Source organism: Phoenix dactylifera, chromosome 9 (assembly GCF_051530095.1).
Source record: "Phoenix dactylifera cultivar Ajwa chromosome 9, Ajwa_hap1_PhDact_Kaust_v1.1, whole genome shotgun sequence".
Taxonomy (NCBI): domain Eukaryota; kingdom Viridiplantae; phylum Streptophyta; class Magnoliopsida; order Arecales; family Arecaceae; genus Phoenix; species Phoenix dactylifera.
This window is the reverse complement of record NC_143198.1, coordinates 14,056,050-14,128,138: the sequence shown is the minus strand read 5'-3', so window position 1 is coordinate 14,128,138 and position 72,089 is coordinate 14,056,050. Positions and strand designations below refer to the sequence as shown.

At 42.3% G+C, this 72,089-nt stretch overlaps 1 protein-coding gene across 5 annotated transcripts; it reads left to right on the top strand.

Moving 5' to 3' along the window:
- The first annotated feature begins 14,072 nt into the window (after positions 1 to 14,072).
- LOC103696973 (5'-3' exoribonuclease 4-like) lies at positions 14,073 to 64,572 on the top strand. Of its 5 annotated transcripts, none has more exons than XM_039117855.3 (22): positions 14,073 to 14,380; positions 26,818 to 26,920; positions 27,015 to 27,091; positions 27,169 to 27,360; positions 27,528 to 27,647; positions 27,734 to 27,796; positions 27,969 to 28,118; positions 28,270 to 28,434; positions 28,634 to 28,711; positions 31,661 to 31,747; positions 47,067 to 47,147; positions 49,209 to 49,304; positions 50,353 to 50,423; positions 51,727 to 51,855; positions 51,963 to 52,039; positions 52,233 to 52,273; positions 52,367 to 52,441; positions 52,565 to 52,716; positions 52,855 to 52,959; positions 53,060 to 53,135; positions 62,116 to 62,198; positions 63,685 to 64,572. In XM_039117855.3, the coding sequence occupies exons 1-22, from the start codon at positions 14,174 to 14,176 to the stop codon at positions 64,391 to 64,393; spliced, it is 2,937 nt and encodes a 978-aa protein (XP_038973783.2). In that variant the 5' UTR covers positions 14,073 to 14,173; the 3' UTR covers positions 64,394 to 64,572. The 5 variants fall into 5 exon arrangements, with proteins under 5 accessions (XP_038973783.2, XP_038973782.2, XP_088560366.2 ...); XM_039117854.3 differs by having other exon boundaries at positions 28,267 to 28,434; XM_088704241.2 differs by lacking the exon at positions 14,073 to 14,380 and adding an exon at positions 26,620 to 26,720.
- The last annotated feature ends 7,517 nt before the right edge of the window (positions 64,573 to 72,089 follow it).

Sequence of the window (72,089 nt, the reverse complement as noted above, 5' to 3'; positions counted from 1 at the left end):
TCCTCCTCTTCCGTCGGTGCTGGCCTTCTCCTCTTCCCGAATGGCCTCCCTGGATGCCTCCCCTCCCTTGCTTGCTCGGCTCCATCTTATAGCATGTTGAAGAAGCTGGAACGCTGCTAGGACGAACCGAACGGATGGGGAGCGTTGAACGTGGAGGCGACATGGGCTGATGGCTTGAATGCGGACGGTTTGGGACTCTTCGGTTGCTGGGATGCTTCCACTGTTGCTTGGAATGATCCGGTTGGGAGACAAGAAGCCATGCGGAAGGCTTGATGCCACAACGCTTGAGATGCCATGATGCTTGGGAGATCCATGGTCGATTGGGAAGATGAGATTGGAGGGAGTTGGATCGGCTGAATGGGAAGAAAATGTGAACCGTTGGGATGTTGAGAAGACTTCTCGGCTGGGATTTATTCGCTGGGAACGTTGCTTCACGAATGAAAGAAAGAGCCAGTTGGGAGTTTGGGAGATAGGAAGCCATGCGGCTGTTTGGAAGTTGAGAAGACTCATGGAACAAGTTGAGATTTAATTTCTGGAAATGAAATGGAGGACTTGGCTTGGGGATGATCCGGTTACTGGGATGCTTTTGCTACTGGGATGGTTCTGCTGGACCACGTGGATGGCCGTCGGGGTGTTGAATGTTGCAAATGAGCTTGGGAACGGATGTGGTCATGAACGTTGCGGATAGAAGCCACGCGCGGAGATGGGGAGCGTGGAACGCAAAGGCAACTCGGGCTGATGGGCGTTGAACGCGTGATACACACGGCTGGGGCAGGCTGAGACGTTGGATACTTTGTTGAGCTCGGGCTGTTGGGCGTTGGGCTTAAACTCAGCATTTTTGAGTCTCTTGGATTACTTGTACTCAAACATAAATAAAACATTAATTAATTAATTTTATTAATAAATATTAGCTATAATATTAATTAAAATGGTATGAAGATTGTACTTTTGTGCTCTCATCATCATCCACTATTACAAAGCCATACTTCTTGCCTCCTAAGTTATTGGTCCTAGTTGGTCCGAAAAGATCCATATGAAGCAATTCTAAAGGCCTAGAAGTTGATACATCATTCTATACTTGCATGTCCTAACTTACGATGCCATGACCAACTAGTTTCAGTATCTTTTGCATTTGTGACTACTAGACATTGACTACTTTTTACAAGTTCATCTAAGTTTATCATATAAACATTACCATACCTGTGTCCTACAAAAATAGTGTCATTATTTGTTGAATTTGCTATGGTGCACAGTGAGGCTTCAAAAGTGACTTTGAAATCTTTATCACACAATTGACTAATACTAATTAGATTGTGCTTCAATCTATCTACATACAAAACATTATCTATAAATACAGAAGGAGAGATCTGAATTTTACCAATACCAATGATTTGATCTTGGCCATTTTCACCGAAGGTTACAACTCCTCCTTCTTTTGACTCGAGGGTGATGAATTGATCCTTGTCCCCGGTTATGTGTCTCGAACAGCCACTATCAAGATACCAATTTCTTTTAGCTTGGTTGGCCGCAAGACATACCTGTATAAGATTCAACAAACTTTAGGTACCCAAGTCTTCTTGGGTCCTTCATGGTTAGTGTGAGTGAATCCTTTTGGAACCCAAATTTTCTTTATGTTGCTTTTCTTTGATATTTGTCTATGGTTGCATACATAAGATTTATGCCCAAGTTTACCACAATAGAAGCATGTAGGTTCATTAGACTCAACCTTGGTTGCTTTGACAAAAAAATTCTTCAAAAACTTTTGTTCCTTTTTAGCCCTAAATCCTAGCCCGGCTTTGTTAAAAATAGCTCTTTGACTATTTAGGATCATATCTAGTTTTTCAGAGCTGCAAGTGAACTTTTGAGTAATTGACTTATACTTATCTACTTCCTTTCTAAGATTTTGATTCTCTTTTAGCAGTTCTTCATTTTGTTTGACCTTCTCTTGTTATTCTAATTCCAGTATTTTCATTTCATTGGTTAAAGATTGTTTTTCTTCATTGTATTTTTCTGATAGTTCATTTAGAGTTTTGTTTTCAGTTCTCAACTCTTTATTTTTCATGCCAATCTTCTTGTAATCACTAACTAATTCAATGAAGGCTTCATATAGTTCATCGAATGTGAAATTAGGTGATGTATTAGAGCTTACCTCATTGTCTTGAGCCATAAGACAAATGTTGGCTACTTCTTGGGGTTCTTCTTCTTCAGATGAGGATTCGTCGCTATCTCCCCACATTGCAACAAATGCCTTCTTCTTTTTCTTTTGTGATTTCTTCAAAAGCGGACAATCTAACCTGAAATGTCCGGGTCTCTTACACTCATAGCACACTAAGAGATCTTTTCCTTTATCCTTATCCTTTTCTATCTGATTCCTTTTGAAGTTCATCTTCCTTCTTCTCATAAACTTACTGAATTTTTTTACAAGGAGGGCAATATCATCATCCTCATTCTCATCTTCTCCTTCATCACTACTCTCATTGCATTCCTTTTGGCTAGAGGCCTTAAATGCTATTTCTTTTTTCTTCTGATCCTCATCCTCAAGATGTTGGTTCATGGTGAGTTCATGTGTCATCAGTGACCCAAGAAGTTTTTCTAGAGAAAAGATGTTGAGGTCCTTGGCTTCTTGTATTGCGGCGGTCACTTTGGCTTCCCAAGAACGTGGTAGTGAGCGAAGAATCTTCCTAACAAGATCACTGTTAGAGTACATTTTTATAAGACTTTTCAGTCCATTAATGATATCAGTAAATCTAGTAAACATGGAAGTGATATTTTCAGAAGGTTCTATTTTAAATAGTTCGTATTTATGCACTAACATATTAAGTTTTTGATTCCTTGACTTGATTTGTACCTTCATGAGTGATTTCAAGTCTATCCCAAATCTCCTTAGCAGAGTTACATGTAGATACTCGATTGAATTCATTTGCATCTAAGGCACAATAAAGCACATTCATAGCCTTAGCATTTAGTTGTGCCTTTCTCCTATCATTTTTATCCCAGTCTTCTTCGAGTTTGGGAATTAATATGTTATCAACAATGTGTGTGAAAATGTGAGGTCCATTTATAATAATGCTCCAAACATCATAGTCTTGAGCTTGAATGAATATTCTCATTCTTGCATTCCAATAGATATAGTTTGTTCCATTGAATAAGGGTGGCCTATTGGTTGACTGCCCTTCATTTGAGGTTAATCCAAAGTGGGTTGCCATTGAATCTTTTGCTCTAGAAGGGACTTAGACACAGCCACTAAAGAGCACCTGCTCTGATACCACTTGTTGCCCAGTAGGCAGCCTAATAGGGGGGTGAATTGGTGCTTAATTAAAAATGAGGAAATTCAATTTGTGCTTTATCTAATGTGTTAGTTGACGATATGAATACACTTGAGACAATAGAAGGACAAAGCACAAAGACACAGAATTTATAGTGGTTCGGAGCTACCCTTGCTTCTACATCCACTTCCTAAGTTTCACTTGATATTTTCACTATAATTCTAGAATTACAGCACAGTTGTTTTACAAGCTCACAACCTAACTTGTTATTTCTACGAGATCACAACGAACTCGGTTGGTTTTCACAAGCTCACCAACTGGAACCAATCCGACTGTTTTCACGGGCTCACAATCCAACCCAGTTGGTTTTTCTGGATTACCAACTAGAACCTATCCCCTTCTGATTCAATCCCTTGATTGAATCAGACACTCAAATAAGAGAATGAATGTATGAGTACAAGCTTCTAAAAAAGCAGATAAAAACAGTTTAAATGAGTAAGGAAAAGAGAAGCTTCTCAGATGATTTTAGCCGATCGAGATGTTGCTTCTCCTCTTCTGGATCCTTTTCCAGATCAACCAGTAATGTAGGATCCTTCTATTATGGCTCTAGTGTGGAGAAAGAATGGATTCTTGATGAAGACTTGCTTTCTCCTAATTTTTCTTTGAATATCCCTTGAGCCTTTATTTCAAAATGATTTGCTTTTCCTCTCTGTTTGGATTTTTCGTTCTTTTTTTTGTTTCCCTTTGAATGGGTCTTTTTATAGCTTAGTTTTGAAAAAACTAGACTAACGTTATATGCAAAAACTAGCCGTTCTGCCACGCCTGTCATTACTGACAAAAAGGTCCGTTGAAGCTGGAGACGTCTCGCCCATCCAGGAGTCGGCTCGACCAAAGTAGAAGACGTCTCGTATGAGTTTGGGGTCGGCTCTTGCTGGGAATCCTTCTGTCGGGTTATCGATCAATTTTTGTTGGAGTCGGCTCGAGTGGTTCGGGAGTCGGCTCGAGTGGTTCGGGAGTCGTCTCGCATCTTTGTCCGTTGAAAACAAACTTTCTGTCTTTGTCTGAGAGAGACGTTCCGTACTTAGTGAAGAGGCGACTCGTGCTTCCTCCATGGGATAGGAGACGACTTGCGTTTTACTTGAGTCGACTCGCGCTGTGCGGCTTGAAATACTCTTTCTATCTTCCTAAGAGAGTCGTCTCGTGCTTTATCTGAAGAATGGGAGACGGCTCGCACTTGACTCGAGTCGACTCGCGCTTTGCGATCGGGATTACTTCTTTCTGTCTTTTTGAGAGAGTCGACTCGCGCTTTCTGTGATGGAATTGATTAACTTAATGAAATATAAATCATACCTTGATTCGCTAAATCCATCTTTAATTGCGCTCTGGGCTTTGAAATGCGTGCGCAGCCTTGATCACCGGTGATCTGAACAAAAGGTTAGCGAGTAATCTTCTGAAGAGAGAGCACTTAATGCGTGTATAAGAGAAGGGGTCTGACAGGCTATTTATAGCCCTCTCCAGGGACCAAACGCCGTGATTAGTTACACCCGTGAAGAGTCACCCCCCATCAAGGCAACCTTTCACTGCCGTGCAATTACCTTAATGCCCTTGTGATTATCAGGATTTACGAAATTCAAGGGACACTTGTCAAGATGTGGGTTCTAATTAAACGGAATCAGGGTTTAATTAAAACGGGATCCAACATTCTCCCACTTGGACCATATTGACGCCATTTGTCAATGTGGGCCACAACTTGACGGGATCCCAACATTCTCCCACTTGGACCATATTGACAAGTAAAATATCCTTAGCACTTGAATTTTATAATCTTTATACGCGTATTCCTTTTATTCTGATATCAAGTCGGGCAAACTGTATGTTTGACTACTTTGAGAATAATAATACGAATCATGGCGGAAATAACACCTATTTGATCGGCGTATAACCTTCCATGATCACTATATTACTAAACCATCATAACCAAACCCTTATGAATGAACTTCTCATAAAATTCAGTCTTTGGTCACAATTTCTGCTACCATAGTATGCATAAACCATATGAATTCATTAAAGCAGAAAATACAATATATGTGATTTACAACCATCTAAAATGTGCACAATAATACATCAATTAATTTATACAGAAAAGACCCATTTGACTGACATGCTCCTTATGCAATCCCGGGGCTATTGCTTTAGTCAAAGGATCTGCCAACATAAGCACAGTATTGATGTATTGAACTGAAACTTTATGGTCTTCACATTTTTCCTTTATAACAAGATATTTCACCTCCATGTGCTTATTTCCATTGGATATCTTGTTATTCTTTATTGAGGAAACTGCTGCTAAATTATCACAATATAATTTTATGGGCCTTGAAATAGTGTCCACGATCTGTAGGCCCGTGATAAAGTTCCTCAACCAAATAGCCTGTGTAACTGCATCATAGCATGCTAATAACTCAGCCTCCATTGTTGAAGCAGCTGTCATCTTTTGCTTCGAACTCTTCCACGAGACTGCACCACCAGCTAGTAGAAAGATATAACCTGATGTTGATTTTCTACTATCTGGACATCCCGCAAAGTCTGAGTCTGAGTATCCAACTATCTCCAAAAGATCGGATTTGTTGTATGTGAGCATATGATCTTGAGTTCCTTGAAGATATCTCAATACTTTCTTTGCAGCTCTCCAATGTTCCAATCCTGGATTAGCTTGAAATCTCCCCAGTAATCCCACAACATATGCTATATCAGGTCTGGTACAGACTTGAGCATACATTAAAGTCCCAACTAGTGAAGCATATGGAAATGCTTTCATATGCTCCCTTTCAATTTCATTCCTCGGAGATTGTGATTGGCTCAACTTTTCACCTTTAGTAATAGGCACTGGACTTGGTTTGGAATTTTCCATACCAAATCTCTCCAATATTTTCTTAATGTAGGCTTTTTGAGATAGACAAACTTTTTCCTTAGATCTATCTCTATGAACCTCAATGCCGATGACATATGAGGCTTCACCCATATCCTTCATATCAAAATTACTGGAGAGAAATTGCTTAGTCTCCCTAAGCAATGCCAAATCACTACTAGCAAGTAAAATGTCATCTACATATAGGACTAGAAAAATAAATCGACTCCCACTGATCTTAAGATAAATACATCTATCAACAACGTTTTCTACAAAGCCAAATGTAGAAATGACGTTATTGAACTTAAGATACCACTGTCGGGATGATTGCTTGAGTCCATATATAGACTTATTTAGCTTGCAAACTTTTTGACTCTGACCTTCTGAAACAAAACCTTCAGGTTGTTTCATGTAAACTTCTTCCTCTAAATCTCCATTAAGAAATGCAGTTCTCACATCCATTTGGTGCAGCTCTAAGTCAAAATGAGCCACCAAAGCCATAATTATCCTTAAAGAATCCTTCTTTGAAACTGGAGAGAAGGTTTCATGATAATCAATACCCTCCTTTTGAGTAAATCCTTTGGCAACAAGTCTGGCCTTATGTCGCTCTACCTTGCCTTTGGAGTCTCTTTTGGTTTTAAAAACCCATTTGCAGCTTACTGCAGTAGCTCCAGGAGGTAGTTCAACTAGATTCCAAACATTATTTTTAGCCATAGAATCTATCTCATCTTTCATAGCATCTAGCCATTTGGAGGAATTTACTGAACTTATGGCTTGTGAGAAATTTATTGGATCATCTATATTTCCAATGTCATAATCATTTTCTTGAAGGTATACTATATAATTTGGTGGAATTGGAGATCTCCTTACCCTTGATGACCTTCTTAAAGTTGCTTCTTGATCCACTGGTTCTATAGGTGGAGGAGCAACATTCTCAGTGATAACTGGCACAGATTCAAGTAGAACATTAATAGTAGACTCATCCTCCTCCAAATCATTATTAATGATAGGTAGAGGAATCATTGGCTGCTTATTTGAATCTTGCACATCATACGGAGTTTGCTTTTCCTCAAAATTAATTTCTTGAGGTTTTATACTCCCACTGATTTGGTCATTTTCAAGAAATCTAGCATTTCTTGTCTCCACAATCCTCAAAGTATGATTAGGACAATAAAATCTGTATCCCTTGGACTTGTCTGGATAACCAATAAAATAACAACTAATGGTTCTAAAGTCCAACTTTTTCTCTTGTGGGTTGTACACCCTTGCCTCAGCTTGACATCCCCAAATGTGTAGATGTCTTAAACTAGGTTTCCTACCTGTCCAAACTTCATAGGGTGTTTTTGGGACAGCTTTAGTAGGAACCCTGTTTAAAATATACGCAGCGGTTTTTAAGGCATCACCCCATAGAGAAATTGGGAGAGTTGAGTGACTAATCATACTTCTTACCATCTCCATTAATGTTCGGTTTCTTCTTTCCGCAACTCCATTTTGATCAGGAGTACCAGGCATAGTATATTGTGCAACTATACCTTGCTCTTGAAGAAATCGAGCAAATGGACCTAAATGTTGTCCAGTTTCAGTATACCTACCGTAGTATTCACCACCTCTATCTGATCTCACAATTTTGATCTTTTTATCAAGTTGTAACTCTACCTCTGTTTTGAAAAGCTTAAAGGCATTTAATGCCTCAGCCTTGTCATACAACAAGTAGAGATACCCATAGCGTGAGTAATCATCAATAAAGGTGATAAAATATTTATGACCAGTAAAACATGGGATCGAAAAAGGCCCACATATATCTGTATGTATGAGATCCAATAAATTTGTACTTCTAATGGCACCTTTCTTAAACTTGTTAGTCTGCTTTCCCTTGATGCAGTCTAAACAAGTTTCAAAATCACCATAGTCAAGAGTTGGTAAAATTTCATCATTTACTAATCTCTTGATTCTTTTTATGGAGATATGACCTAATCTTCGGTGCCATAACATAGAGGAATTTTCATTTATCATGCTACGTTTTAATCCATAATGTTCTTTATTTTGCAGGGATAAAAGGGATAGTTCAAAGGATGTATCAAGGTCTAATTTGAATAAACCATCCTCTAACAAGCAATTACCAACAATAATATTATTCAAGGAAAGGTTTACAAATGACCGTCCAAATGAAACGGTATATCCAAAGGAAGTAAGTTTAGAAACAGATATTAGGTTTCTAGAAAATCCAGGTACATAAAAGGTATTTTCTAGATACAAAATATGGCCAGTCTTTAAGGTCAATTTGAACGTTCCAACTGCTTCCACATGTGAACGCATCTTATTTCCCATTATGATGCTTCGCTCACTTTCCGTTGGAATTCTTTTGTTCAACAATCCCTGCAAAGTTTTACATATATGGATAGTAGCACTAGAGTCAATCCACCATGTGTTATGAGGTACATCAATAAAATTTGATTCATAACACACTAAGGAAAGAAAAGTACCTTTCTTTTCGAGCCATTTCTTGTACTTGATGCAGTCCTTTTTCAAATGTCCCTGTTTCTTACAGAAGAAGCACTTTATTTGCCTTTTGTCAGTCACTTTGGCTGACACTTTCATTTTCTTCTTCTTAACAGGAATATGATGACTGGTACCGCCGACCTCTTTATGTCCTTTTCCCTTATGAGAGGTGAGATAAACACTCTCTTGCCTCTCTTGTTTTATTCTCTGCTCCTCATCAACACACATGGCTAGAAGTTGATTCATAGTCCATTTTCCTGTATGTGTGTTGTATGAGATCTTAAATGGTGCATACTCCATAGGCAGAGAATTAAGGACAAAGTGTACAAGAAAAGTTTCTGACATGTCTACTTCCAATGATTTTAATTGGGCAGCGATGTCACGTAATTCCATAATGTGCTCGCGTATGCCACCATTATCATTATACTTTAAGGAAGCAAACCTTGATATTAAGGTGCTGGCTAGGGCTTTCTTTGAACTCACAAATTGCTCTTCTACTGCTGTTAAGAATTCTTTTGCAGTTTTGCAATCTGGAATTGAGCCCCTTATCTTTCTGGAGATATAATTTTGTATGAGTAAAAGACTTAAGCGGTTTGACCGCTCCCACCTCTCATACAACTTTTTCTCCTCTGGCGTAGTTTCCTCCGTGGGGACAGGTGGCATGTCCTCACGAAGTGCCAGATCAATATCCATGCACCCTAAAGTAAATGTCAGCCTTTCTTTCCATTCCGAGAAATTTGAACCATTAAGTATTGGGATGCATGATGTAGATTGTGAAAAAACTGTCGGAAACAAAGCTGCAAAACATATGCTTACTATCAATATGCATGCTATAATTATGCTGAAACCTTATCTAAATCACTAACCCATATTAGCAATTTAGTGAGTAAATCAAAATTAACTTTACATGATTTACCCCTTTACGATAAAACTAATGTATTAAGTATGATATTTAATGAACTTTATATATCTAGTTGAAAAATCCAAAGAATAACAGCCAGATCAGCTCCAGATCGGTGGTGGAGCACTAGGCTCACTTAAGTACCAGCCTTTCTTAGGCACGTATGCCTTTTTGACAAGCTTTTCTTAGACACCGTTATTCAATGGATAAAATTTTACTAGATATTGTTCAATGTTAATGAAGAATTCAAGGCCTTTGGGCAACAAGATTTCATCATAAATATCATACTAATAACATTATTTCATCCCACCATTAACTTTGTATAATGATTTCCCTTTGGGGCCAGTTCATTATATATGATGCAACTATTCAATTTCATGAAATGATGATAAAAAGACTCTTTATTGATTAAATTAAACTAAAGCATTCTAAAATTTATGGGATGCTTTGGCTCGTCACCACAAATATGCACAAATTTAATCATTTATATGCCTTTTCCTACATAAGATGCTTTGGCTCGTCTCATGCATATATCATCCTTTTATCATGAAAAATATGAATAATTTAAACAATCATGTATCATCATAAGAAAGCATCTATCATTTATGTAATAAATTCATTACAGGGACCAATATGTAATAATCGGTGTACTGTTCTGTAATAAATCCTAAGTACAGGGATCAAATAAATATATTTTAGGACCTTCCTGTAACTCAACTTTCTTCTGGGGACCGTATATGAATTTCTAAAGCCCCTTTTTCAGAATAACATATTATCAGGGGTTTAACTGCAAAATGCACAGTTTAGTCAAAAGGATTCGGGTTTCGGGTTGCGGGCCGAGACCCAATAACCCGAAACTGTTAATCCCTTCACCCTTTTTTTTTTATTTAAATGGATTCGGATTTCAGGTTGGATTCAATGCCCCGAAACCCGAAACCCATCTCTTCATCTTCTTCCCCAAATCGTGATAGGAAAACAGGGAAGAGCCAAACCGGCAAGCCATCCTTTCCCAAACGACGGCGGCGCAACCCCCGCCGCCGGCCGTAGGCATAGCCGCAGGCCGCAGGGGTGGCCGCAGGGTGGGGCCGGAGGCCGGGGCCGGCCGCGGAGGCCGCGGGGTTCGGCCGCAGGGTGCGGCCGCAGCCCGCGGTCGCGGGCCGCAGGGGCGTCGGCCGGGCGCCGTGACAGCGGCTGGCGCCGCTGGCAGCGGCCGGCGCCGCTGGCAGCGGCCGGGGCCGCTTAGCGGCGGGCCGCAGGCCATGGCGGCCAATTTTTTTTTTTTTCTTTCTTTGCCCGCGGTGGCCATGGCGGCCACGGCGGGTTGCAGCCGCTGCCTGCTCGCCGGGGGCGGGTCGCAGCGGCAGCCGGGGACGGCGGTTGCTGAACGGTGGCCCTGTTGGCCACCGGTTGGGACGGGGAGGGCCGCGACCGAGACCCGCCGCAGCGGCGGCCATGGCAGCGGCTCTCCCTTCCTTGTTTTCTTGTTTCAAAATGGAAGAAGGGGAAAGCTGGGAAGAGTTTAGTCCCACATCGCCCAAATGAAAACAATTCATTGCTTTAAGGAATATGGGAAAAACTTCTGGTTCCGAGATAAGAGTTTAGTCCCACATCGGCCAGAGAAAAATTTTTCTTATGTTTAAATAACATCGGGGTCTCTATATTTGCAACTCAAAAAATCAAACGAATATGGTTTATTTTGGAATTCAATCCATCCGCTCTGATACCATTGATGGAATTGATTAACTTAATGAAATATAAATCATACCTTGATTCGCTAAATCCATCTTTAATTGCGCTCTGGGCTTTGAAATGCGTGCGCAGCCTTGATCACCGGTGATCTGAACAAAAGGTTAGCGAGTAATCTTCTGAAGAGAGAATAGCCCTCTCCAGGGACCAAACGCCGTGATTAGTTACACCCGTGAAGAGTCACCCCCCATCAAGGCAACCTTTCACTGCCGTGCAATTACCTTAATGCCCTCCTGATTATCAGGATTTACGAAATTCAAGGGACACTTGTCAAGATGTGGGTTCTAATTAAACGGGATCAGGGTTTAATTAAAACGGGATCCAACATTCTGGAGACGGCTCGAAGGTGTGCCAATATCCTATGCTTGTGCCGGAGTCGACTCGAACTTCCTAGAAGTCGACTCGAACTCTGAAAAATGCTTGAATGGTTTCAACGCTTGTTTCTAAGATCCATGAACCATTTCTAAGTTATCCTTTTGAGGTTGTAGCATCGTTATTCTGAAGATACTTGTTTAAAAACGTTAGTCCAACAAGGAATACACTCATAATGTTTTGGCACATCAAAACCAAGTTAGGAATTGGTCAATTACTCAGCACTCTTTCAAGCCACACAGCGCGAGTCGACTCGAGTCAAGTGCGAGCCGTCTTGTGCTTTATCTGAAGAATGAGAGATGGCTCGCGCTTGACTTGGGTCGACTCGCGCTTTGCGATCGGGATTACTTCTTTCTATCTTTCTGAGAGAGTCGACTCGCGCTTTCTGGAGACGGCTCGAAGGTGTGCCAATATCCTATGTTTGTGCCGGAGTCGACTTAAACTTTCTGGGAGTCAACTCGAACTCTGAAAAATGCTTGAATGGTTTCAACGCTTGTTTCTAAGATCCATGAACCATTTCTAAGTTATCCTTTTGAGGTTGTAGCGTCGTTATCCTGAAGATACTTGTTTAAAAACGTTAGTCCAACAAGGAATACACTCAAAATGTTTTGGCACATCAAAACCAAATTAGGAATTGGTCAATTACTCAGCTGAAATTGCACTACTTTGAAAGTTTGATGACTTGATTGCAATTTGCAACGAATTGAAGTATAGGATAAAAACAAAAACCTCCAAAATGTTTGGAGCTTTTGACATAATTAAGCCAAATAAGTATATTCTCTAAAAATTACTTAATGAGCAATAATGCTTCCATTATGTCTTTTGGGGTATAAAATTTGAAATAGACTATCTTAATTATCTTTATATTATTTTGAAACTTCTGAATTTCACAAGACTGTTGAGGGTATAGGTAAGTTAAGTTAAGATCATATGCTTTATAGTCTAGAATTAGGATTTGATCTAACTTATTTAATTCTTCTATCGGATTATTACATATTCTTAAAGGTTGTCATACATATAAGGAGTTAGATCTGGGATTTTGAAATGTTTGCTACTGAGACTACTTTGATTTGTATAAGATTATATATATCCTCATTAAAATATATGTCCTCCTTTAGCATCCAAGCCTAACATTATTTTCTACTTTGTGTAGATGTTGGACTAAGTATTATCAATTATAAGACTAAAATAAACCCCCATTTGGTATAAAACAACCCTTTTTGAAGTGTTTAGTTTGATCTCTTTTTTGAATATAGCCAAAGAGCATAATTGGTATCTAATGAAATACCTTTTACCCTACTTCTGAACTTGGTGATTGATATGCAAACTTTCTTTATTTGTAATACTAAGGAATGATATTTCCTTGCAGTAATTTCGAGTAAAGGAAGTGCAATAGAACGAATATGTGTTCTATGTTTGCTAAAGTTTGAGAGAAAGGAGGAGATTCTAATTTTAAGAAGCAACACCTCTGATTTTCCTCGCGGCCTTGCATTTTAATTATAGTTTGGACTTCGATATCAATAAGGAAAAAGAATGGGGAATGAATAACAACAGGAAAGAAACAAAGAAAAAGAAGGAATTCCTAGTTATCTAAATTGAAATATAAGAATGCAAATTGAATATCTAAAGATTCTTATGATGTTAAAAATAATTTTAATTCAACTTAGTTATATTCATTGGGTTTGGAAATAGGTTGACCCCACTTATGCCCACTCAAGGTAAACAGTGTACTTAAATCGAATCAAAGTGAGTCCAAAATACATATGCTAGCTTTCTTTTATCATTTTGTACTCCAAAATAAATTACTTCACCATGCAAAATGGAGTGGCTTATTCTACATTAAGTGGAAAAATAGCTGTAGTTATATTTCATGATATATTTATCCTCAAAAAATATTTTCTAGCATTTGTAGGGTTAAAGTGGAATCAGTTGGGTAAAAATATCTTATTCAAAGTCTAATAACCAGTGCAATCATGAATTATAGTTTGCTTTTCTTACATATTATATTGGGTTAATGTTTTATTTGTGCTACCATGATCACCTAGAAGATGGAGCGAAAGTTTGTTTAATTTCAAATTGAAGTAGCTGTATATATTCATGTCCAACGAGCAATATTTTCTTAAACTAAGGATACATATGACTAATCTCTTAGGAAGACTAATCGCTATGTATGCATGCAAATATGGTTAATGCACTAAATAATTGTTTATAGATACATACTAAAGAATTCATCACGTCCATCGTATGTGCAACATACTAGTATAAATTTTTGAAAATATATATTTTTAAAATCAAACCAGCCAGCTGTGCCTTTTATCTGCAGCCAATGGCGGCCGCGCAGGGCTCCACCAGACCGCTGTAAATTCTGGGCCCGTTTTGAAATCGCTCGACTCGTGTTTATTGTTCTTATCATCGTCCGTCCGTCTCTCCTGCCGCGGACCCGAGAGAGAGAGAGAGAGAGAAAGAGAGAGAGAGGGAGGTGCCATGGGAGTCCCGGCCTTCTATAGATGGCTTGCCGATCGATACCCTCTCGCGATCTCGGACGTGATCGAGGAGGAGCCCGCTGAGGTTGAGGGCGCCGTCGTCCTCTCCATCGATCTCACCAAACCTAACCCTAACGGTGTCGAATTCGACAATCTTTACCTCGACATGAACGGCATCATCCATCCCTGCTTCCACCCTGAAGGAAGGGTATGCTTTCGCCGTCGATCGTACTGGTCTCCGTTTATTTTTCCCTCTTTTTATCATTTTGGTGTTCTTTTCATGCTTCCTACGGAGAGAAATAGTATAAATAATCGTTTCTGATAATTGATGCGCAGAACATGGTGTGTATAGGATGTTTCTGTGCTCTTTATGGTTGTTTCTAAGCCTCTGTATCAATTGAATGCATGTTTTATGGATAGTAGCTGGAAAATTATGGCTTTTGGTGTTTCTTAATTTCCACGAATTGTGGATTTTAACTCTACCGGTGCTGAAAAGCAACTGTGATATTTTCACTTGGAAGTTGATTTATAATGTTGTTTCTTTCTGTTAGTTTAGTTAGCATACCAGAGGACTGGAAATGTGATAGACATTAGATGGGAGACCTTTTTCCAATTGATTTTGGTGGAGAATCTTCAATTTATTTATAAATGATCACTTCTTGATTTTCCTGTAAGGGATGGATGATCTGTCAATGCAAGTCTGTTTTATGCAAACTGTCCTCCTTGTTTTCATTCTGCGCAATTCTGTCATCTTTTTTCATCCTTGCTTAATACCATCTATAAAGCACTCTAATCATTAGAATAATCTATTAGGCCTTGAGGTCTCTTCTAGCATATGCTTTTTTAAACTCTTATAGTTTCAAATATTATCTTGAATCCATCCCGTTATTCTTGACTTCCTAGCACTATGTACGGTTAATAGCCAGACTGGTGAAACAGTACTGGCATTGTCCAGGTTTTTCAGTGAAGAAATCTATTACCAAACAACTGCAAAAAAGCACCTGTTTTGTTTTTAATTCAAGCTCTAGTTTTATATTGAGTATCATCTTGTTTGCATTGCCGAAACCTTTTCAGCTAAGTCTTATAGACTGGACAATCAGATGAATTTTAAAAGTTTTTCTTTACTTCACTCTATACTTTGTGGCTTTCACCACATTTCTATGTGATAGGCATAACAAAAATAAATATCATGGGACATCCATAGTACAGCCGACTGTCACTTTGACCTCATTTTCATTTTCATCACTGCCATTATTTGCATACCATTTACTTTGAGTAAATTTTAAGACTTCATTTCATAATTCACATAGGCCTCTTCTCAGATACTTGCCCATTGTTACTTCAATTTTCTCCAGAAAAATTCAGAACTCATATATCTAAGGCTGAAATGGGGCAACATGTGCATTTCATTGGTTTCAACTTGACCAGGCTTTTACGTTCTCCATATAAATCTTTGATATGTACAATGCCTGTGATGTATCATAAATTACTTATTCTATGTATTAGTTTTATCTTATTACCTATTTTATAAAAACCAAGGCCTAACTTATCATGTACCATGCTGATACCAGAAAATCATAAGATATATACATACACACACACACACACACACGTACGTACATACATATATGTATGTGCGTGCGTATATATACACACACACATGGACATATATACATATGTATGTATATATACATATATATATATACACACACACATATATATGTATATTTATGTATCAATATATATTTATATATATGTATATATACGTATATATACATGTATATATAGTTGTATATACTTATTCTTTTCAAAGTATTTTTTTTCATTAATATCTATGTATAGGATCATTGCTTCTATTGATTTGATACGAATACGTTAAACAAAATCTAAAGCACCGAATGATTATATTTTATCTCCTTTCCTTATCCTGGATTTCATTTCTGTTTTTCTTAATTGATTTGATTCAATCCATTGAGTTGCAAGTATACGTATAACGACTCTTATCATTCTATACAAAAAAAATTCAAAACTTTTTTCTTGTTCTATACCGACTGACCCTCTTAGAAAAAAAATAAAAGTAATCAAGTTATTTCATTAGAGTTAGAATGCAAAAAAGAATCATTCCATTTTAGACCGATCTCGGGTACTAAAGAAAGATCACATAGTAGAGTAGTCAGCCTTACTGTCATGGTCACAACATGTTGTTGATATTGATTGAGTTGGAGGGAGTCAGAGACTACCACGAAATTCATCCATAAACTGTCACTTTGGTGACCTTCATCACGATAGTTTCCATTTCGCTGTCATCTCATCTCCAGTGGGGGGCCTGAAGAGTAGAAAGCTTACTTAAATAACGTAAAAATATTATAGTTATATTATACTTTTTTTTTTGTTTGATATGAAGTCATTATTGACAGTCCCAGTCTGAAAGAAAGAATCATTGAAGCTGGATCATAGAAAAGATGAAATATGCATACATGGTTTCTTTTTTTTTTTTTCTAACTTCTCTTTCAACCGCCAAATCTTACTTATGAATTAAGAATTCAGGTCAATTTGGTCTCAATTATTCAAATAAAGCTTGTCTCATGAACAAATAAATGAGTTGTATTATAACTACATTTATAAATATGTGTCTAATATTTGATATTCTTTTTAATTTTTAATTTTAATATTTTTTATTATCTAATATATGTACACAATATAGATATGTTTTTTATTCCAGTTTCTTTTTCCAGTAAGTAATCAATAGCTAAAAAGAAAATAAAAAATATATTAATTTAGTATTACTAATATTAATTTAATAATATGAATATTAAGTAATAATATTAAGATTAAGTATTAATATAATATTAGAAATTAATAATAAGCAATAATATAATAAAGCCTCTTTCTAGAACAACCACTCATGAGCCTTCTAGTGCTAAAAACTAAGGTTGAGGAGCTCCATGCTCAAAAAAGAGTGTAAGACAAGCGGATATACATCACCCTTATTATATTAAGTTATAGGAAGCACTTAATAAAGCAGGCACTCTTTTGTTAGTTATGCATAGCAGAATTAAAGAAAGATCTGTTATCGGCATCAGATTGGAGCCAGAATCTCACTTTTTTTTTGACTGACAACGGTCGAACTATATATGGCACGTACCAAGTCCAGACTGAACTACATCCACCTCTTATCCTCTTGTTGAGACCACTGTGCCTTTTGAACCCATGTACCCACACATACAAACATATATATGTATATACATACGTATACATACATATATGTATATACATACATATACACACATATATGTGTGTATATATGTGTGTATATATATATATGCATATTATATACACACACATATATATACATATATGTGCATATATGTACATGTATGTATGTATATTATGTACACACATATATGTACATATATGTACATGCATGTATGTATCTATAATATATACATATCTATATATATATATATGCATATTATGTACACACATATATGTACATATATGTACATGTATGTATGTATATATAATATATACATATCTATATATACATAGACATACACATATATATGTATATACATACATTTACATATATGTATATATATATGTATGTATATACATAGATCTATGTACGTATATGTATGTACGTATACATATCCATTTATGGGTATGTATATATATCCATATATGGGTGTATATATATACATTCATATACATACACATGGATGTACATATGTGTATGTTTACGTATATATACATATACATAAGTATGTGTGTGTATACGAATGTGTATGTATACATACATATACATATGTATATGTACGTATACATACGCATATTTATATGTATATAAACATATGCATATGTGTTTGTGTTTGTATATGTATATGTATATATGATATATATGCAAGTACATATATATATGTATATGTGTGTATATATGTATATGTATATATATGTTTATATACATATGTACATATATATATTTATGTGTGTGTGTATGTATATATATACGGATATATATATATGTATATGTATACGGATATATATGCATATATATATATATATATATATATATATATGCATATGTCTATATATATGTTCAAGGTTTGTCTATATATGCATGTCTGCAAAAACTACACCTACTGGTATACCTAGTGATACTATTCTACACTGTAACTATACTTCATATGTTTGATCTGTACAAAACAAGCACCTATGCATGATGTGATTAGTATTGGATATTGACTATCCATTACTTCGAGCATTACCTTATGTCTTGAGGTTGTAAAAAGTTTCTTGTCCTAGTCATTTTCTTTGTTAAATTTTCTTTCAGTATTACCTTGAGGATGATAGTGTTATTTCGATGATTAACACAACCATTGAGGGAATATCTAATTAAATACTACAAGTTAACATGATACATCATTACTGAGTTCGTCACTCTCGGTACATTAGAAGAATGAGATCAAGATGTATTTCAATGATTAATAATGAGATAAAATTTGCAATAGAAAAGGGATAGTGAATTCTAAATTCTAATTTGGCAAAGTTTCAAGTGAAACGTACTATTAAGGGGACAATAGTAATTTTCATTGTTAAGAGTATGTAGCACTACCATGGCATACATTCAAAATTGCTTGAAGTATATTTCATTGATTATATGGATGAATCTAACCTTAAGTTGCAGCAAAGTGTGGAATGAGTCGATCCCAAGATTGGTGGAGTCGACCCCGACACATCATGGAACCATCAGGCACACTTCTGCGAAAATGGCACGGATGAACAGTAGTGGAGTCGACCCCAAGCTTGCTTGAGTCGACCCCGTCTTCAAGCCTCAAGAAAACAAGTCTCTGGAATTTACTGAGAGGGCCGACCCCAACCTTCCTTGAGTTGACCCCAGATGGAGTCGACCCCAAGAATGCTTGAGTCGACCCCAATTGAACATGAGTTGACCCCAAGGCTGTGTCGTTCAATACTGTCTCTCTAGAATCCCTGAGAGGGTCGACCTCAATGGAACTTGAGTCGACCCCACTGTACCTTGAGTCGACCCCAAAAAGTGTTGAGTCGACCCCAGTGAAAAACGGCTGAAATGTAAGGTTCTGTGTTTTCTGAGAGGGTCGACCCCAATGAAGCAGGAGTCGACCCCAGTGAAAGTTGGATCGACCCCAGTGAAAGTTGAGTCGACCCCAAGTCTGATGAACAGTGGTTTGAGTCGACCCCAGAAAAGTTTGGATCGACCCCAGCACGGGCAGAAGCATAACGGCTAGTTCTGCAGAAATACTTTTTGTCCTTCCAACAGTAAGTAACGGCTAGTTTTTGAAATCTAACCAATGGGAGGTGTCCAATGGATGAGGAAAACTATTTAAAGTGACACTATTCATCAGAGAAAACATCCTTTTGCAAAATATCAAAGCTTACACAAGAAAGACAAGAGCCCTAATTTTCTTCATCCAAGTGCTTCACTCAAAGAGTCAAAAGAAAGTGGTTGAGCAGATTCTAAGGGACATTAAGAGCTCCATCAACCCTTGAAGAGTGAAACAATCTTGACAAAGAAGAGAGAAGTCTCATCAAGGGATAACTATATTCTAAACTCTTCTTTGTAGCTTATAATTGTTATATTTGCTCATCTAGAAGTTTCAACTTTCTTCTTCTTTTTAATCATCTTGTAAAAGGTTTGTTGGTGAGCCCGTAAAACCAACGGTGTAGGTTTGTTGGTGAACCCGTAAAACCAATTGTGAAGGTTTGTTGGTGAGCCCGTAAAACCAACATAGGTTCTTGGTGATCCCGGAAAACCAAAGTGTAAAGATTTTTGGATTGTGAGCCCGGAAAATAATCCAACTGTAATCCGCGGGATTATAGTGAATTCCCAAGGGGTCGCTTGGGGAGTGGACGTAGGTGCTTAGGAGAGCACCGAACCACTATACTTCTTGTGTGTTTGCATTGTGTATTGTTTTAATTTCACTCACTCATCAATTGACTCAATTAAGATAGTAAAAATTTAGAGAAACCAATTCATCCCCCCTCTTGGCTTGTCACCTTGGGCAACAAGTGGTATCAGAGCAAGGTGGGAAGAAGTATGGACTAGTTATAGTAGATGATTTTTCAATATATAAATGGGTTTCATTTCTTGCACATAAGAATGAAGCATTTTCAGCATTCTTGAAATATTATAAAAATATCATAACTGAAAAGAAGCTTACCTTAATAGCAATTCGAAGTGATCATGGAATTGAATTTGAAGATCAACACTTTGAAGAATTTTGTAATGAAAATGGTATCTCACATCAATTTTCAGCACCTAGAACGCCTCAACAAAATGGGGTTGTTGAAAGGAAAAATAGGACCTTGGCAGAAATGGCACGCACAATGTTGTGCGAGTCAAATCTTCCAAAGTACTTTTGGGTTGAAGCTATAAGTACTGCTTGCCATATTCTAAATCGGATTTTAATACGACCTATAACCAAGAAAACTCCTTATGAACTTTGGAAGAATAAGAAACCAACTGCTAAATATCTTAGAGTATTTGGATGTAGATGTTTTATTTTAAACAATGGCAAGGAGGATCTAAGTAAATTTGATGCCAAGTCAGATGAAGGTATCTTCTTAGGATACTCTACATCTAGCAGGGCATACAGAGTATTCAACAAAAGAACTCTTGTAGTTGAAGAGTCAATTAATATAATTTTTGATGAGTCTGATAGTGAGTCTCCTAGGAGAGAAAATACTCTTGATGATGATGCAGTAATTATTGACTTTGAAAAATTGAATCTCAAGACTTGCCAAAGGAATGGAGGTATGCACATGGACACCCTAAAGACTTAATCATTGGTGATCCATCTCAAGGGGTAAGAACTCGATCCTCTCTTAGAAATTTAAATGACTATCTTGCTTTTGTTTCACAATTAGAACCTAAAACTTATGAAGAAGCTGAAAAAGACATAAATTGGATAAATGCTATGCAAGAAGAATTAAATCAATTCAAAAGAAGTAATGTATGGACATTAACTGAGCGACCAAAGCATAACTCTGTAATTGGAACAAAATGGATCTTTAGAAATAAATTAGATAAAAATGAGGTAGTCATAAGAAATAAAGCTAGACTTGTAGCTAAGGGATACAATCAAGAAGAAGGAATAGATTTTGAGGAAACATTTGCTCCCGTGGCCAGATTAGAAGCTATTAGATTACTTCTAGCTTTTGCACGCTTCATGGATTTCAAATTGTATCAAATGGATGTAAAAAGTGCCTTCTTAAACGGTTTTATAGAAGAAGAAGTATATGTAGAGCAACCTCCTGGTTTTGAGAATCATGAATTGCCAAATCATGTGTTTAGATTACATAAGGCATTATATGGATTGAAACAAGTACCTAGGGCTTGGTATGATCGACTAAGCAAATTTCTACTGAATAATGATTTTAGTAGAGGAAATGTAGATAAAACACTTTTTCTCAAAAGAAAAGACAAAAACCTACTAGTAGTACAAATATACGTAGATGACATAATCTTTGGTGCCACTAATGATAATCTTTGCAAAGAGTTTGCTAAATTAATGCAAGGAGAATTCGAGATGAGTATGATGGGAGAACTAAATTTCTTTCTCGGATTACAAATCAAGCAAACTAAGGAAGGTATCTTTATTCATCAAACTAAATACACAAAGGAAATATTAAAGAAGTTTGGGAATGAAAATCACAAGGGAATAGGCACCCCAATGAATCCCACTAGTAAGCTAGACAAAGATGAAAAAGAGAAAAGTATAGATATAAAGCTTTATAGAGGATTAATTGGATCTTTGCTTTACCTTACTGCTAGTAGGCCAGACATAGTATTTAGTGTGGGAATATGTGCTAGATACCAATCAGATCCTAAGGAGTCACATCTAAGTGCTGTCAAAAGAATCTTTAGATATTTGAGAGTAACCACAAACATAGGTTTATGGTACTCTAGAGACTCCTATCTAGATTTACTTGAATATTCTGATGCAGATTTTGCTGGTTGCCAATTAGATAGGAAGAGCACTAGTGGAACATGTCAATTTTTAGAAAATAACTTAGTATCATGGTTTAGCAAAAAGCAGAATTCGGTAGCATTGTCAATGGCTGAGGCCGAATATATAGCTGCCGGGAGTTGCTGTGCTCAAGTACTATGGCTCAAGCAACAACTAGAGGACCATGGAATTAAACTAGACAACATTTCTATAAAGTGTGATAATACTAGTGCCATTAACCTTACTAAAAATCCGGTTCAGCACTCTAAAGCCAAACACATTGAAATAAGATATCATTTCATTAGAGATCATGTGCAAAATGGGAACATATGGATTGAGCATGTATGTACTGAGAAACAATTAGCTGACATATTCACAAAACCTTTAAGTGAAGATATATTTTGCATGCTTAGAAGGAAATTAGGCATATACGATCCTTTTGATTAAGGAGATATAAAAGGAACAAGTTGTCTCATGATACTCTCCTCCCATTTCGAAAAATCCATGAAACATTAGTCAAACTAGTCATCTATAGATTCCTTACTCATGTATCATTGTCCCATAAAGAATTTGTAAGGATTGGAGGAAAGGAAGAATTTTTAAAAAGAAAGGAAGAGAAAGAAAATTTTCTGAACTGGGGCCAACCCCAGCCAGAATGGGGTCGACCCCACGTTGAGTCGACCCAAGAAAAATCTGGGGTCGACCCAACGGCGGGATCCTGTTTTTAAAGAGGGATCCGTGAGCTATTCTAGGGCACTATTTCATCTTGTCCTCTTCATAAAACCCTACTTCCCACTTTCCAATCTCTTCCAATCATCTCCAAACAGTGCTAGATTGCTTCTCTAAGCCGTTAGATCAAGACCTAAGGAAGGATTTGGTGAAAATGGGACCCAAGCGAGCCGTTGCTAAGAGATCCGGAAGAGTCTCATGCCCAACCATTATAGATAGACATGCTAGAGATTCATCTACAGTTCCCCCACAAGGTGAGACACGTGTTGAGCCTCCTCCACCTCCTTCCCCTTCAGTTCAACTTGCTAAATATGCGGGGAGACCGGTAACCACGGGGAGAAGGATTCACTCCGAATTTTTGGATCAAGAAGGGTTCCGGTTGGGGGATTGGATCCGAAGACAAGGATGGGAGTATCTTTGCTCCCTAGATTTGGTGACCTACCCGGGCTTGGTTCGTGAGTTCTATGCCTTCCTAAAAGTTGGAATGGGAGGGCTTGTGTCTGAGGTCCGAGGTGTACGGATTAGGGTTTCAGAAGAAAGTTTGAGTGAGTTGCTCCATCTTTCCTGCGAAGGTGCAACTCCAGAAAGGTCGGAAAGCAAGTTGAGAGCTCTACAGTTGATCTTTGAGAACGATGATTTTGACTATTCCGAGAATGTGATAGCGAGCTCCCTATCAGCTGAGATGAGGCTGTTGCACAACTTCATAGGTCGGATTTTGTTTCCGAAAAGTGGGAGATTTGATCATATATCTGAGAGAGATTTGGTCATTATGGAGCACGTTATTCAGGACATTCCCTTGAACCTCCCAGCTATGATGATCAGGCAGATGAGAGAGGCTATATGCAAGTCGAGAGTCTCCCTGCCCTATGGTATGATGCTCACCCTGGTCTTCCGACAGCATGACATATCAGTGGAGGAAAAGATCTCCAGGCATCTATTATTTATCAACACTTACACTGCACGGTTCCTAGTTCGCATGGGTTATGAGAAGGTGAACGGGCAGTGGGTGCGTGGAGGAGCAGGGATACATGCACCAGAGGGTGATGCACCAGAGGTTGGAGACCCCATCCCTGAGGCTGAGGTACCTGAGAATCATCCTACGGCACCTTCAGAGGCTGGCCCATCGTCATCCGTACCCACGGGGTGCACAGAGGAGTTTTGGAGTAGGATGACTGAGCTTGTGTCAGCTCAGGTGAGGACTCTCTCTGACGGATTGACGGGCATGATAGACATTATGACTGCTGAGATTAGCGATCTCAGAGAGCAGGTAGGAGCATTACGGAGAGAGAGAGGCTCATGGTCCATCTGTGCCCCGAGCAGCTGAGTCGGAGGTTTCGGCACAGAGTCATCCAGCTCAGCGAGGTCCACGCCAGACTCAATTCCATCAGGCTCGACCTCTTCTCGGAGAAGTACTTTTTGTCCTCCCAACAGTAAGTAACGGCTAGTTTTTGAAATCTAAACAATGAGGGGTGTCCAATGGATGAGGAAAACTATTTAAAGTGATACTATTCATCAGAGAAAACATCCTTTTGCAAAATATCAAAGCTTACACAAGAAAGACAAGAGCTCTAATTTTCTTCATCCAAGTGCTTCACTCAAAGAGTCAAAAGAAAGTGGTTGAGCAGATTCTAAGGAACATTAAGAGCTCCATCAACCCTTGAAGAGTGAAGCAATCTTGACAAAGAAGAGAGAAGTCTCATCAAGCGATAACTATATTTTAAACTCTTCTTTGTAGCTTATAATTGTTATATTTGCTCATTTAGGAGTTTCAACTTTCTTTTTCTTAATCACCTTGTAAAAGGTTTGTTGGTGAGCCCGTAAAACCAACGGTGTAGGTTTGTTGGTGAACCCGTAAAACCAATTGTGAAGGTTTGTTGGTGAGCCCGTAAAACCAACATAGGTTCTTGGTGATCCCGGAAAACCAAAGTGTAAAGGTTTTTGGATTGTGAGCCCGGAAAACAATCCAACTGTAATCCGCGGGATTATAGTGAATTCCCAAGGGGTCGCTTGGGGAGTGGACGTAGGTGCTTAGGAGAGCACTGAACCACTATACTTCTTGTGTGTTTGCATTGTGTATTGTTTTAATTTCATTCACTCATCAATTGACTCAATTAAGATAGTAAAAATTTAGAGAAACCATTTCACCCCCCCCCCCCCTCTTCTGGCTTGTCACCTTGGGCAGCAGTACTTGTATGGGGTCTAGTACTGAGACATATATATCTATATATATATGTATATCTATATATACATCTGTATATGTATATATACATGTATATCTATATATACATATGCATATGTATATATACATGTATATCTATATATACATATGCATATGTATATATACATGTATATATACATATGCATATGTATATATACATGTATATATACATATGCATATGTATATATCCATGTATATATACATATGCATATATGTATACATGTATGTGTATACACACATATGTATATAATATATATATATATATATCTGTATATATACATCTATGTATATATGTACGTATGTAGGTATATACATGTACATACTTATTGTATTGCTTAGTAGACACTTGCATTGAATGATACACAAGATTGTGAAACATATACTTATTCTAGATTATACGCCAGGGTTTGATGGGAAAAGGATGACCACGATACTCCTAGATAAGTCTACTTTTGAAAATTTGTTTATTTACTAAATCAAATTGGACGGTAAAGTTGTTTAGGGTTCACTAGGATGTGGAGGAAGAATATATCATATCCATAACTGTCCAACCCTGTCATAACTATCTAGGGTCGTCCTTACGGATCCTCATGCGCCACACATTCCTATTGAGGGCTACCTCAGTGATGCCCTAGCATTTAAAAGTATCAAAATTAGATCAATTTCACAGTTTTTCACACTTTTTATGTTTGATTGTGAGCCTGACATCAATCTACCACTTTTTTGATCGAGGCTTGGGATGGGCATTGGCAGTATTTTATAGGAAACATATGCCACTAGAAACTAGAGGAATGAAGTTATTCTTCAGGTAATTTTATCGGGAATTCTACTCCAACTTGTTGAAGGGAATGGGAGAGGTCTGGTGACTTTGTTATGATGTGAGATTGGCTGGATAAACTTTTTGCCTTCTGGAAAGGAGATATTTCTTTCTCGTGGTGAAATGAATGAACAGATACTACTGCAGATGCATCTGATCACCGTCTCACTTGAATTTTTTTCTGTTTGCTTTTAGTAAGTGCAGAAATAGGTGAGGTAATCCTGGTTGTGCTAGTGTGACTTTGTTGTGATGTGAGATGGGCTGCATAAACTTTTTGCCCTGCTGGAAAGGTGATATTTCATTCTTGCTGTTACATGAATGAATAGATACCACTGCAGATGAATCTGATTACCGTTTCACAAGAAGTTTTTTCTGTCTGTTTTCAGTAGGCACAGAAATAGGCCAGGTAATCCTGATTGTGGTAGGAGAATTCCATTTTCAATTGCTTTACTTTGAGACTAAATGCAAAGATAAGCTAAAAATCATGAATCAGATTCCTACTTAACCTTTGTGGGAAGTGATTTAGCGAAAACAAATTCTGAAATCACGAACAAAAAAATTTCGTCCACATGAAAGGCATCTGAAATGACCGAGGCTTCTCTTTTTAGTCTATCTTTGACATTCTTTCTTAGAACAATGCTCTGTACATTGTTGATGGGAATCAGAGAATCGCTGATTATACACCGCCCAATCTTCAGTTATAGTTGATGACGTTAACAGCCATTATTTAGAGTATTTGATCCAGTGGACCAGTGGATCAATAAGCTGTCAATAAAGCTAGCATCCTGGAAAACATCTTGTGCGTAAAAGGATCCCTCTACAATTTTGTAAATTGTTTGTAGATTCTTTCAATATATATATTTTTTAAATGCTGAATATAATTCTTTCCTGTGCAGCCTTTGCCTGCCACGTATGATGATGTTTTCAAGTCTATATTTGACTATATTGATCATCTTTTTCGTCTGGTTCGACCTAGAAAGCTGTTGTATATGGCAATAGGTGAGTTTCAGGAAATCTGATGTCCTGTTATTAAACTCAGTTGCCTTGGATGGTAGGACTGCATAATCATGTACAGCTATCATGAATTTTGCAGACGGTGTTGCACCCAGGGCTAAAATGAATCAGCAGCGATCTCGACGTTTTAGAGCTGCAAAAGATGCGGCTGATGCGGTATGGCTACTTTCAATGAAAAACATTGGAGCAGTTGCCTTCAACATATTTAAGCAACAAGCTAATGTGTTTCTCAGGAAGCTGAAGAGGAGAGATTGAGAAAGGAATTTGAGGCTGAAGGAAGAAATTTGACTCACAAGGAGAGACCTGAAACATCTGACTTAAATGTCATAACTCCAGGGACTCAGTTCATGGCGGCACTTTCAGTTGCACTTCAATATTACATACATTTGAGATTGAATCACACTCCTGGATGGCAGTCTATTAAGGTGTTGACCTGAATTCTGTCAAACATCTGATGTTTGACTTAGGATCATACTGGTTCCTTTCTCAGCGATGTAATCGCTGCTGGTTTTATTTCGTCAGTCGCTCTGGTTTTCAGGATACTTCTATGTAAATGTATTCATGGAGCTATGCATTGGATGATTTATTGAAGGTTATCTTGTCCGATGCGAACGTTCCTGGAGAGGGTGAACATAAGATCATGTCATACATTCGCTTACAAAGAAATCTTCCTGGTTTTGATCCAAACACCCATCACTGTCTTTATGGTTTGGTTAGTATATTGCTAATATCTATTTTTGTCATTCCAACTTTCTTTTCTATTCCCTTTTTCCTCTAAATGGCTTTGCGATTGTGCAGGATGCAGATCTAATTATGCTTTCTTTGGCTACCCATGAGGTCCACTTCTCAATTTTACGAGAGGTCAGTCATATTTCGCCTGTAATTTTCTATGCACTATTTAGGTATCCCCATATGCACTAGTGCACATGCATGCATGTCTTTGTGAGTATGTGTGTGTGTATTGCAATGCATCATATTTAAACATTGATATCTATATCATTTTGACCAGAAAACTTTGTAACTGACTGTACAGGTGATCTCCATGCCAGGACAACAAGAAAAATGCTTTCTCTGTGGTCAGATTGGGCATTTTGCAGCTGACTGCAAAGACAAGTCTGGTGAGCAAACTTCTGAGGATGGGAAGGCTGTGGATGATACCCCAATTTACAAAAAGAAATATCAGGTGGAATTCTGAACATGCAGCTTTTTTCAACCTGTTGTAACAATCTTGACTAGTGCATGTTTTTATTCTCTTTCCCCTTTCATCCATTCTCAAAAGCTTTCCTTAATATTAGATTTGTCTTCATAGAATTAACCATTCAATCTATCAGCAGTTTCTTAACATCTGGGTTTTGCGAGAGTACTTAAAGAATGATTTGGAAATACCTGATCCTCCATTTGAGATAAACTTTGAACGGCTTGTGGATGATTTTGTCTTTCTCTGCTTCTTCGTGGGAAATGATTTTCTTCCCCACATGCCTACGTTTGAAATTCGTGAGGTTAGATTTGATTTCAGGACTTGACGACCTGTATTTTTTGTTTTTGTTGTTTAGCATGCATTTATTAGTTGTAAATCTCAATTTTAGAAAATCTCAAATGCAAATACATAATGCTCAACAAGCTGAGACTCTTTCATGGTTTCTGTGCTCAAAAAATTTAAGGGGCTTCAAATTTACTGAAGTTTTTTGGACGCTGTAGGGTGCGATAAACCTGCTTATGTTTATTTATAAAAAGGAGTTTGCAGCAATGGGTGGTTATCTTACAGATGCGGGTGAGGTAATTTTTCTCCTCCTTTTACTGTATTGAGCCACAAGTAGAAGTCGTTCTATATTGTAGCAAGTGCTTGTTGTTCCAGATGTCAAAGATGAATTTGAAAGGACATTCAAACCTTCATTATCTGATTTCCCTCCTGTATGTTATGATTTCAAGAATATAATCACAAAACTTTTAAGGTATAATTATAGTTTTTTCTTGCTTTCTTTTTTTTCTTCTATGCTTATGATTTTAGAGGCAGCCTCCACTAAAGCTGTGAATGCACTAAGTGGATACCACTTACTAAGTCTATAGATTAGATTTTTTGCCAATATATCTAGACCAACAGTAATTGATTTTAGCAAAAAGTAGAAGATAAGAAATCTTCAGTTTAGGAGGGTAGTCCCCAAGGTTCGCCGTACCGTTGCCGCACTAGTATAGGCGTACCGAGTGTCGGTACAGTATGGTATGCGGTACGCCAAGCGTACCGATACCGGTACCCATCGGTACGGGTACGGTACCCTCGGTACCCGACCGGTACAGCATACCATGGTAGTCCCACTGCTAAATTTATTTGTTGACAATAATAAAGGCATGGTCTGCCGTATCGGCCCATATCGGCCGGTACGGGCTGGTACGTACTGGTTTGGCCCTAGACCGGTACCGGATCCGCATGGAATCCGGTACCGGGTGGTTTTTTTAGGAGAGCCGACCGGTACGTGGTTTGTACCGGTTGGTACCGGTTGGTACCGGCATCATACCGGCCGCCGGTTCGCACCGGTACGTCACTTTTTTTTCAAAACAACCACAGCGCCGCGCCGTATCGTGCAGGTACTGACCGGACCGGTACCGTACCAGTCCGGTCCGGCTGGTCACCGGTACGCCGACTGGTACCGGTACGGCGGACCTTGAATAAAGGTGTATGCAGTAATAGAGGCAGTGATGGATGGACACAGACATGAGAATTGGATTGGGAGATGCGTTTGTGTGTCTAACTAGGCAAGGAAGAAAAGGAAAATTGGGGATATGTAGGAAAAATAATCTTAATTGAAGCATGTGTTTAAGTATTGCATAAAATAAAACATTAAAGGATATTGTTTGTTAAGGTTTCCTCCAATGCATGTTTCTCATCCAAACTTCCAATTAGCTTAAGGATTTGAGAAAAAAATGACATTTTGTAAATTTTAATACCCACAATCATAGCCAATCTCTGAAAAGAACAAAGGCTCCATTTTAACATTATTATAGTGGGTTGAACTTATTGTGGGTCCAACTCTTTACCCATATCCGAAAATTGCTAGTTAGTGTCTAACACCTGACCGATACATATCCAACATGGATTATGGAGCTAGATGCGAAAATAGAATTTACAGTAAAATTGAATACAGATGTTTGCAACAACTTCAATAGAGCAAACAATTACTAGGACTTCTAAGGGGAAAAACAAAAAAGTAGTGTTGCCAATAAACCACCCATTGCATTTTAAAAAGAATGAATGACTTAGTCCATAAAATGCAGATCCTTTTGACACCTGATATATAATTCCAAATAGATTTAGAGAATATTGTATGAGCTTGCAAATGTCTCCCAAGCATGGTTTACTATATTGACACATACTGCTCGGTACCAGGAATACTGCACCATTTTGGTCGTATAGAGGTTTGATACGGTACTGTACCAACACAAAGCATAGCTGCTGTCTCATCTCCAGTAGTGTGCCATGTGCCGGTATGGTGGTGTACCATACTATACCACTGGGCAACCAAAATGTGCCTGGTATCAGTACAACAAACCTTGCTCAAACTCACAAGTACTGTTAACTCCCTTATACTCAGAATCCAGCACAAGGACCAACAGATCTAATGTACTAGAAGCTCCCGATATTGCACATTTTTTCCCTTTTTATTATAATATTGGAGACTCGTAAAACTAATATTAATGGACATGAGAACCAGTGAAGTATGGATACTTTTTAGAGTAGCCGTTGCTAGATTTGATCTGTATCAGATTCTGAAATGCCTCAATTAGAATCTGGTACATGTTAGATACATCTCGTGAACATTCATTTCAGTTATTTCTTGAACATCTCTCGAACAATTATCTTAGCTGGCAGGTTTCAGGTTGTGTTGATTCAACACCCAGATATACAATCCATTATGGTAAATAAAGCCTGATTTTACCTTCACCTATCATGTGCCATACACACAGAGATAGAGATAGAGATAGAGAGAGCTATAGAATTTTTAGTGGTAAAAACATAGATATATTCCTGTGTATATAAAGACAAATATTAATTTATTATTTTTATCCTGGCCATTTGTATCTTATGATTTTGGGATGTGTATCTTGTATCTATGTGTATGCTTCATTATTAAGAGCATGACCACAATGAACTTGAAAACAAGTAATGGAGAGGCTTGTTTCTCCACTAAAGATATGAAATATTTTCTTATCATTTAGGGAATCTTTCACATTGTCATGAGTGAGAGCTGATCTTGAAACAAAATCTTCATGAGTCAAAACATTGAAATTTAAATGTTTTACCCTATCGGACACTGAACTTACAAGACAGGTAGTTAACCTTGACCATTACTTTTTGGTTACTGTTCTGTGTTTCCTAAATCTTTTTGTCTTCTTCTCCCTACTCTATTCACAAGAGCACTGCAATAAACATCAATAAAACAAAAGGTGGAATTGAGTTTAGTGTTAAATATATCACAAGACTCAAGGATAGTGCTCTAGCAGGAAAAATAATAAAAGAAATGATGATTGGATTCTGTGTTGAATGTGATACTCCCATAGTATAACTGGGCCTAACCATCTTACAGCATTATATGATTAAACACTACTATTCTATCGAGATTTTTTAAGTGTCCTTGTAATTATCTGGTTGATCTGTGGATATATTTAATAAGTTGGTGAATCAAAATGTAAGGTCAAACTTTCTCTAACTTGAGGATTTTATGTGTATAGGTTTCATTGGATCGGGTAGAGCATTTCATCCAGTCAGTTGCCGTTTATGAAGAACAAATTTTTCAAAAGCGTGCTCGTATTCAGCAGGTGACTTGCTATTCATATGTTGTTGGTTATCTTCTTCTTTGTTTCATAACATATGCCTTTTCATTGCCATGCTATCCATGTGCTGTTGGGTATTGGATCTTGGCCTGGTTGATTTATACTTGGTTCTTTGATTCGTAGTATATGTTTTTCTCATGTCAGGCTAATTCAAATATTGAACTCTTTTCAATCCAATTATTGAGTTTATGACAAGACTTTGCCTTTTTTTTTTCCTGTATACATAGGAATAATTATCTGCATTATTTTAATATTGAGGAGCCTGTTGATGCAAAATTTGTTAGATCTTGTTACATGGAGCGAAAAAGGATTGGACCAAAAGATGCTAGAAAAAAAAAGAGGTGGGGTAGGTTAGTCATTATTTAGCAGTATCTTTGGAGAGCCTTACCCAAAAGACATCAACATGTTTGATAGAGACCGGATGCTAAATCAAATATAGTGAGAGAAACTGACTTAAAAGCACTTACTGTCTTTCCAACTTCTCCCTTGCAATTGACCTTCTCCTTTCTTTCCACTCCTTATTGTTCCTTTCCATTCTTTCTATTCTAAATTTTTGGCATCTTTGCATCCTTTTCCTGTTCTATCTCCTTTTCCCTTCACTCCTTCCTTGACCTGCACTTACCCCTTTATTTTGGCTCAGTTGGATGATGGAAGGAGTGTGTACAGAAGTCTTAGTGAAGAAAGAAAAGTACTCTTGAGCTGTTGCATCCAGAGAATGAACATATTGGGAGTGCAAGGGAGTGATGTGATTGAGAATATAGGGAGTACTGGAATTTGTGCCATAGATGCTTAAGGGTCAGCTCAAGGTTGTATGCTGGATGCTTCCAATCACCTTTGTTTTCATTATTAATGAGATAAAATGGAAAAGGAATATAAACTGGGGAGTTTGTCTGCTTAAAAACAAGGAGAGATTGAAGATCAATCATCTTTAGGACAGTAGCAGGAAGGACAGAAAGAAGAGATGGAAAGAGGTGCTTAGAAAGGAGAAAAGTAGTTGTTTAGTTAGTACTTGTTCAGTGAGTAGTTTGCAACTTATGGAACTCCATAGAACCTGTCACAAGGGAGTTACTATATCATTGTAAATCTCGGACTCTTAAGTACCCAAATGACCAAGATTTTTTTGACACCAAGCCTGTTCACAGGATGGATCCTAAGCTCCCTAAAACTTCGCTTTCCTATTCAAAACTATTCCAGTAATTGAAAACTTAAAACTCAGTTTATGAATTTCTAAAGCAACCAACTATATAAAATAATTCTGATTTCTCACTTGTCTAATTGCCAAAAATATTTATAAAGTACACAATTTGAAATTGGGGTTTCCCAAGTTTCCTCTAGTGTGGGGCCTGCCAGGCTTCGACTGCACTCTTTTTTGTAGAAAAGGCTGGCCCTTCTGCCCCCATCCCCCCCTTCCTCCTCCTTTTTCTTTCTCTTGAATAGGCACATGCGGTGCATGTGCTAGGCACTAGTAATAAGAAAGTAAACAGTGAGACTCTGCATTGTTCCATCAATTTGCTGCACTGGGAGAAAATATACCCTTCAGTTTAGAAGCTCTAAATATCTACAACAATAATAAAGTAAACAATGAGACTCATGTAATTTTGTGTATTTGCTGCATTGGAGGAAAACTTATCCTCGGGTTTAGAACCTTCAATTTATTGGGCCTTCTTGGACAACCTGTAGCGGCAACAGTTCATGATTTCGAGCTCTTTGCAGCCAATGTAGTCTTTACACTTTTGCAATATTTAGGCAGCCTGCCAGATGATACACTCTCGATGAAAATTTGGAATTCGAGGCACTGATAATGAAGAGCAATGGAAGTCTTGGTAGTCTCATAGGCATTTAGGCTATGTATTAACTGACGAGGTAAATTAAAGGACACAGAAAGAAGTGAGCCCTTCCTATGGGGAATAGTTAAATTGAGCAAAGAGCTATTCTTTTATCCTCATTCTCACACAAGTATACACATAGTGAATGGGCTAGAATCCATTTGTGGCAAGTTGAATGTTAATTATGTCAATGCAAATTAAAAGACAGGCTATTCAAAATTGAGAATCTTCATTTTGTCATGATCCATAATTTTTTAAAATGCTCTGAAATATGAAATCAAATGGTTTCAGGTGTCTTATGGATGGCAATTGAGAATTGTCTTATGGATGGAAATTGAGAATCCAAATTGTGGACCGTGATACATGCACTAGATGTATATAGAGGTGTGATCTACGTGTCATAAAACATATATGAACCATGGTTTGTTGTACTAGTACATACTGCCCTGTATTCGGTGTATTGTACCGTATTGGTACCAAATCGAGACTTGGTCGGCCGGGGGGGGGATACTGAGTCTCATTATGTCAAACCAACACATATACCAGGAGTACATGCATTGTACCAGTTTTTAACGATGCTCATGTTTACTTATTTTTAACTTTCAGAATAATAACTGTTACGGGGGAACTAAGCCGCCACGCTCCACGTGACCGGCACGCGCGCCCATGAAGACTACGGCTGTCCTTTGATCCAGCAATCCGACCCCGAGTCGGACATCTTCGGCTCCACAGCCCGACCTCGAGTCGGCTGTCCTTTGATCCAGCAATCCGACCCCGAGTCGGACATCTTCGGCTCCACAGCCCGACCTCGAGTCGGCTGCCCTTTGATCCAGCAATCCGACCCCGAGTCGGACATCTTCGGCTTCGCAGCCCGACCCCGAGTCGGCTGCCCCTTAATCTAGCAATCCGACCCCAAGTCGGATGTCCTCAGCAACGCAGCCCGACCCCGAGTCGGCTGCCCCCTGATCCAGCACTCCGACCCCGAGTCGGAGATCTCTTGATAACGACAGGCTGCTTCCCAGAGGCACGCCGAGACCTCCTGCTCCACTACTCCCTGCAACGGCTGTATCCGATGCTGTTCCACGATCTCCTGTATCAACCGTACAAAGCGGAACTCCACTACGCCCTGTCATGGCCGTACCCAGCGCTGCTCCACGACGCCCTGTAACGGCCATGTCAGTGGCCACTCCATCGCGCCCCACGATGACAAACCCCCCTGAGAGACCCCCCAGCCAGGTATATATGCGGCTGGGGGGAGAAGGGGGGGTAAGCAATATCTTCCAGAGCACTCTCTTGCTTGCGATTATCATCTCTCCTCCTCCTCCAATCTCCTCGGACTTGATCGTCGGAGGGCCCCCACTACCCCAGTGGTGGTGCGAGGCTTGCTTGCAGGTTTTTCGGTGGAAGGTGGAGCGTAACCAACACCAACCAAGACAACTCAGATGGAACCCCGTTCACACCGCTGTGTCAATCGTTCTCGGTTTGGACCACCAGCAACAGTTGGCGCTAGAAGGAGGGCCTGATCTCAGAGCGATCGTAATGGCACGGCGAGGTGGTCGTGGAGCTTCCAATGCCTCCGGTCGCGGGGCCTCTCGCGCCTCCGGCCGGGAGGCCGCTGCGTCTCCAACACATTCTCAGCAACACTCCACCGTTCCACCCCCGATTCAAATGGTCGAAGCCGCTCAGTTCGACCAGTTAGCCCAGCAGGTCCGCACCCTCGCGGAGGCGGTGCAGAACCTGCAGGGTGTGATGTCTCGGGCGTCGCAGCGGGCCCAGGAGCCGCTGCTCCCTGAGCGCTCACCTGTCCTCCTTAACCCGCGCTCCTTCCTCTCCCATGGGGAGGAGCGCCGGCGCGAGGGAGATTCTCGAGCACGGTCCATTCTGCCGGGACCGTCCCATCGAAGCTGCGCGGGGTACAAGAGGCGGGCCCGGGCGCGTTCCCAGACCCCCCAGTCCTCAAGGAACCCGCGCTCCAGTCGGTCCCCCTCTCGGTGCTCCTTGTCCCCCACCCATCGGTCGCGCTCCCTGGACCGGCGGGTGGACGATCTCCACCGACAACTCCAGGTCCTGAAGGGCCACTCTAAAGATCCCTTCGCCGACTTGGAGATCTCCTCCCAACCGGCGCTTGCCTCGAGGATCCTGCGGACCCCAAATCCGCCGGGATTCAAAATGCCGGCGATCGAGCCCTATGACGGGGCGGCGGACCCGCGGGATCACGTGGAGAGTTTCAGGACTCTTATGCTCCTCCATGGAGCATCAGATCCTCTCCTCTGCAAGGCCTTCCCGGCGACCCTCCGTGGCCCAGCCAGGGCGTGGTTCGCCGGCCTGGAGGCTGACTCTATCCAGTCCTTTGACCAGTTCACTCGCCTCTTTATCAGCCATTTCGCCGTCAGTAGCCGGCGGCGATTGGTTTCCGACTCCCTCTTTGATGTCCGGCAAAACGAGGGAGAAAGCCTGCGGGATTACCTTACCCGCTTCAACAAGGCTACATTGGAGGTCCGGAACCTGAGCCAGGAGGTGGCTCTCTCAGCCCTGAAGCGTGGCTTCCGGAAGGGCAGACTCACCTTCTCCCTGGACAAACGCCTGCCGTGGAGCTTCCCGGAGCTGTTGTCTCGGGCGAACCAGTATGCAGACGCCGAGGAGGCAGCCGCCCACCGGAACAAGGAGGCCGCCGAGGCTCCTCTTAAAGCTCGGGAAGAAAAGGCGAAAAGAGGCACCCCAGAGGAGGAGCCCGACGCCTCAACATCGGCGCAGAAGCCCGTCACCGGCGAGAAACCACGGCGCCCCACGCCCTCGTTCTCCGCACCGACGCTTCAACCGGTACACCCCACTCCTGGCCCCCCGGGCCCAGATCCTTATGGAGGTCAAGGGGCGGGAGAACCTCCCGGTCCCGAGGCAGATGAAGAAAATCCCTGGGAGGAGGCCCTCTCGAGCGTACTGTGAGTACCACCGAGACCACGGCCACGACACCGAAGACTGCTTCCAGCTTCGGGACGAGATCGAGGCTCTCATCCGCCGAGGGCGTCTCGGTCGATATGTAAACGACCGACGTCCCCCCGCAGACCCGCGTCCGGCCGACCCGGCCCCTCAGGAGCCTCGGGAGCAGAATCGACCCGTCGCGGGCGTGATCCACACCATCACTGGGGGCTGCTCTCGGCCCGTGAGGAACGCAGGGGGCTCGGTGGAAGCATCAGGGGTGGCCGTCGCGAAGAGGCAGCGGGTCGGAAATGTAATCACTTTTTGTGATGAGGATGTAAAGGGGGTTCAGACCCCCCATGATGATGCCATGGTGATCTCCCTCACTATGGCGAACTATGATGTAAGGCGTGTTCTTGTGGATAGTGGAAGCTCAGCTGATATTTTGTTTTACGAGGCCTTCCAAAAGATGAGCTTGTCCCGACAAGTGTTGCACAAAACATCCACCCCCTCATAGGATTCACTGGAGACGCTATCTCGGCCGAAGGTGTCGTTGAGCTGCCTGTGACTGCGGGCGTTGCACCCGCAGAAGCCACGGTGCGGCTCGGGTTCTTGGTCGTCCGTGTTCCCTCGGCCTACAACGCTATCCTCGGACGACCCGGACTGAACGCCCTTCGCGCGGTAGTCTCTACATACCATTTGCTAATGCGGTTCCCCACGGCGGCCGGGATTGGAGAGGTCCGAGGTGACCAACCGACCGCACGACAATGTTTCCTAGCAACTCTCAAAGGGAAGAAGCCCGTGGAGGCCCTAAGCGTCGAGTCCCTTGACGCCAGAGACGAGGTGGCTTTGCGGCACGGGGAGCCGGTCGAGGGTGTGATCGAAGTTCCCCTTGAAGAGGGTCGCCCGGACCGTACGGTCCGGGTCGGTGCCAACCTCGACTCGGAAGCTCGGCTCAGGTTAGTGGAATTCCTCCGAGCCAATGCTGATGTATTTGCCTGGTCGGCGGCCGATGTACCTGGGATCGACCCGGAGGTCATTTCTCACGCCCTCAACGTCGACCCAACCCACCGACCAGTAAAGCAGAAGAAGAGACACTGTGCCCCGGATCGGATCCGAGTGGTCGACCAGGAGGTAGACAAGCTCTTGGAGGCAGGATTCATAAGGGAGGTCAGCTACCCCGAATGGCTGGCAAATGTCGTACTTGTCCGGAAGGCGAGCGGGAAGTGGAGGATGTGCGTCGACTACACCGACCTGAACAAGGCGTGCCCCAAGGATAGCTTTCCGCTTCCACGGATAGACCAACTGGTCGACGCGACTTCCGGATATCAGCTGCTGTCTTTCATGGACGCCTTCTCCGGCTACAACCAAATAATGATGGCTCCACAGGACGAGGAGAAAACTGCCTTTATAACAGACCGGGGGCTGTACTGTTACAAGGTAATGCCCTTTGGTCTGAAGAATGCTGGCGCCACTTACCAGCGTCTCGTCAACAAAATCTTCAAAGGGCAAATCGGCCGGAACATGGAGGTGTACGTGGACGATATGCTGGTGAAGAGCCGCCATGCCGACCAGCACATCGCGGATCTGGAGGAGACTTTTGCCACCCTGCGGAAGTTTCGCATGAAGCTGAACCCAGCGAAGTGCGCCTTTGGCGCTTCGGCCGGGAGGTTCCTCGGTTTCATTGTCAACCAGCGGGGGATCGAAGCCAACCCTGACAAAATCAAGGCCATCCAAGATATGTCCCCTCCGACCAAAGTGAAGGAGGTTCAGGAGCTCGCTGGAAGGGTCGCCGCGCTCGGACGATTTGTGGCAAAATCGGCCGAACGCTGCCAACCGTTCTTCAAGGTGTTGAAGCGCCCGAAAGACTTCCTTTGGACGGCCGAATGTCAAGTGGCATTCGACCAACTCAAGGAGTACTTGGCGTCTCCTCCCCTGCTGTCCAAGCCGCAAGAGGGGGAGATGCTCTACCTCTATCTGGCGGTCTCCCCAACCGCAGTCAGCGCAGTACTGGTTCGGGAAGAGGCAAAGCTCCAGAAGCCTGTGTACTACATCAGCCGGGTCCTACGGGATGCCGAGACGCGGTATACGAAGGCGGAAAAAATCGCCTTCGCGCTGCTCACCGCGGCCAGGAGGCTTCGCCCCTATTTCCAGGCTCATCCCGTCACCCTCTTGACCGATCAACTACTGCGGCAGATCCTCAGCAATCCTGAGAATGCGGGACGGCTGGTGAAGTGGGCAGTAGAACTTGGTGAGTTCGACATCCGCTACCAGCCCCGACCCGCCATCAAGGCCCAGGTGCTCGCGGACTTCCTCGCTGAGTGCACTGTGCAGGAGGCGGAACCTAGGCCGCCGGAAACACCCAGCCTCGACCTCCCAATCTGGACGCTTCACATTGATGGGTCGTCGAACCCCGAAGGTGGAGGGGCCGGGCTGGTCCTTACCAGTCCCGATGGAGTGATAGCCGAGTATGCCTTGAGGTTCGGATTTCCAGTGACCAACAACGAGGCGGAATACGAGGCCCTAGTCACAGGACTCAAACTCACCAAGGAGCTCGGCATCCGGCGTTTGAAGGTCTTCACCGACTCCCAGCTGGTGGTCGGGCAGGTCCGAGGGGAGTTCGAGGCTCGGAGCCCGACCATGCAGAGCTATGTCTGGAAGGTGCAAGCACTCATTCCCGACCTCGGCAGTGTTGACATTCAGCAGGTCCCAAGAAGCGAAAATGCCAGGGCCGACAGGCTGTCCCGCTTGGTGGGCGCAGACGCGCACAACTTGTCGAGGGCGATCTACCTGGAGACCCTGGATGCCCCGAGCATCGGCGAGGCCGGAGCGGTGATGGCGATTGATCCGGAGCCATCTTGGATGGACCCGCTCGTCGCCTACCTCGCCGAAGGGATCCTCCCAGAGGACGAAGATCAAGCTCGGCGACTCGTCATGAAGTCCGCCCACTACGTACTCTATGAAGGGAGGCTGTATCGGACCTCGTTCACCGCCCCCCTCTTAAGGTGCCTCCGCCCCTCGGAAGCGGCCTATGCCCTCAGCGAAGTCCACGAAGGCATCTGCGGATCGCACCTGGGGGCTAGGTCCTTGGCGCATAAGATCATGAGGCAAGGCTATTATTGGCCTACCTTGTTGGAGGACTCAAAGGATCATGTGCGGAAATGCGACGCCTGCCAGCGCCACGCCAACGTCCAGAGAGTCCCTTCTGTCCCCTTGGCACCAATCACTGCACCCTGGCCCTTCGCCCAGTGGGGAATGGATATCCTCGGACCATTTCCCGTCGCTTCAGCTCAGCGGAAATTTTTGATTGTTGCAATCGACTACTTCACCAAGTGGGTGGAGGCAGAGCCGCTGGCCACTATCACGGAGGTGCAAGTCCGGAAGTTCGTGAAGAAGAACATCATTGTCCGATTTGGGGTACCTCGGGTCCTCATCTCGGATAATGGGCGACAGTTCGACAACAAGCATTTCCGTGACTTCTGCGAGGAGTTCGGGATCGAGCATCGGTTCACATCTGTGTCGCATCCCCAAACCAACGGCGAGGCCGAGGTCACAAATCGGACAATCCTCCAAGGAATCAAAGCGCGAATCGGTCGGACGGGGCAAGCTTGGGTCGAAGAACTCGAGAATGTCCTTTGGGCGTATCGGACCACGCATCGGACCCCTACCGGGGAGACGCCTTTCAGCCTAACCTATGGCACGGAAGCCGTTGTCCCCGTGGAGCTCGGACTCCCCTCACCTCGGGTGGCCGCGCACCGACCCGAGGCCAATTCGGAACAACTCCGAGGGAACCTGGATCTCTTGGAAGAAGCGAGGGAAATGGCGCAGGTTCGGATGGCGATGTATCAGCGGAGGGTGGCCCGATATTACAACTCCAAGGTCCGACCGAAGCTTTTCAGAATCGGAGATCTGGTGCTAAGGCGAGCTAAAGCATCTCGACCTGCGGAAGGTGGGAAGCTAGCGCCAAATTGGGAAGGCCCATATAAGGTTCGCTGGGTAAACCGACCTGGCTCCTACCAGCTGGAGGCCCTAGATGGTCGAGAAATTCTAAGGAGCTGGAATTCCGCTAACCTGCGGATGTATTACCAGTAGAACGACGATGCCAGAAAGACAGTTCAAAAATGTATAACACTTTGCATTTCAATAATTTCTGGTTACAACGGCGTGCTCGTGTGATTACAAGGAATTCCCAGGGGGGAATTAGGGTGTAAAGAAAGTAAAGAAGAGGTGGAGACTCCGAGGAGCTGAAGATCTGGGATCCCGAAACCTCCATCTGAAGCGGTTGCAATCCCGTCGGAAGTGGGTGCTTCCAACCGGAGGCGCCATCGGCGTCTCACGAAAGAGATGAAGAGCCGGCGCGGATGAAGAAGTGGACGAAGGAGAAGTCCACACTGCCTCCAACCGGAGGCGCCATCCACGCCCCACGAAGAGGATGAGGAGCCGCCGCCGACGAAGCTCCCGCTGCCTCCAGAGGAACGCCACCTCCAAGGGATATTCCGGACCTCCCCAGTGTTAGGGGAGAGAAGGAATACGAGGGGGAAGAGCATATGGAGGCGCGGTCCCGGATCAGGCGTCTGGTGCAGAGCTCAATCGGGAGGCTGAACTTCAAGGAGGGGAGATGTGATCCCGGATGAAACGCCTAGAGCGGAGTTCCGCCGGGGAGACCCTCCTTGCTGATCCCAGATGAAACGGCTAGTTGGCTGAAGTCGCGAGGGGCGCGCCTCCCGTTCCTTCGGCAGGAGTCTCTCAGCCATGCGCCAGAGAGGTCCACGATCCATGGCAACTTGAACAGCTCCGGCTTGGCAGGCTCCATCGCACCTGCACCTATATTTATAGCCAAACTGCGGCCCCCCGGTCGTTCCGATACGGGTGGCTCCAATAAATGCGGGCGCATTGAATCCGGAGCCGATCCGGCTCTCAAGGCGTATCTTTCCGCGATTTCCTAAGCGTCATTCTCCTTAATCGCATTTTTTGTGCAGGACACTCCGGGTGGCCTGTACCCCTAGGTCCACGTATCTCCGCTCGCGCCCAGGCCGCATCCGCTTCGAAGAACGCGCGCATCGCGGCCGCTTAACTGACACTCCTCGCAAGCAGCAACTGGCGATCCGATTTTCCAGGTAACGCATCAATTAGCGTTTAATGCCCTTCTGGTGTTCCCCAGGCAACGCTTGGAGAAGAGGAGAAACACGATCGCAGCTGGCCACGGAGAAATCCCGTCGGGCTGCAAGCGACAGGCGCATGGCCAACGAGCGGAATTTCCCGAGGCACGGCCCTCGGATGCCAGGCTAACCCGATGATCATCCCGGGAGCAGACTAGCCTGAAGCCCCGACCGGTCGCCTTGGCTTGCGCCAGCCTTGGCCGACCAACGAGCGGAATCTCCCGAGGCTCGGCCCTCGGATGCCAGGCTAACCCGATGACCATCCCGGGACCAGACTAGCCTGAAGCCCCGACCGGTCGCCTCGGCTTGCGCCAGCCTTGGCCGACCAACGAGCGGAATCTCCCGAGGCTCGGCCCTCGGATGCCAGGCTAACCCGATGACCATCCCGGGAGCAGACTAGCCTGAAGCCCCGACCGGTCGCCTCGGCTTGCGCCAGCCTTGGCCGACCAACGAGCGGAATCTCCCGAGGCTCGGCCCTCGGATGCCAGGCTAACCCGATGACCATCCCGGGAGCAGACTAGCCTGAAGCCCCGACCGGTCGCCTCGGCTTGCGCCAGCCTTGGCCGACCAACGAGCGGAATCTTCCGAGGCTCGGCCCTCGGATGCCAGGCTAACCCGATGACCATCCCGGGACCAGACTAGCCTGAAGCCCCGACCGGTCGCCTCGGCTTGCGCCAGCCTTGGCCGACCAACGAGCGGAATCTCCCGAGGCTCGGCCCTCGGATGCCAGGCTAACCCGATGACCATCCCGGGACCAGACTAGCCTGAAGCCCCGACCGGTCGCCTCGGCTTGCGCCAGCCTTGGCCGACCAACGAGCGGAATCTTCCGAGGCTCGGTCCTCGGATGCCAGGCTAACCCGATGATCATCCCGGTAGCAGACTAGTCTGAAGCCCCGACCGGTCGCCTTGGCTTGCGCCAGCCTTGGCCGACCAACGAGCGGAATTTCCTGAGGCCTAACCCTCGGATGCCTGGCTTAGCGCCGGAAGAATTTCCTGAGGCCTAACCCTCGGATGCCTGGCTTAGCGCCGGAAGAATTTCCTGAGGCCTAACCCTCGGATGCCTGGCTTAGGGCCGGAAGAACTTCGAGAGTCAGGAGTCGGCAAGACGCTGCCAAGGGTTAAAAAGAAAAAAAAAAGAGGAGGACGAAAGCGAGATGAAGAAACATTCGACTTGTATTAATTTTCATTGTTTCAGGGCCAAGGCCCATACAATTTGGCAAAATGCCGACATACAAAAAAAGAGGACAACGAAAGGTACAAGAGGTCAGCTTGGAGGAACCCCCGGGTCGGGAGCGTCGGGCTCGTCCGCAGGGGGTAGGGAGGCGGTAGGAGAATCAGCAGGCGATGGCGCCGGAGAGGAGTCGAGAAGGGAAATCCCACTCAGGTCAACTTCGGGGTACTTAGCCGACACCCTTGCCAGGCCCTCCTCGAAGCCTAAGATGAAGGATTCGGACCCCGCGTCCGACGCGTCACGGACGAACTCGTCAGACTGACGATAGGCCCGTACCGCCTCCGACATATCACGGGTGAACTCGGCGGACTGACGATAAGCCTGTACCGCCTGGAGCCCGATCTCCGCACTCTTCTCGGTCAGCGCCGCCTCTGCTCGCTCCGTAATCTGAGCCTTAGCCTCCAAGACCTTCGCCACAATCTGGTCTTCAGCCTCGGAGGAGACCCTCAGCAGATTAGCCTGAGCCTCCTTACGCTCCGCCTCGGCAGCAGTGCGAGCGGCCTCAGCTTCCTCTAGGCGCGAACGGAGCTCTTGGTCGTTCGCGCGGGACCTCTCCAAGGCTGACTCCAATTCGCCCAGTTTGGCTTCAAGAGACCGGGTTCGGTTGCGGGCGCTGTCGGCAGACCGCTGAGCCTTCTCCCACCTCTCTCGATAGTCCGCGACCTTCCGGGACTGCTTTTCAGCTCGTTCCTCCGCCTTCTTAACCCTGCTTTCGAGGCCCGAGGCGACTTTGAGTTGCTCCCGAGCTTCCAACAGTTGCTTCTCGAGGGCGGCGAAGCCGAGTGCCTGCTCTTCGGCCTCCCGGAGCCTCGCCTCGAGGTCCCCGGTCGTCCTGCCCGCCACAGCCTGGCCTCCCTCTTCCACTGCTTTCAGTCGGTCCTCGGCCTTCGCCAGAAGCCCCGCCTGTTCCTTGTAGCACTCCTCTAGACGGATCATGTACTGGGCGAGCTAAGAGATAGGAAAAGTGAGGGCGTCAGGCGGAGAACAACAGAGCTAATAAATGGTGAAAAGCGGCCAGAAGAATACTCACCGACATGAGACAGACACAGCTGGCAGCCCCGACGTCAGAGACCCCCAACTCCCGGACCCGCCGACGGTCCTTCTCCAGCAGCACTGTTTCGATGAGGTTTCGGGCGCCATCGGTAGTGAAGGCCGACCCCGATTTCTCCCCGGAGCCGGATGGTGGTTTTGCAGCCTTACCCTTATCCATCGCCTGGGGAAGAGTCCTGCTGATTGTGCTCGGGGCGGGGGTCACTCCAGGAATTGATAGGGCCCCGCTCGGCCGGGGCCTCGGCGCGTCCCTCCTCGGATCATCAGGAGCCGGCTGAGTCGAAGGCCGGGCCGGGGACCGATCACGTCCGACCCGTCCGTCTCGAGCGGGCTCGGATGATACCTCCGGAATAGCGGCAGTCTCACCACCGGAGGGCTGATACAGCGTCAGCTGCCGGTCCGTGCCCACGGCGTCTCCCTGATCGGTGGGCCCGGACTCGTCGGTCGGCGTCGGAGGTACCTCCTTGCGGGACTTCTTCGCCGGCGGGGCCCCGCTCGGAGGAGCTCGTTTCCTCCTCCGGACCGCTTCCAGTAGGGACGACCTACCAACAGCCGGTCCCTTGTCCGACCGCATGACGTCGTCAATCTCTGCAACAAGAACGAGATGGTCGAGGGCTGAGAAACCGAAGGAAAGAACGAGACGAAAGAGGAGAAAAGAGTCAAAAAAGAAATGGTGGCAGGCTCACGGTCGGTGGGGACCGAGCTCAGACCGACATTCACCAAGGTATCCTCGGAAATAAGGCGGGCCACCGGGGGGAGCTGGCCCTCGGCAACCAACCCCTTCAAGGCGGCCAAGCCATCGGATTCCTCCCTCGACAGTCTCGATAGGCCGATCGGGGACTTCATCGGCGTCTCCCAGGTCGCCCTGATTCCCCAAGAGGGATCTACATCGATGAAGAAGAAACGCTCCTTCCAGCCGTGAATGGAGGAAGGAGCCTCTTTGACGAGGCCGCACCCTCGCCGCGCCGCAAAGCACCACCACCCTTTGTCCTGGGGGTGGCCACTCAGGCTGTAGAACTCCCAAAAAACATTCAGAGTGGCGGGAATCTCGTGCATGCGGCAGAGAACCTGGAAGACCGTCAGGGCACGCCACGAGTTCGGCACCAGTTGCGTCGGCGCAACTCTTAAACCCCGGAGTACCTGCACGACTAAGTCCGAAGGGGGAAAGCGGAACCCAGCCTGGAGAATGCCCTCATTGATGGCGATCTTCCCTGGAGGAGGATGGGACATCCTCTCCTCAGGCCCCGGGAGCGTAACGTTGCAGGCCTCGGGAAGGTGGTACCGAGCCACGAGTTTGTCTAAGTCCTCGGCGACCAGCTCCGACTTAATATGGTCTGCTCTCACGTCGCCCATTCCTAATGGCCAATAAACCTACGGTCAGGACGGGGACAAGAAGGGGGGAAAGACCGGGACGACTGGGGTACACTAGTACAAAAGGAGAAAGTATGAAGAGCCCTAAGTAGAAGAATGGGGTAACTCACCGGAAGAGAAGGAAGAACGGCTCCGAGAGCGTCAAAGGAGAAGCAAGCGAACAGTCCGACGGCAACAACGGCAGCGCAAAGGGGAAACTCGAAAATGTCTGTAAAGAGGAAGACGGACGGGGGAGGGTCCCCGGTTAAATAGGCGGAAAGGCGGGTGATGCCTCGATGACGCCAGAGGACGCCTGGCCGCCGAAGGGTCGCTCGCGCCCCAAAGGCGAATCGACACCATTAAGGAAGGATGTCCGCCGAAATCCTCAGACTGCCAGATCAGCAACAACCGCCATACGCCATAAAGAAGGCGGGGAGCTCGAAGCGCGCGCGCCTCTCCGAGGGATGGCGGCAATCTCGAAGCATCACTCCCTTCACCCGTTCCCCTTCTGGTTCCAGGCTCGGAAGTGGGGGGCTACTGTTACGGGGGAACTAAGCCGCCACGCTCCACGTGACCGGCACGCGCGCCCATGAAGACTACGGCTGTCCTTTGATCCAGCAATCCGACCCCGAGTCGGACATCTTCGGCTCCACAGCCCGACCTCGAGTCGGCTGTCCTTTGATCCAGCAATCCGACCCCGAGTCGGACATCTTCGGCTCCACAGCCCGACCTCGAGTCGGCTGCCCTTTGATCCAGCAATCCGACCCCGAGTCGGACATCTTCGGCTTCGCAGCCCGACCCCGAGTCGGCTGCCCCTTAATCTAGCAATCCGACCCCAAGTCGGATGTCCTCAGCAACGCAGCCCGACCCCGAGTCGGCTGCCCCCTGATCCAGCACTCCGACCCCGAGTCGGAGATCTCTTGATAACGACAGGCTGCTTCCCAGAGGCACGCCGAGACCTCCTGCTCCACTACTCCCTGCAACGGCTGTATCCGATGCTGTTCCACGATCTCCTGTATCAACCGTACAAAGCGGAACTCCACTACGCCCTGTCATGGCCGTACCCAGCGCTGCTCCACGACGCCCTGTAACGGCCATGTCAGTGGCCACTCCATCGCGCCCCACGATGACAAACCCCCCTGAGAGACCCCCCAGCCAGGTATATATGCGGCTGGGGGGAGAAGGGGGGGTAAGCAATATCTTCCAGAGCACTCTCTTGCTTGCGATTATCATCTCTCCTCCTCCTCCAATCTCCTCTGACTTGATCGTCGGAGGGCCCCCACTACCCCAGTGGTGGTGCGAGGCTTGCTTGCAGGTTTTCCGGTGGAAGGTGGAGCGTAACCAACACCAACCAAGACAACTCAGACGGAACCCCGTTCACACCGCTGTGTCAATCGTTCTCGGTTTGGACCACCAGCAACAATAACAATTATGGTAAATCAAATGCAATGGATGCTAGCAGAAATTTGAACTTAAATTGAATTACTTGCTTTATCTGTAGATCTTTAATTATATTTGATTAATCTCTGAGTACAACTGATTTTCTTTTGCTGCTTATTGATTTGCAATAAGGATTTCCCTTTGGTTATTGTTGCATGCAAAAGTATCTGTCTTCCTGAACATGCTTTTAACAGGTTACCATTTCTCACTAGTTATGCATCCCCGAGAAGCTTTGTTGCTACTGGGCTTTTCATGTTCTAGTGTAAAACTCATCTTGCTGTCTGGGTTTTGTTATTGCAGTTGTTGACACATGTTTTAATAATGCATCTCAGGCAATTGAAAATAATGAAGAGCTAAAGCTTAAAACGCAGAGAGAAATCCCTGAAAATCTTCAGTCTATGTCCCCAGACAAGGTTTGTGTTTTTCTCATTTTGGTTGTAAGTATGTGCATGAATTTTTGCACGGGCATGGAGTGAACTATTACTTTCTACAACCGAGGGAGAAATTGATGGGATTCATTTGTGAATATATGATAGTAGTAATGCAAATAATGTTCAATGAGAAGAACAGAGATCATACATGCATACATCTACTTGTGCATGTGCATATGTAATTATGTATGTACTTTTATGAATATGCCTATGTATATGTATATATACATAAGAGTCTATGAAATAAATTAAATAGATCCAAGTTTACCACTGGTGCTCAAACTTATGGCCGATATCACAAGATTCTCATTACATCAACTTATAATCAATGTCAACAACTGGCTTGCATTATAGTGATATTCTATACATCTTTTAAATACTTTATAAATCCTTTAATGCTAAAACTAATCAGAGCTAGACATTTGCTAAATGACACCTGGGTAAAAACTAATCAGACCTTCAATCCACTTTATAATTTTTTGGCCAAGTAAATTCTAGTTCAAGTACATTGTTTTTGAATTTCTGCTGAATGTCAGTGTTCTAAACTGTGGTGCATGAGGCTGCATATGTGACCGTATACATGCATGTGGCCCCTTGACTGGAGTGCATTGCCGATATATAGTTAATGTACGTGGTTATACTATATATGGACTGAAAAGACAGTTGACTTAGCATTATGTGGCCATTTGTGTGGCTAAATTAGCATTGCGCAGCTGCATATGTGACCCATTTAGTATTATGGTGCAAAATATGTTCCCACTCTTAGGTGGGCCAATGTGGATAGAGCATGTTCATACTGAAGGTTAGGTCGGATATGAGTTTCACTTATGTTACAACCATGGTCTGCGGTACCGGTCGGGCCTGGGATCGGTACCGGATCAGCGTGGAATCCGGTACCGATAGTTTATTGTTGGAGAACCGGTACAGAACTGGTTCGGACCAGTACGGGACCGGTTCGGGCCGCCACCGGTATGCCGACCGGTACCGGTACGGCGGACCTTGGTTACAACTATTATTATTAGTAGTATTAAGTACTAAGTAATAAACACTAATTATTAGTTGCCATTGTTATTAATATTGATATCCCTTATCCGTAGAATATATCATTATTGTTGCTTTTATTGTACTTAATATACATTATTTATTTTATATTCTTAAAAAAATACTTATCACATATGCTCCCCATATGCAGCCCGGATACCACGCATGCGCTCTGCAGTCCCTTGACTGCTGCATAGTGCAGTACTCTGCTGAATAATTTTAATCTTGTTTGGATCGTAGATTTTATGCTGCATGTAATTTCTGCTACAAGATTTCTTCTCGAAGTCAAATCTGGAAGCAGATTTGGAGCTATTTTCTTTTTATTTTTATTTTTCTTATCAGCTGCGAGAAAACCTCAGACTGCACATAATTCAGACCAAATATCAGATTTAAACTGAAAGCAAAGCTACTATTCATTAGTATTCTCAACTGATCTTTAGTGGCTGCAACATTCATGCATTCAGATGCTTCTTAGGCACTTCCGTGTCCAAAATTATTTGAAATTTTTTTTCTCCACTCTGACAGTCAGTCTAAAACCTCTAAATATATTTTTGTACTACATGCCAAATACAAATTTTTGGCAAGGGAAATCTTATAGGAAATTTAGCATCTTTTGCCACATGGTTTGTCAACCAAATCATTGAGTACCCATTTGTCCCAATCATAAGTTTATGTCTCAAGTTGATTTGTAAGGCAAGATGTGTTTTTACAAGTTGAGCAGTTTCGATTGATAAAATTAATGCTATACTCATGGAGGCATCATTACAATCATTCTTGTGCCTTCATAAACTTGATTTACTTGCTGATCTATATTTTTCGAACTTTATACAAAGCATTTGATAAACCATTCAGTCAAAGTACATGGTGTTTGATTGCTAAAAGGACGTTGATTTTCTGCATATGTGATCATGAGTAAACACATATTTGAACTTGCAGTTGGAACGTTGTCCCCCCATTAACCAGTCTTTTTGTGGATTTTGATTGTGATGATCCTTTTTTCAGGTAAAGTTAGGGGAACCTGGGTACAAGGAAAGGTACTATGCTGAGAAATTCAATATAGAAGAACCAAAGTCCATTGATGATGTCAGGAAAGATGTTGTGAGTCATTTGCTATCACTAATCTTGAATTTTTTTACTGAATTTCTTGAAACACTTTGTTGTTCTTAAGCTAATATGCACACATCTTTTCCTTGTTACATTGATACTTCTGATAAAACTTGGATTTTATTTCATGAATCTAAAATTGCCCAAGGTTTTTTCTGGTCTTAAAATTGTATGGATTTTACATACCTCAACATCAACATGGAATATAGGCACTTTGATTTACCAAAATTCAAAACTTTATATGCTAGACTTTGACCTGCATTCAAATAGCAAATAATGGGAAGTTGATGTAATTTAATGTTTTCATGAATCCACATGTATAAACCCAAAAGGATTTGACTTGTGCATTGACAATTATGTATGACTTGTTTTCTGTAGAGAAACATTATCATTTGTAGAGCAACATTTGATGCAATAGTGGAATGACAATTTTTTAAGTTATCGTAACAAGATGTTGGATATTGTATTTGTCCTTTTCTTCAAATAGTAGTTCAGGCTATGAAATCATCGCCAAAAGTTGTGTCGAGGAATAGATATTTTCCTGTGCTTGGTGCTCTAAAAGTCAGTATATGCAGTCACAAATGTGGATGTGGTCCCTTGACCATGCTGCTTTCCTTATTTACGGTTATTGTATGCGGTTTGTGGCATATGGACCTAATAGTGTCTCCCTTAGCATTGTGCGGCTGCTTATGTTAGTGCACTCTTATGGAGGCCTATGCAGGCCGGGTGGTAGGTTCAGGCAGATGGTGAGGTTGTATTTTTATTAGGTATTCAGTAATTAGTAACTACTAATTATTGGCTGTCATCATTGCTGCAGTTGCTGTTCTTATTGTTATTGAATATCTATGTATCTTAATTAATTTTATATATTTTGAAAAATAGTACAAACATTTGCACCCACAAATGTCTCCCTAGAGCACATGGCAAGCCCCATCTACCTTTTAAAATGTTGCCTATGCTTGTGAAGCTAGGAGTGGTAGATTTGTTGACTAGGTTGACAAACTTGTTTCTTATTTGGTACATTAATAGTCTTGCTTTACAGGTCCAAAAATATGTAGAAGGCCTTTGCTGGATTATGAGATATTACTACCAAGGTGTCTGCTCTTGGCAGTGGTAAGTTATTTTGATACTAAAAAGTTATACTTATTTTTCATACATTTACTTATATGTAACTGGACAGATAACCGTCAAGCCTTATTCTAAGTATTTGAGTCAATTATAAGTCCTTGTTCTATTGTGGGCTGCATTTTATTTACTGAAAGTTTGTCCAAATCCTAAATAACTAGTTATGCAATTTTTCCCCAACATTTACTTATAACCATGATGAAAGCTATCAAGCCATATTCCAACTATTTAGCTTATTCTTCTATTGTTCCAAGCAAGGGCTACTTACTATTTTATTGAAACATTTTCCAGAATTCTTCCTCACTACCTTCATATATTTAAAGCAAGGTCTGCCGAATCGATAATGGGGCTCGTACTGGCTGTCGATCAGTTCAGTACAGTACTTGTACGTACCATATCGAGCTGGGGTATATTGAACCAGGGGAAGGGAGAGGAAGAGGGGGAGAGGGAGGAGAGGGAAAAAATAGAGGGAGGGAGGGAGGGAGAGGGATGGGTCTTACAGAGAGGGGGAAGATGGAGGAGAGGGAGGAAGAGAGGGAGTGTGGGAGGGAAAGGGAGGGGGAGAGAGGAACGGAGGGAGAAGCGCCCAGAGAAAGGTGGAAGAGGGAGGAGGGGGAGGAGGAGAGAGGGAGGAAAGGAGGGAGAGGGAGGGGGGCTCATGGAGAGGGGGAAGGAGGAGAAGGAGAGGGAGGAAGAGGGAGTGAGAGAGAGATGAGACTTGCCTTGGCATTGGTCAGTGTTGAAGAGGGGAGAGAGTGAGCATGAGCAAGGAGCGAGTGAAGGAGAAGAGAGAGCGGGTGCTTTCTCAAAGCTTTGGTGAACGGTGATTCAAAGTTAGGCATCTTAACTTTGTTCCTTTTGCATAACTTCAACAGCTCTCCATGCTGAGTGTTCTCAGATCTTCATTGGACAAGCGCATACCATGTCAAAATGGTTTATCCTTATTTGGTCCAATTCATATATCATATCAGTTGCAGAAACACCTCTTTTATCCAAAGAAGGATAAGGATTCGGTACCCTTTCATTGCTTGACAAAAGGATGAGAGCTGCTACTCTACAGTCATATTTATACCTCAATTTTGGCTTTGATCCCATATAGATGGGATGTGACTTGTTGGTTAAGATTTCCATTTTTATTTGTCTAGCTTAAGCAAGTCCTGAAACTTCACATAAAATTCTGTACCTTAACTAAGCTGTTCCCTCCTCTTCCAGTAATATTGAACAAATTGTGCTAATGCACTTTGAGATTTAAAATCCATAAGCGGTTGCAAATTTTTCTTCTCCCATTCAGGTTCTACCCATATCATTATGCCCCTTTTGCATCCGATCTCAAAGGATTGGCTGATTTGGAGATTACGTTTTTTCTGGGTCAACCTTTTAAGCCATTTGATCAACTAATGGGAACACTTCCAGCTGCCAGGTTAGAAACTGAGTTGCTACATGTTTTTGTCTCTTGTTAAGGATGTTATCTTGAGACATGGAAGCTCATCAGGGTGGTTTTAATCATGAGGTTTTCTCTTCCTGTAGCTCCAGTGCCTTGCCTGAGCATTACAAGGCATTGATGACTGATCCAGCATCACCCTTAAGCACCTTTTATCCCAAAGGTAAAATTGTTTCAAATAGTTTCTGTAGGTTTTATGAATTGGTGTCTTTGCTTTTTGGCACAGACTGTCTTCATTATATGATTTGACGGTTGTGAATTTGAAATCTATATTCAATGTGTTATCCATCTTGATGCTATTTTAATTACAGATTGTATTTTATTGGGGTCTAAAAATTTTTCTTTTTCATCTTCAGATTTTGAGATAGACATGAATGGTAAACGCTTCGCATGGCAGGTAAATCATGCGGATGTATTCAGTTGGTTTAGATTTTTGCCTTTGATATTCTGACTTGAGAGACGATTATATTTGTTATTCTCATGGAACCAGGGAGTTGCAAAACTGCCATTCATTGATGAGAGACGGTTGCTTGCTGAGACAAAAAAGCTTGAATACACTTTAACGGTGTGGGGAATGTGGATTCTTTTAATTAATTGATTTTTTTTTAAGTTTAGAATTTGTGTTATACGAACTTTTGGTTTCCTGCGCATCTACTCGAATTCTTATGCATTGGTAGTGTTTCTGCAGGAACAAGAGAAATCTCGAAATAAAATAATGTTTGACATAATTTATGTCCATGATAGTCATCCATTGGCTGCACAAGTTGTTTTACTATATCAAATGTGTCCATTACCAACAGAAGATCCATTATATTTCATTCCAATTGACACACGTGTTAGGTCGGTGTGCCATGTATTATGCAATTATGTTCTCGATTTTTTTTTTTTTTTGCTGTGAACTATTTTATATGCATTTGTTTCTCATGCCATCCTCCCCCTGGCCTCCGTACCCTAATCATTATATTTTCATTTTTGCAGTAATGGAATGAATGGATTCCTTTGTTTATGTGAGAGGAACCACTATAACACATCTGTACCTGCACTAGTCAAAGGGTTAAATTCTGTTGAAAATAACAGAGTCTTGTAAGTCTTCAATCAATCTTTTACCCTGTTTCATTCCGAGAAAAATAGTTTTTTCTGGTTTCCAAAGCCTCAGATGCAATAAATTTCTGAAATTCTGTAGGAATGCAACATATCTTAATCCCCAGCACCACAAACACATAGCAGAACCTCCTGAAGGCGTGATCATGCCTGCAAAGGTACTTCTGCAGTGCTATTTTACTAATTGTTGTGTGATAGCTTGGCGACAATCAGTAAACTATGTTTGTTATCAGCAATAGCTTTGGTTCATTTTGCTTGACTTATTTTCTGGATATAGTTATGCACATTTAATCAAATCAGAGATGACCATGAGCCATGAATATGCAGTAGTACAGAATAGCGCAGAATGAAGGATAAGTGATTCAGCGCAGCCTAGGGAAAGAAAATTTTAGGGTGATGGGGCTTTGGGATCCTAGGATAGAACGTCTAAGTTGCTGCATATATTAGTCGAGCTCTGTTTTTCTTAAAGATGAACTAGCAGGGTCAATTTTCTAAGTTGAATTGGGTGATTAATTTTATCCTGGGGATTGGGGATTTAGGGTTTAGTTTGTAATCCAAAGCTTAAAACTAAAGAAAAGAATTTCATATTAATGCTAGAGGGGTTTAAGGAGAGAATTTCATATTATTTTGAAGAATTATGATTCAGTATTTAGTTTAATGGAGGGAAGACAGATAAGAATAAAGAAGAGTAGCTATTTTTACATAACTAGTGGAACGAAAACGTAAAGCTTGGACTCACTCCAAGCAATTGGATCTTTGCTCTAATAGAGAATCAATGGCTTCAGATAAGTTAATGATAGCAACTCATCAACTATTTGAAATTACATTCCTTTCTTTTCGAGAAGACATCTGAAATGAAAACCTTACTAGGATTTTATAGCCTCTATATCATCTAAAGTGGAAAATATTAGCAAATAGAAAAGAAAATTAAGAAAGCAAATAATGAAATAAAAGAAAAATCTCTGCAAATCCTAGTGGACTCACATGCGATGCGTGCATTGCCAACGACCAAAAGAAATGAAGGGATTCAGGAAAAAAAAATATGCTAGGGTTGTGGGGCCTCATGCAAAAGAATAAAGATAAGTGCTTGGAGTTGCAGGGTACCATCTTGAAGCTGGCCCTGTGGTGGAGTCATGAATAATCAAATTAGAATTGGAAGAAAAAAGAAAAATAAAAGGCAAAGGTCAAGGTTCGCAATCTCAGTATTGAACCTTGTATCGATGCCATGCTGGTACAATATCGGTTTGTTTGGTACTACAGTCAGTTCGGCGCACCAACACTTGGTACGCCCCTCGTATCTAATCTCGGTTTGGTACCGATAAGGTATGGGATGCTCGTTATGGGGTAGTGTGCACTGCTATAGCGAACCTTGGTAGAAGTACTTGTGGAGATAACATTGTTTATTTGGATCACGTCACCATGTTACCTGATGGAATCCTGCACCAGAGAATCTTTCATATTCCGTAGAAATCTTGACTGAAGATTATTCCTAGTTGGACGTTTTTCCGTACTTGATGGGATCCATGATTAGTGATCATCTTCTACAAATTTGTCAGCCCTGCTTTTTCTTCACAGTTGATCTCCATCACCTTGGTTTTGTCAAAAACATTTTTTGCCATCGAACAAGGTTAAATCTCTGCTATTATAACCAGAGTTGTCAAAGACGCACCTAGGCGCAACGCGTACACGAAGCCCAATTGATGTGCCTTGCTTACCCCAACGCGAGGCCCCTTTTCTTAAGCAGTTTTCTTAAGGGCTACAAAAGCACACCTTTTCTCTAGAACCTTGAGAAAAAGTGCAAGCGCAGAAAAAGCTTGCCTGATCACATTTATAACTCAGCATCTACTGTGATCACGATTTGGAGATTTGTGGCCTAAAGGGAGAAAGACACAAAGGGGGAGATAGGCAGATATCAAGAGAAAGAGGTGGGTTAGGAATCCCACTTTCTGATTGAGAGAACTGCCAGAACTAGGGCTACGACCAGCCAACCACCTGATTCTTCCATTTGGCATGTCGTCCTTCTTGGGCCGGTTCAGCAGAAACAAGGGATGCGCCTGCTGCTTCCCTTTTTCTTCCTCTTCTTCCTTTTCTTCATGGTGCCACCTTGCATATTGCCTATGAAGGACCGAGAGGTAGATATTGGACGTAATTTTTTTAGTCATACTTGTAAGGAAAATCATGTAAGCAATTATATAGAAGAAAATAAATTTGTACTGCAAAATTGAAAAACAAAACTTATGCCAAGTTATAATTAGAATATAGGTAATAGCTTGCTAGTACTATGCTGATTTTTCTTTTCTTCTTGATCACTCGTGTCGTGGTGGCTCATGCTAGAACATGCTCCTAGACCCTATATAGCATTCGACCCCCTACAAACACTTACATTTGCATGCAAGGTCCGCTGAACTGGTACCGGGACCTGTAACGGTCGGCGGCGGATTCGGTACAGTACTAGTTCGGTACTGTATTGATATAGTATGCAAAGAACCAGCACACCATTTTTTTAATGTTTTTTGGGTTTGAATTAATGGTAATCATTTTTTTTTAATTTTTTCTTAATTTTTTCAATGATTTTAAGTATAATTTAATATTTTTTGATATTTCTATGATTCCGATACATTCTAAATAATGTCTGTTGATGTTTTAGAGTGATACAAAACTTAAAATGATTAGGAAGATGTTGCTTGCTAGAAGAAACAATATGAAATATCCTAAAATCAATTAATGAGATACAAAATATAAAATGATACAATGAATTATATATATTTAAAGTACAACATACATACCGATATCCAAAATCTCGAGTGACGATGTCTCTCGTAGATATCTGGATCATTAGTATAATCAGGAGGCACATCAGTCTATCTCTCTAACCAAGTGGCATTGTAATCATGTACGCTTATCTCATAAAGAACGCGCTCTAGGTTATAACCAGTCTTGGATCTCTCATTGAAGCTCTGGCTTTAAGCGGTGTCCTCTAGTTGATTATATGATGTGGAGGAATTGCTGGCAGCAAAATTTGATCCGTAAGATGCTCCCTAGCTATGCAGGATAGTTCACGCCCCGAGCCTGAAGCGCGACAGACACCGCACGCCCGTACGATGGACCGTACCGGTGTGCAAGGCAGCTGATTATATCAATTCTATTACAAATGCTTTAAAATTTACTTAAACATTAATATATATACAAAACAATCTAACAAGTTTTTCAAAATTTGCAGTAATTCAAATATTTTAGTTAGACTAACCACAATTCTAATTTTAACAAAAACTTTCAAAATCTATCGCACTCCCCAACTCCGTGCGATTAAGTTTCTAGATCTGAAAAACAAATAAAATAGGATAATGATCTACACTAGCCCAGTAAGTAACATAATACCCCAATTTGGGTCAGAGCATATCAAATGTTTAATTAAAATCATGGTATGCCGAACCGGCCTATACCGGCTGGTACGAGCCGGTACAAATCGGTCCGGCCAGCTACCGATACGCCAAAGCCGTGGAAACCAGTATAGGCCGGTTCCATGCCGGAGACGAAGAAGACGAAGAGAAAAAGAGAGCGTGGGGAAGAGAGGGAGGGAGACCACCTTCGGCTGCCATCGGAAAGCCGCGGAGGGGCGTCGGAGGCTGGTGGGGGGCGGCGGAGCCCGGCGGGGGACGGTGGAACCCGCGGGGGCGCTGCGGAGGCCGCGGTTTTTAATTTAGGAATTTTAAGTGAAGTCGGCAACCGATTTGCCGACTTTACTTAAAATCTCCAAATTTAAAACCACGGCCGCGTCCTCTGTTTCTTTCGAAACAGTGGATGCGGCCGCGACCTCGGCCTCCGCTTCCGCCGCACCCCCGCGGGTTCCCCCGCCCCCCGCCGGGCTCCGCCGCCCCCCACCGGCCTCCGACGCCCCTCCGCGGCTTTCCGATGGCGGCCGAAGGTGGGCTCCCTCCCTTTCTTTCCCGCGCTCTCTCTGGTTCTCTTTTTCTTCCCTGGCTCCGGCAGGGAAGAGCTTTCCGGTTTGTACCGCCCGAAGCATGGTACGAACCGGAACCGTACCGGTCCGGTAGGCAACTGGTATGCCTACCAGATTCGGTACGGCGGACCTTGATTAAAATACAAGATAATGACTGAGAAATAAATCACAATAAGCATTCTAATTTTTGAAATTTATTAAACATTTTGTTTCAGAAAAACACTGATACCATAATTCCAACATAAATAGGCTACGGCCACGAAACCTAGTGGTATGGGTCACATAAAGTGCCAAGCACGACTATTATTAAACACCGGTGGTACGGTGTCAAAATACCACTATTCTAATCACCGGTGGTACGGTATTGAAACCCGTCTCTCACAGATATTAGTCGACAGGGCCAATGAATAATCTCCATTAGCGGGGCCAGAATATAACCATGCTGGAAATACATACATACAAAATAAATAACTTAGTCAAATTTTACATATTTCATAGCATATAACAAAATTTTCAAATAGTATTTAACATGCCCGACCCATTTTACTAAGTGCAAAAAAACGTTGGGATTTAATCAACATTAATTATTTTATCAGTAATTTATAAAATACACTTGAAGCATTAAGTTACTTACCTTTTCTTGCTTAAATCCTACTTCAAACAAACAGATCAAGTGCACCTGTTTAAATATAATAAATTTTTTTGTTAATTTCAGGGCTAAGCAAAACCAAAAATACTAGTTTCGGTTCAACAGGGTCCCACATGGCTGAACTGAGCCCAAGTTGGGCCCACAATGGGTACGGCCCAAATAGGGCCTAACAAGGGTTGGCTGAGCCCAAGTTGGGCCCACAAAGGGTACGACCTAACTGGGCCCAACATGGTTGAACTGGGCCCAAGTTAGGCCCGCAATGAACAGAGTACAAGCTTGGCCCAGTTTGGCCGCCGCCTCTTTTTTTTCCTTTTCTTGCTCTTCTTTTTCTTTTCTTTTCTTCTTTTCTTTCTTTCTTTTCCTCTCTTTTTCTCTCTTTTTCTTCTTTTTCTTTTCTCTTTCTTTCCTTCTTCCTGTTTCTTTCTGAAGCTTCCCTGTTTCCTTTTTTTTTCTTCTTCCCGTAGCTCTCCCCCTCTCTTTTCCTCTCCTCTCTTCTTCCTTTCCTTTTCTTCTTCTCTTTTCCTCTCTTTTTTCTCCCGCGAAGGAAGGCAAGCTTGGGAGGGGACCGGCCTGAGGTCGGCAGTGCCTGCGGCCGAGACGAGGCCGACGGCTCCCGCGACGTCCGCGGCTACTCCCCGCGATGCCTACGATGGCCGCACATAGGTGAGCCTTCGCTTCCTTCTTCCCCTCTTTCTTTCTTTCTTTCTTGCTTTCTCTCTCTCTCTCTTTGTTATCCCAAGTAAATTGGGAGGGAAGAAGGTTGGGAAGAGGAAAACTAAGGTGGTTGGGAGCTTACCTAGCTTTGGGGAGGAGTCACGAGCACCTTCTCCGTCGACACAGACGTTCATTCAGGAAGCTCTATCTCTGAAGGAGGAGAATAGTGAGGGAGGAATAATGATGTGGGGTCAGAAAATAGAAGGATTCTGGAGGGTTCGACGACTGAGCCACCGTACATCAGTTTCTCCCCTCTCGAAGCAACGGATAGTGGCCTCCAGATGGGCTGCCGACTTTGGTCCAGGTTGGCCCATCTGGCGGCCCAATACTCACAGTAGTAACCATCGGAAGATACCTCAGACGCACTATATCCATATCCGTATTTGTATGAGTTATAGATTGCATGTGTCTGTGTGTAATATAATGCAACATATAACTTAAAATTTGATACGTCTATGGATTCTACTCCACGTGCGAGATCATCTGCAGCTGCATCGTGACACCTCTTGAAGGATCTCGAGGAGTTCGTCTTCTATATGTAATCGTATCCTGCTCTACCAGATCGTGCATCGTGATCCCTACCTTATGTGGCATGTATAAATTGGAACTCACCGGTGGATTGAAGACCACCTTGCGACTATATCTCATAAATGGTGGTCTAATGTCCTCTAGTTTAGCTACCAGATCCATGACTCTTAGAACTATCATTGCCGCTCTTCTTGGTCTTTGAATATGAGGGAATTGACTCTTCCATACTCTTTATTGGGGCTGCAACTGTCTTTCTTTTTTCTTTTTTGTTGCGCTGAGTAGCTGCCTGTTTTTCCTTTGTGCCCCTCTTTGCCTGATGCTGGATGGATGTTGCCCTCTTGACTGAGTCGATTGGATAGCGTGGTAGCTTCGTCTAAGCAACTCTCGATCATATCTTTGGAAGAATGTCTCGGACAAGCAGTCATGTGATGACCGGCTCCCTAGTGACTCCGGTGGCTATGGCTGATCAACTGCAAGGATGTGTGAAATATTGCGATCTGCCCATTATCTTAAATCCATCCTAGTCTCGTTGGTTACGAAATTGGCCAGTTGTAGAGGCAATCTCGGCTTATTAAGTTCTGGGTCCTGTTGTTGACCTACAAGCCATTCGATCATAAGATCATTCTCATCATCAATCAAAGCATTGTGGACCGAATCCGTGTACTTCAGCTCTACTTTCTCCTGAATGCACTTTAGTCTCAATCTTAGATTGTAGTGAATATATACACGGTCGTTGAGGAACTTTTGTGTTAGACGTTTTTTTTTGCTACATATATTTTTTTAAGCTGTGGGTATGCTTCAAAGGTTACTTATTTCTCAAACTTTTTTTTAAATTTAGGCCTAGGCCACTATGCGCATGATCACGTCAAAATTTGAATAAATGGACACCAAATTTAGCTGGAGAGTAGCTTGCATGCCCTTAAATAATCTTCTAATTTACAGTTATTTTTTGAATTTTAATTTTTTTTTATTTTTTATCCAAAAATATTTTTAATTTAAAAATATATATATAATTCGAAAATTAAAGATTTTAGTGGGATTGTGTAGATCATCTATAGATCTACAACATATCATGAAATCATGTCAATCGAAAATTTTGGCAATGACCTCCCCTTAGTTTGAAAATTTTTCGACATTTTATGGTGTTGAAAAAAGAGAGAGGAGGAAGTGAGGAGGGGAGGGGAAATATACTTTGTTTTGGGTTGGATCCTCCTTGAATCGTTGAAATCAACGTGTCTTTTGGCTTGGGGGGGATTTGAAAAAACTGTGAAGAAAGGTCTGGGAAGCCTTCTTAGGCCTTTCCACTACTTAAAAAGGGAAGGGGAGTGGGAGTCGGTTCGAATTGGTGTGAACCGCCCAGTTCGCACCTGTTCCACTCTGAACCGTTCGGTTTGGGGGTGGGTTCCGAATTCCACAGCCGAACCGACCCGGTCCCATGTTGTTTCGGCCTGTACGGCCGGAACTGGGCGGTTCGGGCCGCTTCAGCTTACATGAATTCGGGTCCAATCAAGACTTATATATCATTTGTATTGCCCCTTTTGATCCGTCAGTAGAAGTTCGCTCTTATGCATTCTTACTTTTTGGAATCACAAATTTTCAAGTTAAACTCTCTTTAAAGGCTGACCAGAAGAATCCCTATTCTATATGTCCTATGTCACTTAGATCTAATAAAATAGATAACAAAGGGTCAGAGCCGCTACTCTGCACAAAAGTTGACCATCATCTACTCCTCATCATTACAAAAGTTTCTTATTGATTTTTTTTTATATGGAAGATTCCAAGGAGTTGCACCATATTGCAAATTTATAAGTCAGATTGTCCAAGAAAATCGAAGTCTAACCATAAAAAATTCTAAAGGGTGGAGAAGGTGATGGAGTAGGAATGCTTTTGGCCTAATGGGGAAAGATGAATAAGTGTTTTGTTGTTGCAAAATACAATGAAGTTTGGAGGAACTTTTGCAATAAATGCATAGAAAAATTACGAGGAATAAAGTGGCTCGTAGCTTTCAATTTACGAGAATTGAAAATTATCTTTGATGCTCTTTATTTTTAAAAATGTCATAGGTTGTCAATTGAAGGGTTCCTCAATATGGTTGTGTTGTAACTTTGTTTAAATGCAATTATTTTATTTCCATGCTGGTGGGAGTTTTTGATCAATAGCCACAATCAAATTAGATTCTAAAAGGGCAGTACTTTTAGAAATGCATTAATTGTTTTTATCCTAATGTTGGGTACTATGAAGCTAAAGAGTTGAGCAATAAAATTCTTGATCGTTATCAAGTGCCTTGATGCATGCTGTTGATTTGAAATTTCTACTTTCATTGTTGCACCTCCATTAAAATTTTGTACACATCCTGTACCAGCACCTGCACCTTCTTTTAAATGCTTTTACTGTTTTCTTTGGTTGGGCATTTCCTAATGATACCAAATTATAGTGAAGGATGTTGCATGTACATATCATGGATGGTTGGGATCAGACTCATGGTTTTCTTTTCTTTTTTTTTTTTTTCTGAAAAAAATTGGGACAAGGATGGATGGTCTCCAGAACTGGATCAACATTCAGTAGTTCAAAATCTGGGCTTAGTTTAGTAACTTTATTAGGCAGTCTCACAGTGGATGTGATTTTAATAACATTATTATCGGGTCATCTAGAAGGTTTCTATTGTTAAATCTTGTAGTTTCTTAATCGAGGTTGAAGTTATTGGCTCCCAGGTTAACATTATAAAACTATTTACGCTTTTTTTTGCATTTGTATTTTGACCTTCTGCCTGTAGAAGTTGCGTACCCGACCGATGCAACTGCGCATGCACACATGGAAGTGTTTTGTGTTTCAGTTTTTAGAGCTTGCTATTTTGAGCATTGAAAAAATGAATGATAGGTGTTGTGCCAACTATTGATTGTTAGCTCAAAGCTGTAGCACTTCTTTTCTTATAACAGATTGTTTTTTTTCTTTTTAATCAACTTTAATGGCCTGCCTGTCTTTGGACCAAATGTTACTGCCATGATAATGATGTATAAGCAAATTAATGGGTATGGAGTACGTATTGTGTTCCATTGCTGCTACCCAGATTTCAATCAAATGCTGTATGCACTCATTATAGATGCATCCTTAATCCATATACTGTTATAGTCTACCATGTGTTAAACTTGTGGCTTGTTACCTCTAGCTGCTTCTGCTTCAGAATGCTGGGATTTGAATTTGAAACAGCCTTTTTAAAGAATCCCGCTATCCTGTGACAAGAATTCAGATATATTGGCAAACTAAAGTGAACCCTGCATTTTCACAGGTTTTGAAACCTCAAGACATCAAACCTTTCCCTGTATTATGGCATGAAGACAGTAACGGACGTCGTCAGCAAGCTAGAGAGAGGTATCTCTTCATTCTCTGGATCACTCATCTTGCTAGGTCAACCTATGTCAGTCTTCACTTTTATAGGGATGATGCTGTAGTCTTGATGGGTGCATGCTTGCCTGTGGACTGGGTTCCACCGTACACCTCCCCCGTCAATTATAGCTGTTCACTCATGTACCGATATGACGACCCTCTTGTACCATGCCTCTAAAATAAAAGTGATGCCGGACAGAAGGAAGAGGAAGAAGGAGAGAGGAGGAAAGAAGAGAAGAGGGGAACTAGGCTTCACGCCTAACTCTTGCTCCGGGTTTCACACCAGGGCTAAAGGAAGGGAATCAAATTTTCATTTATAGCATACCCCATACAAGCTTATGGTCTAACATATATGTAAGACCCAAAATGCCAAAAAAAGACCTCTATAAAGAAACTCTCACAAAGACCCTCAAAGATAACAGAATGCCTAAATAAGCCCAAAGGCTATCAACATAAAGCAAAATCACTCTAACCATAACAAAACTGGCTGGACCATCCTCCTACAGCGACTGTAGACCCAAATGACCGGTGATCTGGTACTGGTATCCGCACCAAAAAGTTTATTATTTTTCTCAAAAAACAAGTTTTTAGGACCATTTCACCATTTAAGCTTCTATTAAAACAATAACAAAAGAAAGCTCCTCAACTACCAGCTAAGTACCAAGATAACTTGTGAAGTCCTCCTTTCAGCACCTTGATGCCTTGCCAGTGTCCTGAAAACAGTTGCAGTGTGTGGGTGGTCAGGGGACCGCATGGTGCATAGGAGGTATGTAGGTCTCATATGAATATCTGGCTACTATTTTTTAACTATTTAAAATAAATAAAATATATTAAGTATAATAAAAACAGTATTATTGATAGTAATATTTTTTTGATAAATAATAGCAACTCTACTATAGATAACAACTAATAATTAGTGCTTGCTACTTGGTATCTAATACCTAATAGCAATAGTTATCACATAATTAATATATGGATATTATTTATACATATATATGTTAGGCCCACTTGAAATCCACATTAAACCTAATCATTAGCTTAGGCAAGCTGTATATGCAATTACAAAATGCTATGTAGGTCAGTTATGCAGTTGCGCATGCTAAGTGGACTGCCTTTTTCAGCCTAGATCTAGTGTGATCGTATATAATAACCATGATATATCGTACCATACCGTACTGAAAGGTACCGAGCGTACCGTACTATACCGGTTCGGTACCGGTACTGGCACCGGCGGCATACCGATTCTCGATATGCCAAAGAAATTTTATATCGTAGCACCGGTACGGGTCCGACACCGGTACAGTGAACCTTGATAATAACCATGTATAGAAAATCCAATGTGGTCAATAGACCGCATCCACCATTTTGAAACACGGACTAGCCCCTGCATATTTCACCAAAACAACTAAGTTAGAAGTATCTTCAGTTTTATTTTGAAAACTTGATGTGAAATTGAACTACTTTTTGCCAGGCTACAGGTGCCTGGAACGCTCTCCGGCCATGTTTTAGGAGAAGCGGCACATCGTCTGGTTAAAAATTCTTTACAAATCAAATCCAACAACACTGGAAGATTGCTTGAGACACCCTGTAGGAATGCTGCACAGGGTGTTAACAAGCCCAGACCTGCTGGACCATTGGGATATGAAAGAGGTTTCATGGAGGACAAAGAGTATTATCGGTCTTCTACCTATAACCCTCCTAGCTGTAACATACAAGGTTTCTCAAATCCTAGGCTGTCTCAGTTTGCTTCTGATTTCCAAGGATGTAGTCAGAACTTCAGGATGCAGAAATCAAATTTTCAAGACCATTCGAACATTAGTACAGGGTTACCTAATCCGACAATTGAAGAGGGGCTAAGATTCCGGTCACATCCAAGGATGCCAAATGCTCGATACTGGCCAAATCATCAGCAGCGCATCCAGAATGCAGGGCCACCACCACCGTTGCCGCCAATTAACTGGATTGGTAAACAGACAAGTGGTTTTATGGATGGATTTCACATACAAGTGCCTACGAACTGGACTGGTAGGCAACCAACAAGGGGTTATGTGGGCGGATTTGGCAGGCAAGAGATATCCACCAGGGGCTTGTATGATAAGCAGCAGCAGCAGCAGATAAGCAAGGTATATCGGGTTAAATCACAGACACAGGAGCCAACAAATTCGTGTAACCATCAGTGAATGTGCTGCATCTCAACACATTATTTTTCTTTCTGTCAATTTAAAATCTGATGCCCTGTGTGTAATGTACGATTAGAAGCGTTGGGTGATGCGCCCTCCTATCAGTCCGTGTAATATATACGTTACTTTACCCATATAACATTTTATTAGAATATTAGAAGGCTATGTACTGCAATGCACATGAGAGTCGGGTTCTACATTTTAGTTTTTTTTTGGTCTGTGATGCACTTGAAAATATTGGGTGCAATAACCACAAGCATTATCAGAGTCGCACGGACGTGTACATTGATTTATTGCTATATTCTCAAATGCATGTCTAAAAATTTTGCGATGCTTCTAACTGACTGGAGCTAAATTGCATCCTTCTGCATCTGTTATGGATAATTACACTGGCAACTGTCATTGGGTAGTTCCAGTAAAATTTGTCTCAACGTTTCATTATGAAACATCAACACCTAGGAACATTCTTTACGATGCTTGGTTACAGGCCATCAGGTCTTCCAGATTTTCAGATGAGGCTATAAAATCACTTCTCATGTACCTAAGTTGTTGATGCACCCGCCTAGTAATTGGGAGATGGAACACCCGGGTTATTTACCTGCTGATTTTCCAATGAACATTTTGACTTGCTGACAAACCGATAGGATAGTTAAAATTTTATTGCAACTTCAGCCATTGATTTTATTATTTGCAGAGCTACCATCTTGCATTTCCTCATAGGCCAAGTTCAGATCTAAACAGAACCTTATCGAATGATTCAAATGTACAAATATTTTGGACCATTTAGTTGCTTGCCGTGGAGACCAAAATAAGATACATCAACTGCTATGTACAAGGACATGAGAGATCTCGTCATAAAACAGCACTTTATCATCTGCAAAATTAAGTGCAGAGAGTTTTCTAAACTGGGCAGCTAGATTAGTTGACGAAAAACTTCTGAATTGAGCAAATCAACCATTATATATACGCTAAAACATGCCACAGGTAGCTGGCTGCAAACATTCTGTCAGATTGTGTTAGTCAACGCTTATGCTGTTATGCAGGCTGCCCTAAGTACTGTCCACAATCTGTACAACTGAATAACTTCTGTCAGTGCATCTATCAAATGTCTCCATATTGCCATAACTGAATGAGAATGGTGAGGCCATGAATGTGTACGAGGTAAATGACTTCACCATTAGATAAAAAAAGAATCAACTTTTCTCACTCAACAACCATTACATGTTTGAATGCTTCACTGGAATGGACAAATCTAAACTGATATTGCCTTTAGGAGCAAAAGATGCAAATTATACGCACCACAGAGATGAATTAAAGAATTAGAAATCACGTAGCCCCCAACACAATCATCCACAGCAATCGGCCATCCAGATGCCTGCAACTAAGCATAAGAACACAGAGCTCCATTTGTCATTAATCACCAATCTGTCTGACCACAAATCGTTAATACATGTTATAAACTAGCAAGGGGAAATGCTAGAATAAATAACTGGAAAAAGAAAATACAGTAATACCTGTTATAAACTAGCAAGCAAGATCCATTAGTGTAGTTATTATGCTGTACATGGGCCAGGGTCAAAAACAACTGTAGTTAAACATCATTTTACACAGAACCATATGACGCACCCAAAAAGGAGCTTATGTTATCAATGAGATTTGGCTACGGGTTAAATAAAATTTCACCGATAAAATATTCAAATAAAAGCAGTATGCTCTAGTGTACACTCTCCCATCAAGGCTAGAGTGTTTGACCCAAACCCATTTATCCACTCTCTCTTTACTTATGTCTCACAATTCCCATTCTCTCTCCATTGTCCATACTTCCTCCCCTATTTCGAGCCAGGGGTGGCCCAATACATTTGGGGGCCTTAGGCGAACTCATTAGAAGAGACCTTTTTTATTATTATTTAAATAATAATTTTTTTAATAAGTATAAAAATATTTTAAAATTTTTATTTAAAAATAATTCGTCTAGCTTTTTGAGAAGCAAAATTACTAATTAAACTTTTATACTCAAGATCCATTAAAATACTATTTTCAATCGATAATATAACTAATCTATTTAATCTTTCTTGTGATATAGTTGATCGCAAATAAGATTTTATCAACTTTAATTTTGAAAAACTTCTTTCAGCAAAAGCAACTGTTACAGGTATTGTTAATAATATCCTATATGCAATACATGTATTTGGAAAAGAATCTGTTTTTTTTATAAACTTAAAATATCAATAGGGGTACTAGTTTCTGTTTGTAAATTTTTTTTTAAAATTTTTAACTTTGAAAACAGATCAATGCCATCAATATCAGAATATTCACCATGCTTTAAAAAGTTTTCAAGATTAAGACAACACTTTTACAAATCATCTTCATTCAAAGATTTTAACTTTCTAAAATTAAACAAAAAACCAAAAATATTTTCATATATAGTAAATTGTTCAAACCTATTTTGAATTGAAAAAATCTTGATCTACTATATATAAAAAATAATCAATTCTAAAAGATTCTTCAGCTGATCTTGTTATCTCATCATCATTATTTTCATCAAAATATTTTTTTTACGGATGACACGTTTTTCACGAAATATAGGTTCTATTTCCATTTCATTTGTAATTTCTTTAGATGAATTCAAAGCATTCATGAATCCATTTTTCCTATAACTTTTCAAATAAGAAAGAAGACCTTTTAATTGATCTATAGTAACATCAATATGCATGTCTTCAGATTGTAAAATCTTACTAACTGAGTTAATAGCAAATAATATATCGTGCCAAATATTCATGCCTAATAAAAATTCAAAATTTTCAATCTCATATGTAGCTAAACATGTGGCTTCACTCTTTATTTTAGGATCTTCACTAGTTTCCGCTAATTGAACTAAAGCATCTCTTATTTTAGGAGCTTGATTTTTAATTGCTTTGACACTTTCAATACGACTTTCCCAATGTGTTTGTGACAAGGGTTTAAGAGTTAATGTGGATATATTATCTTGTAAAATTTTTCATCGTTTTGTAGAAGAAGAAAATAAGGTATAAATTCGTTGTATCACTCCAAAAAAAGATATAGCCTTAGGATACGAGTTAGCAGTATCACATAATACTAAATTCAAGTTATGACATCCACATGGTGTGTAAAATGCTCTAGAATTTATATCTAATAATCTTCTTTGTACATCTTGATGTTTTCCTTTCATATTAGATCTGTTGTCATACCCTTGTCCTCTTATATCATTAACCTCAAGTTTTATGTTTTTCTATTATATTTATAAGTTCATTAAAAAGGCCCTTTCCAGAGGTATCATCTACTTCTAAAAATTCTAAAAAATATTCTTCTACTTTTACTGAACTTGTTGAAGTATCTACACATCTTAAAACTAGGGTCATTTGTTCCTGATGGCTTGCATCAAGAGTGCAATCAAGTATTACAGAAAAATATTTTGCTTCTTTAATCTTTTTAAGTATTGTAGTTTTAATTTCAGATGCTAACATTTGAATCAATTCATTTTGAATATTATGACCTAAATAATGATTGTGAATTTCACCATGTTGAATGCATCGAATATGTTCTTGCATTATTGGATCAAATTCTGCAATCATTTTAATAAAACTTAGAAAATTTTCGTTATTGCTTTGATAGATCTTTTCATTCTTTCCTCGAAATGCTAAATTATTTTTTGCAAGATTTTTTACGACAGCAATAATTCTAAATAGAACTTTTTTTCAATGATCCTTCTCTTGGTTTATTTGTTCTTTGAGACTTTTATCAATTATATTATTAAATCAATCCACCTATTCATGCTAATGATATGTTCATTAGTTGTTTCATGACTTTTAAGCTTGATACCTAGATTTTTCCAATCCCTACTTCCTTCATTGACTAATTGACTCGTGCTAGACTTTGAATCAAATAATTTACAGCAAAAACAATATACTCTATCCAAATCTTTCGAATACACTAACCATTTTCTATCATGTTTTTCACCATTAGGTAACTTACGAATATAATATATCGTAGAGAAGTGTCTATTGTTTTCATCCTTAGAAAAATGAAAATCATAATCCCTAATTGGACCTCTTTCCACTATTAGATCTCTAAATTTTGTATCAATCATTTTCCATTGACCAGGATCATATAAATTTGTAGGAATAGAACTAGTTTCACAATCTTTTTTCTTGTTTATCCTATCTCCATCTGATTCTTCATTGTGTTCTTCACTAGATATTGTTTCACTAGCAATCTCATTTTTTAACTCTATTTCGGGTGCCTGTTCTATTGCTAATTCTTGAGTTGAATTTGATGTAGTGTTATGTTTGTTTGTAACAACAAATCTATCTAGAGCTCCTTTTTGAGATTGAATGAGTTTATCATTTTTTTTTTTGAGTTTTTCATACCCACAGTCATATTTTCTATTAGACATTTTAATCTATAAATAATATTATCAAACTAAGCAATTAAAAAAATACTACAAACAAATCAAAATATAAAAAAGTTAAAAATGATAAAACTTAATTGTGTCAAGAAAAACAAACTCGGGTCCCGACAAGTAGTGCCGAACTTAATTGTGTCGAGAAGAGGTGGAATAGTGCCGAACTCGACGGCGAGAAGAGACCGAATAGTGCCGAACTCGACGGCGAGAAGAGACCGAATAGTGCCGAGCTGCTGAAGTCACAACCAATCTACAATTGGACCAAAAGTTAACCAATTCTAAATTAATTACTTGACTAAATAAAAATTAATTGGACCAAAAATTAATTAATAAACTAAGTAACTAACTCACCTGCCGGTCCTGCCTCACCGCCTGTGCCTGGGAATGGGATCAGTGGAAACTGGCCAACTAGAAACTTGGGAAGTGGGACTGTGGCCTGTGGGAACCGAGTCAACCGACCTGTGACTGTGGGTGGGGGCCTTCCCTGGGCCGGGAGGAAGTCAAAGACTCGGAGCCGGAGGAGCCGACTGCCGAGGACGGCGAGGAGAGCCAGGAGGCCTCGGTCGCCGCGGAGCCCGGAAGCCGGAGGTCGGAGGTCGGAAGTCGGGAGTCGAGAGTCGGGAGCCGGGAGGCCTCGGTCGCCGCGGAGCCCGGAGGCCGGAGGTCGGAGGAGCTGAGGATGGCGACTCGGCGAGGAGAGCTAGAGAGGAGAGGACGGGAGGCCGGAGCTGAGGAGGCCGGAGGTCGGAGGAGCCGAGGATGGCGACTCGGCGAGGTGAGTTGGAGAGGAGAAGACGGGAGGCCGGAGGCCGAAGCTGAGGAGGCTGGAGCTTGGACCTCGGAGCCGAGGAGGAGGCAGGCAGGCTGCAGGAAGCACGGACGAAAGTGGAGGAGGAGGAGGTGGATCGTGGACTCTAGAGCGGACCGTCCGAACGGTCGAGTGGAGCCGAGGCCAGAGGAGGCCGGAGGATGGGAGGAGGCCGAGGAGCCGGGGACGGCGACGTTGGCGAGCCGGCGAGGAGAGCTGGAGAGGACTGAGAGTTGAGCTTAAAATCGTTTCTTTTGTGGTCTGCAAGCCGAGCTGCCGAATGCCGATTCTGCCGAGAACCAGAGAAGGTTCAGGCATTAAAAAGGCAGGCCGCAGCTGCAGGAGGCAGAGAAGGGGGGAGCCGGGGAGAAAATGCCCGTTGGCCGTTGGCCCGTTACCCGTTGCTTGTCGACGTTGTCATAGCCGGTAGCCATTGCCCAGGGCCTATGCCGCTATGTTCCTAGCTTGTGACGCTGGGGAGACGCCGAAGGGACGCACTGTAGCCGTGTAGCGGCGCACGGGCGGAGCTCGGTAGCCATCGCCCAGTCCCCTCCCCGTCTCAGCCGTCTGCCAGACGCCACCTCCACTGCCCAGCCCCAGGCCCCCAGTGTCTATCCTTTCACATCCGTCATCCGTCGCCCACTCCCTAATTAAACAATAATAAAAAAAAAGTGGCTGTCGGTGGGGGCCTTCCTCGGGCCGGGGGCCTTAGGCAACCGCCTCGGTCGCATGAGGCTCGAGCCGGCACTGTTTCGAGCCATTATTCTTTCCAACCTGAAAGTAATATTAAACTCTCTAGGTCTGACAGTGTTGGATGCTTTGCTGAGACTACTGTTTCTCCCAGGTTGTTGTCCTATTATTTTCTCTCCCTCATCTTCTTTGCTCTTTGGGTTAAAAGGCTGAGCTGTCCCAATGACTGGTTCTTTCTTCTTGACTTCCACTGTCTTCCTTTCTCATCTCTCATTCATCACTTTCCTCCCCTCCATCTATCTACTCTTGTTATTCCATAACGTGTCATCTTATTTTATGTTCTACTTCAGTTTATATTCTTCCTCATGAGCCCTCGTGACACGTCCGATGCATTTATGCATGCCCTAGACCTCTAGGTGAATTTTGATCTGGCTCACATCCAAAACCCATTTGTTTTAGGTGATTCACTGCTTGCTTCTATTCAAATTTTTACATGTTACTTAATGGGGAGAATATTGGTCATCCTGATCTCGGACTATTCCGATCTCCTTGGCTTCGGCCTTAGCTGAGGTGAATGACTTCGGTATAGACCAATGTCTTATTTTAGTGGACAATTGTAGACGCACAATCAATAAAATTATCACTGCATGCTTATCATGGGAAGTTGCTATCATATTGTTAATACACGATTAGCAATTTTGGCGCAATTATAGTACTTTCTGATAATTCAGATAGCAGGCGTCGATCTCATCCTATATATAGGGATGATTGGGGGACCCTAGGAGGACACTTTTTCTCTCAAGCACTTTTCCACCCTCATTCTCTCTCTTTTCCATTGTTGCTCTATATCTCCACTAGCTTAAGCATCGGAGGGTCCCTGCTAGAAATCTTGCAGCAAGTGGACTTCTTTGCAGGTTGATTTCGTCTTCTAAAGCAGTGTTGTGGAGCTAACGGCATCTTGAAGCTACTCTTCAACTCTTGAGTAACCTCCCTTCCTTCTCGATTTCGGCCGACTTCAGCACACCTCGAGCGGTGACCAACCTCAACTCAGATTCTACCAGTAACATATTGGTACTAGAGGAAGGACTCCTAGACCTATATTTGGGAAAAGAGAGAGACTGAACTACTTTGCTATCCAACATGAAGTCCTGAAGGAGTCGAGGTGCATCTAGTGCATCACAACAACGAGCTCAACCTGAATCCTATGCCTCCATGCAGAGCCCATCATGTGCTCCATCACAACCCGCCACACCTATAACTTCTAAGCAATTTAATATACTCGTTTAGCAAGTGCAAGCCTTAATAGCTGTTGTTTAGGAAACCAACAGTAACCCAAAGAGCCAGATCCTTCTCAACGGAGCCGGTGTTCTCGAATATCGACACATCAGGCACAACCACCTATTCATCAACCTTGAAGCCCTAGACGATCTTAGCAAAGCGATAGACTCAACTGAGGAGTTTTGGTCAAGAAGAGAGGGACCGTTTGCCTAGCCCCCACTCAGACAAAGACTCTACTCTAGGGCACTCTTTCCATCATCGGACAGACCATATTTCAAGGCAAGAAGCTGATCTCGACCAGAAGATCAAAGAGATGAGTTGCCAGATCAAGGTATAGAGAGGTAGAGTTCGAGGTGTGCCAATGACCTCAACTTCACTATAGATCCACACTTTTTTCAAAGAATCATGGAGGAGCCAATTCTGCTTCAGCTCAAAATGCCTCAAGTAGAATCGTATGACGGCATCTCGAATCCTCTAGATTACCTAGAGAGCTTTAA

What these genes read in the sequence shown, in the direction of transcription:
- LOC103696973 (XM_039117854.3), top strand. Translation starts at nt 14,174, where the DNA reads ATGGGAGTCCCGGCCTTCTATAGATGGCTTGCCGATCGATACCCTCTC. An exon ending in CCAATTGACACACGTGTTAG is followed by an intron (nt 52,717 to 52,854) that starts GTCGGTGTGCCA and finishes TCATTTTTGCAG; the next exon opens with TAATGGAATGAATGGATTCC. An exon ending in GCGTGATCATGCCTGCAAAG is followed by an intron (nt 53,136 to 62,115) that starts GTACTTCTGCAG and finishes GCATTTTCACAG; the next exon opens with GTTTTGAAACCTCAAGACAT.